This window comes from Poeciliopsis prolifica, unplaced genomic scaffold (genome assembly GCF_027474105.1).
Source record: "Poeciliopsis prolifica strain line A6 unplaced genomic scaffold, Auburn_PproV2 SCAFFOLD157, whole genome shotgun sequence".
Classification (NCBI taxonomy): Eukaryota; Metazoa; Chordata; class Actinopteri; order Cyprinodontiformes; family Poeciliidae; genus Poeciliopsis; species Poeciliopsis prolifica.
The window spans coordinates 142,169-206,356 of record NW_026562532.1 but is presented as its reverse complement, the minus strand read 5'-3'; the positions used below and the strand labels follow the sequence as shown (position 1 = coordinate 206,356).

The 64,188-nt window shown below is 36.9% G+C and overlaps 2 protein-coding genes and 2 long non-coding RNA genes across 7 annotated transcripts; 1 reads left to right on the top strand and 3 right to left on the bottom strand.

Moving 5' to 3' along the window:
- Positions 1-4,521: 4,521 nt before the first annotated feature.
- Positions 4,522-41,640, bottom strand: LOC129356137 (V-set and immunoglobulin domain-containing protein 1-like; the record flags this gene model as incomplete). Its single annotated transcript, XM_055025739.1, has 6 exons — positions 41,509-41,640; positions 40,216-40,578; positions 38,555-38,893; positions 6,259-6,297; positions 5,459-5,566; positions 4,522-4,529 (listed from the first exon to the last, which is right to left on the bottom strand). Coding segments are annotated over exons 1-6 (924 nt in total), but the record flags the coding sequence as incomplete, so codon positions are not given.
- Positions 6,312-10,867, bottom strand: LOC129356116 (CD276 antigen-like). Of its 2 annotated transcripts, none has more exons than XM_055025725.1 (4): positions 10,811-10,867; positions 9,631-9,686; positions 9,156-9,518; positions 6,312-6,720 (listed from the first exon to the last, which is right to left on the bottom strand). In XM_055025725.1, exons 1-4 carry the CDS (start codon positions 10,825-10,827, stop codon positions 6,353-6,355), a joined length of 804 nt encoding a protein of 267 aa, XP_054881700.1. In that variant the 5' UTR covers positions 10,828-10,867; the 3' UTR covers positions 6,312-6,352. The 2 variants fall into 2 exon arrangements, with proteins under 2 accessions (XP_054881700.1, XP_054881702.1); XM_055025727.1 differs by having other exon boundaries at positions 9,156-9,515.
- Positions 24,481-27,076, top strand: LOC129356132 (uncharacterized). Its single transcript, XR_008605375.1, has 3 exons — positions 24,481-24,555; positions 26,445-26,603; positions 26,716-27,076. It is a non-coding gene; the product is annotated as an uncharacterized LOC129356132 (long non-coding RNA).
- Positions 33,848-38,051, bottom strand: LOC129356125 (uncharacterized). Of its 3 annotated transcripts, none has more exons than XR_008605363.1 (4): positions 37,928-38,051; positions 37,477-37,530; positions 36,523-36,637; positions 33,848-35,264 (listed from the first exon to the last, which is right to left on the bottom strand). It is a non-coding gene; the product is annotated as an uncharacterized LOC129356125 (long non-coding RNA). The 3 variants fall into 3 exon arrangements; XR_008605364.1 differs by having other exon boundaries at positions 37,937-38,051; XR_008605362.1 differs by lacking the exon at positions 37,477-37,530 and having other exon boundaries at positions 37,928-38,050.
- Positions 41,641-64,188: the final 22,548 nt, after the last annotated feature.

Genomic DNA, 64,188 nt, shown 5'->3' with positions numbered 1-64,188 from the left:
AACACTGTATCTGTAAAATATTTTTTTTTTTAATCTTTTTTCATTTATGAAATATCAAAGACAGTTTGTAATAAACATTTGTAATGAAAATGCAGCTTTTCAGACCCAAAAATAAAGTGGAAAACATAAAAAAGACCAGAAAATAAAGATTAAACCATTTTTATCAGTAAAAACTCACCTCTGACTACAAGCTCCCAGTCTCTATGGTCTCTTCTTCCGTCAATGACGACGTAGCACCGGTACCGACCCGCATCGCTGAGCCTCACTTCAGCCAGGAGACACCGGATCCCTCCATTCCTGACCAGCTGGGGGTCACAGTGCAGTCGACCTTTGAACTCATCATCTGTGTACGTCTCATCTCTGCTGTCGAACCGATAAATCCTCCTCAGCGGCTCCATGCTCATCAGATCGACGTAGAGCCGGTCAGGCGGCGTGGCGTTCGGATCCGGACGGATCCATTTCAGCGTGACGTTGGAGTTCTCCTCGGCCTCGTAGACGTCCAGAGTTTCATTCACGGTGGGCAGAGATTTTCCTGCAGGAGTCAGAAAGAGACAGAAGCAAGAAATCACAACACAAATCCTCAGAAACACTTTGATGAAGTAGTTCTGATAATCTGATGCATCATCACACCTCCAAATATCCAGGATTTGATGTTTCAGACGCTGACAGACGATTTAAAACATTTTCTCACGAAGCTTCAGGTAAAAGTTTATTTAAAGGCTCAGATGAAAAGTTGTGATCAAAACACTGACAGGAAATAGATCCAGTGATATCAGATCTGCTAATTATTCCTAGAAACCTGAGACGTCCTTCATGCTCTGAGTTAAAGTTCAGTTTCAAACATTCAGTCATATTTTCTCACCCAGAGCAGCAGAACACAGAATCAGAACCAGGAGAGACGAGGAGGTCCGGTTCAGCATTGATGCTCTGTTAGAAATAATAAAACACATTAATTATAGACATTATTTCTACAAGTTATCACATGCAGAGACCAAAACATTTTACTCCAATAGCAGTAGCACTACTTCAACATATTTATACTCAAGTCAGAATAAAATAATGTTTGGTAAAAAGTTACTGATCAAATTATCAATCATTTAATATTTAAAATTACATAATCAGACAAACCAAAACATAAAGATTTGAGGAATTTTTTGATATTTAAAGAGAAAAATGACAATAATTTAAATAACAACAAAATAACAAAATTAAGAATTTATTATTTTTTTCCAAATCAGTTTCTTTCCATAAAAAACTTATAAAACTTTAACAAAAACTGCAGGTTTGTGTTTAATTCTTGGTTAAAACATGTTTGGTTTTTATTCAGTGGGTAGAAAATCCAGAAATTTGAATCAAGTTAGAAAAACTTCATAATAAAAAAACTCAAGTAAAAGTAAAAAGTAATGAAAACAACTAAAGGTACATTTGTTCTAAAAAGTTACTCAAGTGAATGTAACTGAGTAAATGTAACTAGTTTACTATTGATCTCTGATCACGTGATGATTACAGAGGATCATCATTTCAATATGGCGTCCAGATGAAACACAAAATGGAGGAAAATAAAATGTTTCACTTTGATCAGATCTGCAGACGCTTAATTAGTTTAAAGTTTAGTTTTAGTTTAAAAGTCATGCAGAAAACAGAGAGAAGTTTTAATTATGATAAAACTGTTAAAAACATGTTTGATCAAAGTGAAACTAAACATCTTAGTTCACTGAGTGTTTCTCTAATGATCGCTGTTACACAAACTGACGTTTTTCTGCAAACATGACGCAGAGAAAATATGCATTTATATCAAATATTTAAGAATTAAAAGCTGAAATGACCTTTGAACCGAAACCTTCATGCAAAAAGCAGCACAGTTATGAACAATAGGCCCATATTACAAAAATCAACAATTCTGCTTTATTTAATCTGTCTAGTCAAAACCTCTACAGTTTATTCCGTTTTATTAATAGAAAAATATTTTATGCAACAAGAAAAGAGCGAAACAAACTGGAACAGAAACATGAAGAGTCGTGATAATATTGCTGCTGAAACTTTGTTCCAACTTTAACTAAACCTTCATTTAATGCGTGAATTTTAAAAACTCTTTAAATCTGAAAACATGAATTAAAACTGACCGTTTCAGATGAACCGAGTTGAAGATCAGAGAAAATCTTCCTGATTCTGGGTTAAGGTATTGTCTTCAGCCCACCTTGTGACGTCATCGTCCTTCCTGTGTCTCTTAAAGGGGCAGACACACGTTCAGCCACCTGTTTATTCCACGGGATCAGTTTCTGTATTTTTGCTGGATTGTTTTTAATCATAACTAATTAATATACGTTGATTAAAGAAACTTTCAGACAAAATGGGCAAATAAACCAACGGAATGTTTCTAACCTACAGAACCATCTGTCGCCACTAGGGGGCAGGATTAGTTTGACCTGGTAAAAATATATGAATAAAGCTGATCTTAAATAAAATACAGAACTTTATTAGATACAAAGCCAACATAATATCATAATAACTACTGATTACCTGTTGTAATCAGTAGTAAACACAACATGTAAAATATGTAAATACAACAGTAACAACAAAGACAAACTATTTTCCCAGTTTCATAAATTTGACCTGCAGCCCAAATAAAGAGCAGATTGACTCATAATTAGACATTAAAGTTGAAACAAGTAAATAGTGAGAATTTCACTGAGGCTCATTAAATACACAAAAATGAAGAAAAACACATTGAATCAAAAATATAAACTTATGCAAAACAAGTTTTGACACTTTGAATAAATAACAGTTTTCTAATAAAACCTCAATATGTACATTTATAACTTTTCTACAATCAATGATCCAACACACACTGATTATGAGATCAATAATGAAAAAACAAAACCACACAGGCCTTCATGTTCAAAATTACAAGACTGTTTAAATAATAAATTAGAGCTCTAATTTACTATTTCCATAAAACATTAAATATGGCTTGTACTTTTAAATTCTTCACAACGATTCACACACTGATGGTGACAATAACAGCCTCAGCTGCCCTGGAGCAATTTAGCAGCGGTTGCTGCGGGTCGATGCCACTGGCAGGTGAAGTGCCTTGCTCAAGGACAATAAGAAAGAGGCAGATTTGAACCAGCAACATGCTAATTTCAGGACAAACTCTTAATACTGTTGTCACCACTGGTCTCTCCAAACACATGAAGTGAAACGGAATAAATTCATCTGAGTAACATAATAGCAGATCTTTGTTCTGGTTATAGACCAGAAATGATTTAAAACATGAATCTGAAGATATTCAATAAACGACTCAAAGTCATTATTAAAATATAATATGTGAAAGAGAAAAAGTTCTAACAAAAATGTTTTTTGTCAAAAATTTTGGTTTCTTTTTCTCCTTTTCTTCCTAAACCAAATAATGAATTTAGAATTAGAGACTTTAGAGCTGCTATGAGTCCCACAGTGATGATGATGATGACGATGATTATGATGATGATGAAGATGATGATGATGTTCCTTCCTCGTCTCTCTGGTTCTGCAGTCACAGTTGGTCTCCTTACCTATGTATAGCAGAAAGATTGACTTAGACTTGCACTTTATTGATCCCTTGGGAAGACTCCCTCAGGAAATTACCAGCAGCTTACAGGCAAAAAAAGAAAAAGAAGATAGCGCACAGTGAGCAAAGTGCAAAAGAATACAAAAATACAAGTTAAATACTAAGGTACACACTAAATGTGAGTAACCAAAACCTTAAATTATGCAAGAAACAAGGAATAAGAATATAAATACAACACAAAAGAATATATAATTTGACAGATAGATTGACCAGTAATTGTTTGATTTACTCAGTAAACAGAGTAAACAGTGTTTACTCTGTAAATGTTGAAAATCATCAACTATCAACTATATTTTTTTAACTGTTTAATCTGATTTGTTTTGAGCTCCTTATTGTTTAGCACTTTGAATAATGTTGTCATAATAACTTGTATAAAGTTTGACTTCTACATATTTAATGTGACAACAGCAGTTTAATAGAGTCTTGGACAAATGAACAACTTACCAGTTGTTCAGACTTGTGTAGTTTTTTTTTTTTTAAAACTACACAAAAAATAAGATTCACTGACAGAAATTAAATAAAAACCTTTTGAAGGCACAAGCTGGGGATCAAGTCTGTCAGCTTTTGCAGATATTAAAAAAACTTTTTAAGACAAATAATTTATCAAAATCTGAGTAAGAAACTAAACTACAGAAACATCTTTGGACTTAAACTTACATGATTCTTGCATCGTTATTTTAATCTAAAAAAAGATGATTAAATTTTAGACCTAATATGAACGGCTTCCTTCTGGGTTTAAGACATACAGTTTTTTATATTATTATTATTCACAGTTATAAACATGTAACAGTTTTCATACCATCAATGGTTTAAGACACTTTAGATCAGCTGGAAGATTCTAACTTTTTAGTTTGGTTGTTCTCGGTCCCGTAAATATATTCCTTCTTCTTCTTCATTTCCTCGGTTGACATTTCTCTATGATCTATGAAACACAAAACATTTATTAATAACATCATCTGATTGTTTGATTTCCCAAAGTTACATTATTATTATGATGGCTTGAATAAAAACAGCATTCAGTTTTTCTCAAACTCTCATTTTAGTTTTTATAAATAAAATTATCATCAATCAACAAAAAATAAATAAAGTAAAGCATTAAAGTTTTGACTTTTTCTAAAATTATTTGTCTCATTTGTTTCCAGATGTTTTTTGACAAAAATAAAACAAACCAGAAACCAAAGCATATTACAATAAAATGTAAACATGGTCATATTAAACTGAATATTTAATGTATATTCAGATGTCAGATTAAAAGAATATAACTTTAATGAAGGCAGAAGAAATGTCTCTCATTAAGCTCTAATTATAATCTTAAACATAATTTATTAGCTATCAGCTTCTCTGTTGAAGAAAACACAACAAAGAAGAGAAAATCTGAGTTTTGTGCAGTAAATAATAGTTTAATTTGTAGCATTTTATGAATGAATGTTGTTGTTTTCTGGCTGTTTCTCTTTAGTGCGTCTGGATCCACAGGTTGGACCCTCTGGTCTAAACCTTCATATCCTGTTCAGGTCAGTGGAATACTGGTGAGCCATGATGAACCCAGTCAGGTCACCAGTTCATTGCTGCTACATCAATGATCTAATATCTAGTCAGTCACATTCAGTCACTAACAAGGAAGTTCAGCTTCCTGGTTTGATGCTCAGCTGTGATGTTCAGTGACTGCAGCAACACAAACACATTCATTCATCTATATGAAGTAACTGCTTAGTTTATCACTGAGCAGGAAAATAAAACAGGAAATATTCAACATAAGTTATTAATTTGGAATTGATCCATTTCCACATGTATGGAGATGGTCATTAATTCACCAAAATCCTGCATGACTTAGAAAGACAATGACTGACTTACTTGGTTCACTTCTGCAGCAACGTACAACACAGAATATCATGATGATGATGAGTGCTGCTAGAACAGCCCCACCAACAAAAGTACCAACAATAACTCCAGCATCAGGTACTGTGACAAAAAAGAAAAACGTGTTTTTAACAATCCGCTTTTGAATATTTTGAATTAGATTTTGCATTTTGTTTTATTAATGAGATCAAAGTTGTGAATCAACAGTCACCTCATCATTCAGGTGTCACAGTTACTGCATCACACACACACACACCACACACACACACACACACACACACACACACACACACAGGTCTTCAGGTTTTATCTGCCCAGCTGAACATCAACATGTTATAACAGGAAAAGCCTGAAGATGAATATTCAACCCAATGAGCCTCAATGGCTGCAGGTAACAAAGAAAGTCTGAAACTGAGTCAGAGGGCCAGTAACCACTGACTTACGCTTGTACTTTATTGATCCCTTGGGAAGACTCCCTCAGGAAATTGAAGTTACTAGCAGCTCACAGAAAATAGTAACACAGTAAACAAAATACTAAAAAACAGATTAAATACAGATACACACTAAATGTACGTCGCCAAAACCTAAATTAAACAAGAAATAAACAAGGAAAAAATATAAATAAATACAGCACAAAAGGAAATATAAAAATTTGACAATCGACCAGTAATATGGTATTGCACTATATGGTTTGGTCAAATAAGTATGTAGACATTTACAGAAAAGTACAAGGGATCACTACTCCTTCTTCCCTCTGTCTTAACCTCACTGGTTACCTAGTTAAACATATTTACCTCTAGTATCAGTCGAGTCGCGTTGCGCTGCATTTTCATCTGTTGAATAATCACATTAAGAGTTATAGACATTAATATATTTATCTAGTTTGTCTTAAATGATCTTAATTTTACATAACTCACCAAGTTTTAGAGTAACGTTTCCCTTCTTGACTTGTCTTTCCAGTTTGGGAACAAAGCAAATATAACTCCCTTCATCCTCCTTGGTTACTTTGGTCAATTTGAGGGAAATGTTGCCTTTTTCAAACTCATCAGGGAACATGAAGGTTCGGTTATTGTACTTTGGATCTGAAGCTCTATCATCTTTAGTTTGGCTGCGATGCACATGGATTATTTCACCCTTGAATCTCCATTCGATTGTAAATGTGGTCAAATAATATGGAGGCTCCAGATGACATGGCAGAATGACGTCGTCTCCAACCTTTGCATGAATCAAATCATGACCAATAACCTTCACTGGAACTGGAAGAATAAACAAAGATTTTAATAAATCAACACTAATATTCCTGTTTGTTGTTCAGATAACATTTATACTTATTCTCCTGTAGGATCTTTACAATTGTGAAAAAAATTTAACTATCCCATTAATAGAGGTATTTCAAAATAAATGTGTTTTTTTGTTTATAAAAGTAAATCTACTAATTATTTATTTACCTCTGTAAAATTACCGATGTTTAACTCATGAAAAATAAAACCAGACATTTTACTGGAGAAAATAGTCAGGACTCCCTTTAACAGTCTTTTAGTTGATTTGGTTTTACTATATTGAAAACTCACCAAACTTGGCAGATGCATCAAACCTTCAGGAAATTTACATATTTTATGATTGTCACAAAAATCCCAACAGAAACGGTGCAAGAGCGCCACCTAATGTTGCTGCTTTCAATATGTTCAGAAACCCATGACTTGGTCAAGAGTCGAGGTGATTTCCAGTAACATTGTGATCTTAATTTATTTTATTCTTTGCTGAAGAAATCCAGCTACTTCTAATTGTTATGTCTGTAGAGAAACTGTCTGTCCATGGGGGGAAACTTTGCATCAGTTCAGGACATGAATGAATATCATCAGATTCAGATTATAATAACTGCAGCAGGTCACTAAACCAAACCAGCCTGGACTGGAGGCTCTGATGCACAGCAGGTTTTGATGCCACTACATTTTATTTGTTGGGAAACATTGAATGAAATGTATCATCTGCTGTTTATTGTCTTCCAGCTGAGCATTTGGTTGTGGAGCGATGGGAACCGTTTCGTCTCCTCAGACTGGTTTTCTGGAGAGCCTGATAATCATGGAGGCAACCAGCACTGATTACAGATGAACTATTCAGGTACAGGAAAATATCACAGCAGTTTGTCTTTCAGCTGGTCAGATGATGACTCATGGGGAAAACTAATTTACTGTGCATGTGAACTTTATCTGAACTTGAATTGTTTTGGTAGCAGTTTCCAAAAACATAATTTTAGTTTTGTCCCATATAGTGATAATTTGTTATTGTCAAACCTTTTCTTTAATTTACTGATTTCTATGGAAAGAAGTTATAAGTTTTCACCAGACTAGAATATTTGTGTCGTCAGCAAATAACACAAATTTAACACATTAGATACTTTACTTCTGTTGTTTATATACGAATTAAATAAAACTGGTCTCAGTACTGACCCTTGAGGTTCTCCACACAACAAAGTATTTCTGGACTGGACTTCAATTGTTGGTTACTCTCACTAGACCTGGTCCAATAGTAACGGGTCCAAACTCTCATAATGCTTCAGTTTTAGCACAAACCATAGATTTAGATGTTAGCATCTGTTTAGGAATATTAAAATTTGATTGTTTTGGGAGTTTGAATAGCAACACTATTAAATTTGATTGAAATATTTCACAATGGAAAAAAAAATAAAAATTTACACTGTTTAACATTTCAATTTACTTTGTAAAAATGCATAAATATCTTTATTTTATTGCGGCTAAATCTGATTCTATGAGTTTTATGCTACAATCTTTGTGTGTCTCACAAAATAGTCAGAAATTATCACTGATTTATTTTAAGCCTGGCCAACTAACCTCTTCCTCCTCTCCCAGATAGTGGAGGAAAAACAGCCACATAAAGTAAAGTGGGCCATTGCTGCGAGTTCCCCTCCCTGTGAGAGACTCGGACCGTGGTGATCATGGCCCTGAGAAGCTCTGGTCGTCGTCCTTTATTTACATTTCTAACATTTATGCACTCAAAGCTCAATCACAGCAGCTTCACTGTAGAGGAGGAGCTGAAGCCAAGAGCAAGGAAAAGGTATGAGCAGCACATACAAGATGGTGATTGTCAGCACTAACAGCCTTCTCCTGACTCTGGTTGGTTGAGTTTTATTTGCTTACAGATGAACATAAAAGTGCTGCATGTTTTGCTCTCAGCAGAAAATCCACTGAACCCTTTACTTTCATCATCCTGTGGGAATGTGTTGTTACATCAGTCCAGTCCTTTACATGGCCGTACTCAGGATGAATCTAAAGGGGCCAGTGGCCCCATAGACTGGAACTGGCCCAAGTATTGAAGATACTAAATATGTTTCTACTGATGATATAAGCTGGCACAGAAACTGTAGATAATTTATCCCTTATACCAATTTAACTTTTACCTTCACAGTTTCACTTTGATAATGAAATAAAATTAAGATGTTGCCCTTTTGGCTTCAGAAGAATTATGATAGAATCAGTTTTCATCTATTAGATCAGTTGAATTCACAACTCTATGCTGAGGTCGACCTTCTGACCTCTAGAGCTTAGAGACATGATCAAACATGAGCTTTAATAAAGAGAAGCTAAAACATTTCACTAATAAATAGTTTAATTTATGCTCAATAAAGACATAAAAAGTTAAAAGAAAGTAAAATAAACCCCAAATAACTCACCAGAAACGCTGAGTCGACATCCTGCCTTGTTGGATCCATCTTCAGTTTTCACGTCACACAGATACAGACCAGAGTCTTCAGTCCTCAGTCTGGACACATGGAGTCTGATTCGTCCTTCTCTGAGGACGTCTTTGTTGCTCTGGACTCGTCCTGAAAACTGATCATCCTGAGACTCTGGAATCTCAACTCCTTCATGAACCTGATAGAGAACTAAGACTCCATGATCCGTGTTCACTTCACAGGAGATGAACAGATTCTTCCAGGTTCCCTGAGTCTTGGTGGTGAAGGTCCACTCCAGAGTGATGTTCTGCTTCTCCTCTGCCTGATAGCTGCTCTGTGTCACATTCACTACAAATGTTGCTGCTGAGGAGACAGAGAGGGAAAGAGAGGAGCAGACACACTGAGAACTGGAACATGGGAGTCTTTCAGCTCCATCTAGAGAGCTTTCTGTCACAAAGACAAGATGGAGACTGACCACAGAGACATGAGCTGAGGATGAGGAGCAGCAGGATGCTGGACATCATCTTCATCCTGAAGAGGAAGAGGAGGAGAGACAGCACAACATCAGGAACATCTGGAACAATACAAGGAACAATTGGACTCATAGCAACTCAGTCTGACCTTTGACCTCAGCTTCTTCACATTGAAACTCTTGAAATTTCTGGTTCTAATCTGTTTTGAATACGTTATGGTAAAGTCAGTATAAAAATAGACAGTGATACTGCCACCTGGTGGCCATAAATAAACACAGCAGTGTTTCTGAAGATATTGATGGAAAACCCGCACTATGTGCGTCTGATTAGCCGCAGTTGTGAAAAAAGTGGGATAACTTTGCTGAAACACTTTGTTTGAGCCTTCACGGTGTCCGTAGTTCTCTAGAAGCCAGTAGTGATGGACCAGACAACAGAAACCTCGGCACATGCGCAGAGCGAACAAGATGAAACCCCGAGTCGGTGTGTTAGGAAAACCACGTGACCAATACATTTCCTGTGTTGTTTGGTGTCATGTTCATGTTCACCACAAGAGGGAGACACGTGTCGACATGTTTGTGAGTTTTGCTGAAGGAGAAACTTTGTGTTAGTTTTTGGCTCTTATTTGTTCTCAATAAAAACATGAGAACGTTCAGTTTGTCTCCAGTCTTTATTGAATTCACTAGTTAATCTGAACAAAAGGCAACATTTCCCACCTTCTAAACAAAACCAATCAATCACTTTGTAGCTTTTCCCATCCGCAGATCAACGTTTAATCCTTATTGATTATTGGCTTCATTTATCTGCAGAACATTTAAATTAAACTCAGTTCCACCTGCAGCAAAGCTCTACCAGTGAATGACAAAAATGTTATTTTTCAGTTAATTGTCTCTCTGAACAAAAACCTTCAGACTAAAAAGAAAGAAGTTTGATCATCTTCATCAGAAGTCTTCATCACCCGAGTCCGCTGATCAGTTTGAGGAAGAAAACAAGAAGTAGATCTATGATCATGTTCTAGTATTTAAGCTCTATGCTGCATTTAGAAACAGGCTGCAGGTTTGATCAGAGCCAGGATGATTGTCTGTTGTAGAAACTTTTCTGTTTTCCTGCTGAGTTATTGATGCTCCTCAATGAAACACGTCACACTGAAAAACTGAGACAACAAATGAAATAAATCAGACATACCAGAATCTCCGAGACATGAACTCCACCCATCTGCTGCAGTCCAGAGATCTGACTGCAAGTAACAGGATAAACTGGAATAAGAACGATGATGCATTTAAGGACGCCTCGGACAGACTGATTTAATGAGAAACACACAGACTGAACTTCTTACTGCAGTTTTTAAGAATATGCTTGATGAGATGCATCTGATATTCACAATGAAACTTTTTATTTTCGCTTGCATATTTTTGTTGTTGTTGTTATAATCAGTTTAATTTGTCCCCTAATAAATTCAACGTCCGAGGTTACCTGAACGCATGATTCATTTCTCCCGCTCTCTGGACTTCCTGGTCTGTTTCCTGCTGTCAGAAACATTTTGGCCCTTTTCGCTCAAACGGGTCTTAAACCGGAAACAACTTTCAGGTACAGCAGATATTTTTACACTGAAACAACAACAATCCTGCAGGATCGTACTGCAGATTCTGCACAGTTTGCTGCCTCCTCTGATTGTTACCTTCAGATATTCACATCTTCCTCACTTTGCAGGAAGTCAAACTGTAAAGAAAATAATAATAATAGCAGCTCAGTTCTGTTCTGGTTCAGCAGCTCTCATTTCATCTGACAGGTTATATTAGGTTTCCAACAGATTTTATTTAATTCTCTCTTTCTTTATTTTTAATTGATTCCACATTAATTCTACATTATTCCTTCCAAACATTATAAACTTTATTATTCAGGTTTAGTGAGAATTTATTTCTGTTAAATTTCAGTTCTAGTTTGGATTGTTGAATTTCTGATCACATCAACATTTAAACTGTTTTCAACAATAATTTCCGTATATTGATATTTTGTTACTGAGCTAATAAAATATTAAACTTTTCTTGTTTCTTTGTTTTCAGTGTTTTTCAAACTTTTCCCTCATTTGGATCTTTATCTTTAAAGTTAAATAAATAAACAGGAAGTAGAAACATAGAATTTGATAAAACATGTTCAATTAATTCATTAAAATCCATTAAAACCAGAAATGTTACTAAACTATTTCATGTTGTTTCCTGTAAACTGAAGTGAAGATCAGTGAGTGAAGCATCAGGATGAAGCTGCTGATCAGCTGATCAGATCAATATTCAATAATCACGTCTTAAAGCTGTCAGAAATAAACACATTTCATTAAAGGAAACATTTCTAAAACATTTCTGAACCAGATGTTGGTTTAATCAACTGACTGAAGCAGCTTGAAGTAAAGAAACACATTGTCTGGTTCATCTGTGGAAATCTTGTATGAAAAGTGCATTAATGAGTGAATGTTTACGGTGATCAGGCTGATCAGATGGCAGATATTATGGCTGTATGAATAATTAATATTTATATGATGCTATTAGTGATTTTCAACATCTGAAAATCCTCATCAGAATAAATACATCAGATGAAGATCTTTTATCTTGGTAACAATCTCCATGAGCTGATTCAGCATTTTAATAACAGAACAGATCAATGATTATCTAAGATCTTGAAAAGTACAATGAATGACATCCATCTATTTTCTGACATGCTTGTCCCTAGTGGAGTTCTGGTGCCTCTCCACTAGGGGTCAGGTGGTGTCACCCCAGACAGATTGCCCATCCGTCGCAGGGCAACTCAGAGACAAACAGGACAAACAACCATGATGCAGAACCCACACAGTCACAGGGAGAACATGCAAACTCCATGCAGAAGATCTGGAATTGAACCCAGGACCTTCTTACTGCATGGCAACAGTGCAAATAAATATCCATTCTGCATATTGGCACAAGAATCAGGAGGTAAAGATTACTCTTTGTCAATTTTAGGGGATTTTGTCTGTGATCCAACATAGAACTGGATCAGTAATTTAGCAACAATGCAATGATTAGAGTGACGGATCAACCATCAGAGGAGTTGGATCAGAGGAGCTTCCTCTTCTTCTCATGTCTTCTCTGTGATCCTGAACTTGAGATCTTCCTGTTGGGGACACAGAACAGTCAGTCAGACAAACAGTCAGACAAACAGTCAGACAAACAAGAGAGCCAGAAAGTAAAGCAACCTTTCACTTTGAGACCGACTGTTTTCACTCTCCAGATAGTCCTGCTGTCGAATATGCATTTATAGTCTCCACTGTCTGCCTCTGTGGGTTGCTTCAGAGTCAGGCTGAGGTCTCCAGAATCCAGCAGGTCTTCATTCATCATGGTTCTGCTTCTGAAGAACTGGGCCTGTTCTTCAGGCTTGTCAGAACCGTTTATGTTTATGGACCATCTTGTCCAAAAAACTCCATTCCACATGGGAATCTCCCGGCAGCTGGCGTGTCGTCCTGAATGGCAGCAGGACAGACTCCGCCCCCTCTACCACCTCCACCTGGCAGACTGAAAGAACAACAAGGATCAACATGAGCTGTGCAAAACGTTGCAACTCATCTTTAAAATGTTGTTGAATGATTTCAAACTCCAGGAAGAGGAACCAGATCAGATCAGAGGTAACAGAAAAGTTCTGCAGAGTTCTGATGGTATTGTGATATTTGGCCCATGTGCTGCTGCTGCTGCCAGCTGCTTTTCTCACTTTTATATTTCTGGGTCTAAAGGGAAAAACTGCCAAAACCTCAGTGATTGTAGTTAATGGGTCTGTAGAGCATTTCACATAAATCTTTAACATCAACACAAAAGAAGAACTTCATGGCATCACAGTCGCACCGTTTTCTTAACAGATTATATCCACAGAATCCACACAGTTCATTTCTGTTACATCAACACAGCTGATCTGTTCTGTTCTGTTAAAGGAACCGACTGCATTTAATAGCATAAAGAATAAACCACTAACCTTTGACAATGAGCTCTACTTGTTTCTCCACCAGGACGTTTCCATTGCTGCTGTAGACTCTGCAGGTGTAGGTGCTGCTGTCTCCATCTGTTGGTATTTCAAAGTGAGGCTGAGCTCTCCAGTCTGCAGCAGGTCCTCATTCACACTTGTTCTGGCTCTGTAGAACCGATCCTGTTCTTCTGGCTGATCAGAGCCGTCTTTAAACAGATGCACCTTCCTGTATCTGTCCATCAGCTCCACTGTAGCGTCTCTAGGTAGGCGCACTATGGTTTTGCAGGGTAGTAGAGCAGTTTCCACCCCTGAATCTGCCTCCACCAGGCGAACTGAAGAACATAAGCAAATGTGACGTACAAGTCAAGTCTATTTGTTCTGCAATTTTCAGAACATTACATTTAGTCAAATACCATCATCAAAACCATCAATAAACATCAAGTATGATGCTCAATCTTCCAGTTGTTATGAAACAAAAGTAACTAAACAGGTGGGTTTTTAGCCCTGACTTAAAGGATCTCAGTATTTCAGCTGTTTTGCAGTTTCCTGGAAGTTTGTTCCAGCTTTGTGCTGCATAGAAGCTGAATGTTGCTTTTTCATGTTTGGATGCAGAACAGACCAGAACCAGAGGACCTGAGTCCATCACTATTACAGGTTTCTGGCCTGATTGCTGGTTTTTAGTTGTTTTTAGTTGCACTAACTGAAGCTGTGCATTTACTCTATATGGTTCCTCTCTAGGTCCAAAGATAATAAATTCAGTTTGGTTTCTGTTCAGCTGGAGAAAGTTGTGGCACATCCACACATCTATTTGTTCAGGGATTGGATGGAGAGCAGCTGCAGCTCCAATGTCAGACAGACAGAAGGTTTGGTTGGGGACAAGCTATCAGCCAGCAGGGGGCGCTGTGAGTATAAAACGAGGCTCCTTCTCCTGCCTCTTCCTGCTCTGACTTGGTGACACTTCAGATGAGTTTTGTTTGTTTGGTCAACAATATTTATTATCTATTTTATTTAACCAGGTGAACCTGCTGAGATCTAGATCTCATTTTCTAGAGGAACCTGAGCAGAAATCTGCAACTCACAGCAACCTGGAGACAAAGTCAAACTAATTCATACATTTGTACTAATTAATACATTTCCACTAATTAAAACAAATATTAACCCATTTAAAAGACTACAAGTCCCATCAGGTCCTTGTTCTCTGGCTGAATATCATCTGGACTGAGTTCATCCAACCTCTGGAAGGAAATCATGGAAACTTTCTCTGATTAGTTGAGATGTGAAGATTGAATCCTCTGACATTTAAAGCTGCTGGTTTCAATGTTTTGGTGACAGCAGATCAACAATAACATGAAACCAAATCCTGACAGAGGAGAGACTGAAGGAAGAAACCACAGAACCAGACGGACGGATCTCCTGTCATCTAAAGTCCAACAGTCTGACAGAACCAGGTTCTGGTTCCTCCTGACGCCCCAGAGACTCTGATCTCTACCAGAACCAGAACGATAAAAACAAAGAAACTGTTTTGACAGGAGACGCTCTGACATAAACTGTCTTTGAGCTTCATTTTGATCTGTGGAATATTTTCACACAATGTTCTTTATGCTAAAAGGATCAGCAAAGGTCGGCCATGTTTGCTGCTTCATAGTCATTTGATTGGATCATTTTTTATTTCTGCTTTAGCTGCTCAGCGCTCAAAACACAATCAGCTCATCAGATTTTATGGACACATTTAGTAAGAGAGTTTTTCTACCAATTGTCTAGAAATGTATTTATATCTACAGGTTTCAGCATATAGAAGATAACTTCTTCTTTCTGAATGCCAAACCTCTGGTACAGATTAAATCACCATCTCTTGTTTATGCTGAAAAAATAAAATGTAGAATTTAAAACCAAACATTTCTGGTGTTTTATGTTCTACTGAGTTTCTTCAACCTTAAAATCCTTTAAGTCGTTATTTGATGACAATTGGTGCTGAATAAATAAACTGAATTTAATTAAACAGATCACGTTTTACAGCAGTATTTTGATTTTTAAAAAGTTTCTACTGAATTTGTTTCATAATTGGAATAAAAATATAAGAAACAAGATTAATATTCCAGGACTTCTTGATAATCCAGAAAGATATTCTCCTTTCTCAGGACTCAAATCTCTGAGTGACCAGAAAAAGTCAAAGAGGAAAACTGTCACACTTGACCCACATGCAGAAACACAAAGAGGAGATGGAAAATGAATCAGCTAAATAAAGTATATTTTTTCTAACATAAATATTTGGTGTAATGTGTCTTGGAGCCTCTGGATAAAGATCGTCTTTGTGCTCAAAGGAGGGAAGAGGAGATGGAAGTGGAATGTAGAACTGAAACAAACTAATTCAGGAACGAGTTTACTGGACGAGGTGAGAGGCATCCGCCGGAGGAAACTGAGGTTCGGGTGCTGGAGCCTGTGAAGCCCACAGGAGGAGAGTCCGGTCCGGGGTTCGATGGCTGGAGGATTCGATGGCTGTAGGATTCGATGGCTGGAGGATTCGATGGCTGGAGGATTCGATGGCTGTAGGATTCGATGGCTGGAGGATTCGATGGCTGGAGGATTCGATGGCTGTAGGGTTCGATGGCTGGAGGGTTCGATGGCTGGAGGGTTCGATGGCTGGAGGGTTCGATGGCTGGAGGATTCGATGGCTGGAGGGTTCGATAGCTGGAGGGTTCGATGGCTGGAGGGTTCGATGGCTGGAGGGTTCGATAGCTGGAGGGTTCGATGGCTGGAGGATTCTCTGCGATCACAGGTGGGAGAATAGTCGGAGGGCAGGCAGGTAGTCAGATGACCGGTCAGGTGAGGAGCTGTTCTCTGCCAGCTGCAGGTGGTTTTCCATCTTCAGCGGAGGTTCTTGGGTTCGGATCAGAATGCAGGTTACACAAGCGGTGCTTCTCCATGGCACCACGAGAGGAATACCTGAATAAAGATAGATTCAGGTCACTGGGAATACAGATGTAAACACACTGGAGAACCGGCTGCACGCTTCTCTTATGCTGGCGATGATGATGATGCCATCATGGACCCTCCAACAGAACGCAACCTCATGGCTCCTCCTGGTGGAAAAGGTTGGACCTCGTTGAACCTGGTGGAATACAGGTGGACTAGTAATACAGGTGGACTAGTAATACAGGTGGACTAGTAATACAGGTAGAATATTAACAACATTTTACCAGAGCGCACTAGTCCCACGTGTTGACTGATGGGACTAGTGCGCTCTGATCAGGGTTCTGGTTCCAGGAATGTTGTTTTGACAACATTGCATTGCATCACATTATCAAGACGCATTAAAACAAACATTTATCTTGGCTTTTTTCTATTCTTCCTCTTTCTATTTTCTATTCCTGAAGGATAAGTCCTTTTTCTGAGACATTGTGTTGCTAACTTAACTTCTGACTAGAGCTTTGGACCTTTGGATGCACATTGCACAGCAGCTCGTTACTGCAAAGCGTGCGGTACCTAATCCGGCCACAAGGGGACGCAAGAACATTTTTTTTTTCATTTTATCAATAAAATACACATTGTCAAATGTGAATTATTGTAAAAAAATCAGTTCATAATGAAATGGTGTGTTTTTTATATTAAAATGACAAAATTACTCCTAAATAAAACATTTATCTGATCCACAATTTTTTTAAAAATAGATAAATATTCTGTAACTGTTACTGATGATGTGACTCAGTTTAATTCATGAAGCTGAAACAAAAAAACAAAAAACAGTTTGTGCCCCAGGGTGAGACATAACTGTTCATGTTGGCTGTGGAGGAGGGAGCGACAAATTTGGTAAAAACTGTTGATACGAACATCCTGAATGTTGTACGAACACGTCATGGGGAGCTTATCTCCACTGGAATGGAGAGAATGTATCTTTACAGGGGGGAGAGATCGGAGCATAGAAAAACTTTGGCAATCTCTGTTGTAACCTGAGTAGCTTAACCTGGGGGAAATAATAAGAGGACCCATTCAACCGGTTCTGTTGGGTTTTTCCTTTGAATAAGAAGAACGTTTTAGGTTTGAGTGCGACTCCGTTCACAGCCAACATGAACATTCATGTCTGACCCTGAGGCACAAACTTAACTATCAACTTGACTGCAGATGTTTTTGTTTGAGCTTGAAAAATATAACTGAGTTTTATGATGAGTGTGAAAGAGGAACAGAACATTTCTCTATTTCACAAAAATAGAGGATCAGATAAATGTCTTATTGATTGATGCAGCAGCCATGCTGGATTTTTACATTGACTTCTGTAATTCTTTTTTCATTTTGTTTTTCATTCAGTTTAATTTTATCTTGTTAAATATTCTCCTTAATTGGCTACAGCATTCTTTTGTTTTCTATTATTATTAAAATTTTATGTGTTTTATTTCTATTTTTTGTATCAGTTAAATTTTACATGACTAATTGAAGATTTTTCATTTTTATTTCAGTCTTTTTTGTTTCACTGCATGAAGTTTTTTGCATTAATAATCCATCAGCTCTTATTCTCCCTTATTTGGATGATTTCTGCAATAGTTTTGCTACAAATGTTCTTGCAGTGAAAAATGAAGATCCATCTGAAAATAAGATCAAGTCCTCAAACGGTTACAGCTGTTTGTATTGTCTCCTAAGTAATCAGACAGTTGACAAATGCTTTAAGTTTAAAGATAAGCCACATCAAGATAAATTGAACTTCATTAAGGAAAAGGGAATGTGTTTTGGCTGATTAAAGGTGGGTCACATAAGCAGAGAATGCAGAGGTCGCTTGGTCTGTTCTGTTTGTCACCAGCAGCATCCCAGTGTCCTGCACATCGACAAGGAGAGTTCAGAGGATTTCTCCAGACGTCCACAGAATCCTCTGAGTACCACAATACCTGTGGTCATGAAAGAGTCTTTCATGAAGATAATTCAAACCTTTCTATTGTTGCAGTTCAAGTCAGGAGTCTAACAACCAACATCACTGTGCAGACGTATGTGTTTCTGGACCCGGGCAGCACAGGAACAATCTGCACTGAAAGTTTGGCCTGGAAGCTGAAACTGAAAGGTAAAAGAACAAGCATCCAGCTGCAAACAATGGGACATAAAGACACTGTGAGTACAAACATCATCTCTGGACTTCAAGTAGCAACACTTAATAAAGATGATTTCATTGACCTTCCAGATGTCATGACACAGAAACTAATGCCTGTTTCAAAGCCTCAAGCTCCACAACAGGAGGACATCGAGAAGTGGCCGTACCTGCAACTGATGTTTATCAGTGATGTGTTGCTAATCCTACTGCAGCATCTATTCAGTCATATTATTCATGGTTTATGTCATCAGCATCTTATTTATGATATTTGGTCACTAGGAGAGTAAGAAACAAAAGTCACTGCTGAAGAAGTTGGTTGTTCACAGAACTTTGTATTAAATTATATTGTAAATGAGTTTCCATTAAACTTAGTGCCACAGGCTGATCACCTCCATGTCACGATGCATTGATGCAGTAATTCAAGAAAGACAAAGTTCAGCCAAATACTGAAGGCATAGAAATTTACAAACTTTACTGAAGCTGACATTTGAGCTCAACATATCTGTTTTTGGCCCAGTTAAATATTCATATTTCCTCAGATCCTGGATTTTAGAGTTTCTTTGCATGAATGTCAGAGTTATAAAAATTTCCAAAAATAAAAACTGCTGTAATTATTTCACTCTGTGTAGCAAATGTCTATAAAATGAGAGTTTACTTTCTGAGATTACTGGCAAGAAATATTGAACTTTTATTCCATATTCTAGTTTTTGTGCAAGCTGAATAAATATAGAATAAATTATGGATGAATTGATTCATAATTTGTTGGTTTAGTAATAATCAGATTGAATTGATCTTTATGTTTCTAGATTTTCACACAGTAAATCATTAATCAATCAATAAGTAAAAAATTATGATAAATTATTTTCTACCAAAATCTTCTGCAAATAAAATGTTGAATTTATATGACTGTTTAGTTTTTCAGGATTAAATTATTTATCAGTAAAATATGAATCAGAATAGAGCTGAGCTGTTATTATTATATTATTCACAGGTTGTTCGATTTCCTGTAATCTGAATAACTCAAAGTAACAAGAAGTTTCTGAACAAAAACCTGCAGAACAAAAAGCATCAACCAAGATCAAACTGTTCAGTCTGAAGAGAGACTGAATCAAAGTTTTCCTGCTGTAACAAAAGAGAAACTGATGAGCTGTTTGACTTTCTCACACCATGAATGAGGAAAATCTGATGAACATTAAAATGAAAATAATTTTAGAGATAAATTGTTCATGAAGACAGAACTGCAGAACTGAATCTTGCATGCAAACTTTATGTCACATATCTAATATCAGGCATTAAGTTTGTGACATTTAGTTTACAGACTAAAAATAACAACCGGTTACTAAAAGTAACAACTGGTTCAGTGAAGTTGCATAAAGTGTTACTGAATAGTTTCCCAGCATCTGAACAACGATGTGTCATGTTGTTATGGTGTTTCACAATATGCAGAAGTAAAATATGAACCTGCTCTGTAAAACAGCCAAAGTGGCTTTACAGCAATAAATTCCTCTTGTTCTCCACAAAGTCCTGATCTCAGTCCTATATTCATCCTACCAACATAATCTCATATTTACTCCAATAATTTCTTCCTCATTCTTTAGAAACACTTTGCAGCTTTTCAACTTTCTGTCTCCCTGAAAACACAGATCTGTCTCAACAAAGCTCAGAAACAGAAAATCTTCAATAAAATGTTTTTATCCTTTTAGTTTCTGACCTTAAATCAACATTTTAATCCTGCAGCTCAGCTCTGTTTCATCTTCAGTACTAATGCAACAATCTGTAGGAAGTTAACATTAAATAGAAGAATATTTATGATCTGCTCTTTTGTTTTTATATCGATCACTTGGATGATGTGATGATTTTGAGGAGAGAAAAACATCAGAATGTGAAGCAAAATAAACCTTAAAGTTCAGCTTCTATTTATAACTGGAGGAGGAATGAGTCACTGTACAACAGTGAAAACAAACAAGATAGAAATGTAAATCTTTGCAGACTGCAGGTAGCGGCATTTGCAGGGAGAACCAGTTTGTTTGTTTTTATTCCTACTGAAGAAAATAAAAAATCCTTGAGTTTGATTCAGTGAAGGTGTAGAAAACATTTGCCACGTTACAAGAAGCCTGCAGTTCATCCTGTCATAATGATAAATAATGATAAATCTCATAATGATAAATGAAAACAAGCTCAATCTTTTCTATTTGCATCATTTACTGTTTTCTTCTTTTCTCTCTAAAAACTGAATGACTAAACTCTTCAGTTGGTGTTTTGGTCTCAACCTTTTTTGAAGGACAAGTTTGTTTATAAAGACTTTATAATTTATTTATTTATTTATTGTTTCTGTAATTTTGTGTATTTATCTTGAATGTCTTATTCATTATCATGAAGGCCTGCCTGGAGGTCATGTGATCATCATATAAAGAGGAAAAAACTTTACAAAACTGTTGTTGCATTTCTTGTGGCTCCACCTGTGAATAAAGTTGCACTAATTACACTTTCATTCAGAAGTTAACAATCTAACTGGCTCCAAGTTTCAGGTTTAGAGTTTATTGTTGAAGTTCTTTGATATATTTTTTTATTTAGTTTCTCATTAACTTGTTAATTTAATCTGTAGATCTTGAGAAAAAGAAAATGTTTGCATTAGAATATTTAATTAAAGTTCTGGAAACATTAACAATATAAAAACATTTTGATGAAGGTCTGAGAACAAATTAGGATTAATTTACAACATTAAACATTATAAACATCATCTGATAAAGTGATTTATGCTGAGTAACAAAATGCATTAATGCATTAATAATGAATTTTAATATTTAGATTAAGAAAGACACAAAACATATGTTCTCTGCTACTGGTAAAAATAATAAATCTGTTGTTTTTGGTTGAATCAACAACAGAAAAATGTGTAAAAGAAACAATTTCAGTGCTGACATCATCTGATATTAATTTATCAGAAATAAAATATTAAATTGGGTTATGCAAGTGATGATCCAATATATAAATTTAAAAAATGAGAATTACATTTTTTATAACCAAACATGTCACAAAGTTTGAATTAAAAAAAGTCAGATTTCAGATCGTGTAAGAAAAATTGTTATAATCCCTATAATCCCAAATCCATTGAAGTTGGATTGTTGTGTAAAACATAAAAACAGAATCTAATGATTGGCAAATCCTCATCAACCTTTGCTAAGTTTAATAAACTATGAATATATTTAATGTCTCAATGGATAAAAGTTATTGTGTTTAGTTGGAGTTTTAACTAAATAATAAATTATTTGAATTTCTTTCTTAGACAGGAACCCAGTTCCTCCATTATTATTATTATTATCATCATCATCACATCATCATCATCATCATCATCATCATCATCATCATCATCATCATCATCATCATCATCATCATCATCATCATCATCGTCACAGTTCTGATTACAGACACTCTCAGTGAGTGCCGGTTGGAGACATCCTCAAAGGAAGGGATCCAAGTGGAAAACCATTTGGACCAACTCACATCCTTATTGTGGAGGGCTTTCTGCTTTACACCTATCAGCCTTTGATTGACGTGTTTAACCAGCGTTACTTTATGTCCATCCCCTACGAAGAATGCAAAAAGAGGAGGTCCTCGAGGAACTACAAGGTGCCTGACCCACCTGGCCTGTTCGACGGCCACGTCTGGCCCATGTATGAGAAACACACACAAATGATGTTTGGCCTTTGGTATAAAAGACATGAAGTCAGTCAGTGATTGGATGAAACCATAACACTGGTGAATAATTTCAGAGTCACTAACTGGTTGCTGCTGCAGAATGAGTGAAATATTCAGTATGATAATAAAATTAGGGTGAATTGTTCAAACACATCGATTCACATGAGCAGCAGTTTGTTTTTAATTACATTAAAATAGCAGAACAGTCAACAAAAATGAAGCATGAATCTGGTTTAATTATCTAACTGAGGATTTATGTTGACAGTAAAACTAATTTAGTTAAAAACTAAAAACAATAACAGGCCATTAACCAATTAGCTATAAAATACTAACTCCTGGCTTTTTCAAGTAGAGATCAGGCTGATATGTTGGTGATAAATAATCACTTTATGATCTTAATGATCTTAAGGATCAATAAACAGGATTATAATGAAACAAATATTCCTGTCAAACCTTCACCGGTCTGTCATCACACAGGGAATCATCATCACTGTGCTCTGATGTTCATCAAGCTCTGTGTGACCCAAACAGACACTGTTCAGAAATGTTGGTTCAGTTTGTCACACATTGTCTGTCTGAGGACAGGGATCATCCACTGATGTTTATAGTGATGTGTTGCTGCAGATTCCTGCAGAGTTACACCATCACACTGACTGTATGATGATAAAATCTGTTCTAGGAGAAATAAAGAGTAATAGAGTCAAAGTGTCTCAGTGTTTGAGAAAGAGACATTTGGATCCTCCATTTGTTTCTGAAAGTTGGTTTTCAGGTTAAACTGTTTTCTACATGTGACCTGATGCGTCTCTGAGACGTTTCTGCTGTTAGAGACTGAGAAACATGATGGAGATGAAACTGAAACATTTTTCATCTTATTTGCTCCAACATTCTTAGCAAAGCATCAACTTTAACAATGTTAACATGATTTTTCACCTGCCATCATTTCATAGCAGCTTCTGAAGGAGAAACTTCAGCTCATTTATCATTGAATAAAATACTCAGTGAAATTAAAACATGTTTTACTTTGAATGATCAGATCAGAGGCTCTGACTGGAAAAGTCAGAATGAGGATCTTTAGAGTTTTGAAAGTTGAACTGAACAGAGAAAGAATCAAATAATGTTTATAAATGAATGTTGTCTTTGTAACAAACTGCTGCAGGTGAATCAGCATGTTTGATATTTATTTCCTGTTAACTCAGGAAGTTTCCTTTGCAAAAAACACATCATGCTTTTGTCAAAGGGACATGCATGACCTTGGAGCAGGTTCAAATACTTTTGAGCAGATTCTTGTGTCAAGTTTCCTGTTTCATACCTTGTAGACCAAGAAAAACATTCCAGGGTGTTGAATGAGTCATAACAATGAAGGAATTTTACCTAAACTTCAGTTATTATCTTTTATCTGTGTTCATTCTAATTTATGTACTTATATTTTATCTTAGTAAATATTATTCTCTCCAATGCACAACAGCATTATTTAGTTTTGCATTATTAATACAATTTTATATGTTTCATCTCTATTTATTTACATCAGTTAAAGTTTAAAGATTTTTCATTTTTATGTCGGTCTTTTGTGTTTCACTGCATGAAGTTTTCATGTATTAATAATCAGTTTACTATTATTCTCCCTATTTACATGATTTCTGTTTATTGATTTGAATCTTCTAAACCTGTTTGCATCATTAACTGGTTATTGGTCATAATATTAGAGCAAAAGTTTATTAATTCTGATTAATTTTCATTTCTGACATCTGAGCTTTAATCATGTTTATCTTCAGTGGTTCATACTAAAGTTCAGAGACAAAGTGAAAATCTGCTTTAGTGGCTGAAAATGTGCTTAGAATTGTATAAAAATTATTAATTCTGAAATTAATCAACTAATGTAAAAATAATCTGAGGCTTTGACAAAAGTGACGAATTAGATTAAATATGAAACATGTGAGATGTGAGTTTGATGTGCGAATCTTGTGGTCAACCAGAGAGAAGGAAAGAAACTGCATGAAAGTTGAGTTTGTTGTGATGACATTAAAAAAGGAAGTAAACTGAAATCCTATTTTAGTCTGATGTGACTCCACCCACTGGGAACATTGTATTTAAACCCTCTTGAAGCTGAAACTGTTCAGTCAACAAGGAATAGATCTGGAAAAACTTCAAGACTCCACAGGTTCTATCCACCAGGTTGCAGGTGAGTCAGTTTGTTCTAGTTTATTGTTGATCAGTTTTTATTCTGACTCTTTTTACTGTTTAAGATGAAAATGAAAATATTTAACAGCTTGATAATAATTAGTGTTGTTGATATGTTACAACCTGTAAAAATGGTAAAAATCTGGTTTCTTTTGTTTCACCAAAGATTTAAAATAATAAATTGACTTTCTGGTTTCTGACAGACATTTAGAGAATCTGTTTCTGAACCACAAACAATAATAGAAACAAAGATTTTATATCATTTTCTGCTGAATGGTGGAGATTTTAATTCGACTCAAGCTGAATAATGAACCTGAACTGCAAACATGAGTTCAATCTGGAGAGAGAAAAGCAGCAGTTAGAAAGTTTAGTTGACCTGAAGTTCTTTGGCTCTCAGACCAGCAGAAGACGTGCATGTTGAGAATCACCGTGATCTTGGATGATCGGCTCCAAGTAGTTCACTTCTTTGGGGCGAAGCTCAAGTAACATTTACCTGTTTCTTGGCGCCGCTCACTTGCAGAGGCGTGGCCTCATTTACCATCCTTCCTCTGACTGAGGAGGGATGGTAAATGATGATGCTGATTGGCTGAAGAGAGTCTCCCAGCTTGAATTTACGCCTTGGCTTACATTAGTTAAAGAAGAAATCAGGTTAAATGTATTTGTGACATTAATTGCTTAGTGCAGTGAGAATTCGTTCATTTTAGATGAAAAAGGTTTTGACAACCAGAAAGTTTTGTTTTCTTAATTCAGCTCGAAATTAATATGAATCAGTTTCTGTAATCAGAATCTTTCTGCACTTTGAACGTTTAAGTAATAAAAAATAACAGCTGAGAATCAGCAAAGATTTAAAATAAACATTGATTAAGTTTCTACACTTTTACTAGTTTTTAGATGTGCTGTCTAAAAAGCCCATCTAAGGAAAAGTTCTGTGATTTAGTTTGTGCTATAATCTCTGTTGGAGTTCAATCATCTTGTCTCTGAGCTCCAGCAGGTCCATTAACCAGTTTCAGAACCCGATCAGAACCACTGAGTGTAAATGACCTTGAGAATAATGAGATTTAGTTAAAATAAAAACAGGTTTTAATGCAGAAAATGATCAAATGTTATAATGTGATACAGATGGAACAGATACAGAGTTTGATTCTCCGTCCAGCGCTGCACCACACTGAGCTCAGCTTATGAATGACACCAAGAGAGACGAAGAATGAAGGACGAGTTTAACTTTCATTTCTCTCTGCAAACTGTTTCCTCCTTAAAGGAGTCCAACCAGATTCAGTCTGTTTATGTCTGACTGATGGGAGTCACACATAAACATGGTTATGCAGCTGCAGCTTGTGATTGTCAGCAGATAAGAGAATAAAAGAGGAAAACAAAGAGGCTGCAGCAGCACTAGGATGCAAACATGGGACTGCAGTTCTGTTCAGTTGTCTTTATTGAAGTGTTTCTGAAAACATCAAATAAACTCAAATTAAATATTTGACTCTGCAAAATGATGAAAATAACCAAAATAATTTCCTAAATAACAGTTTTACCTGAACTCAGTGATCAGATATGAAGTCTCTCCATATGAATGATGACAAAATGAGAGAAAAAACTAAAGTTTTCTCAATAATTTTGTGCAGATTTTCTGTTCACTAGTTCAATGTAGATATAAAACATGTTTATATTTCTATTTAACAGTAAAATGAGAAAACTAAATTATTTTATTAAGTTTTCAGATTTCACTGACCCATGATGTTGTTGTTGTTGTTTTTGTCTTCAGACTGATTTTACTAAGAAGCTTCAAAAACCTGAAACATCCTGGTGTTTTTCTGCTGCTGCATTGATTGTCACCACAAGGTGGCAGTAGAGATCTGTTTAAAACAATATTTTCTCTGTTTTGTTTTTCAGTATTAAAAACAACTTTTCTACCATCTTGATGAAAAACGACAGAAAGTTTATGAACCAGCTGATCAACATCTGATGATCTTCATCATTTCACTGATGTTATTCCAAGCCAGATGATGTCCAGCATCCTGCTGCTCCTCATCCTCAGCTCATGTCTCTGTGGTCAGTCTCCATCTTGTCTTTGTGACAGAAAGCTCTCTAGATGGAGCTGAAAGACTCCCATGTTCCAGTTCTCAGTGTGTCTGCTCCTCTCTTTCCCTCTCTGTCTCCTCAGCAGCAACATTTGTAGTGAAATGTGACACAGAGCAGCTATCAGGCAGAGGAGAAGCAGAACATCACTCTGGAGTGGACCTTCACCACCAAGACTCAGGAAACCTGGAGGAAATCGTTCATCTACTGCAGCTTGTTGAGCCATGAAAAAGAACGAGTTCTCTATCTGGTCCATGAAGGAGTTGAGATTCCAGATTCTCAGCATGAACAGTTTTCAGGACGAGTCCAGATTGACAAAGACGTGCTCAGAGAAGGACGAATCAGACTCCATGTGTCCAGACTGAGGACTGAAGACTCTGGTCGGTATCTGTGTGAAGTGAAAACTAAAGATGGATTCAACTCTGGAAGATGTCGACTCAACGTTACTGGTGAGAAGAAACCATTAATATGTAAACAAATATTTTTAGAAACTTTAATAAATTCTGATTCCTGTATTGATGAACCAACATCTTCATCTTCTCCATGAATCCTCCTGGATCTCAGTTTCCATCAAATATTAATAAATATTTCTGATTTCTCTCCCAGCAGCTGCTGATCAGATCCAAACTCAGAGACCAAGATTGACTCCAGAACCAGAGAGACGAGGAAGGATTGGCCTCTTCATCATCATTATTATCATCATCAGTGTGGGACTGATAGCAGCAGCTCTGATTGGACTTTTCTATTGGGTTTTAGTGAAATATTTTCTGCCAGGAGAAAGAAACTTTTATGTTGATGATGAAGAGTTAGAGAGTTTCGATGACTTCTCAATAGATTTCATCTCACTTTAATCAAAAGTTACAGATTGTTGATCTGTAGCATTAAACTCTTTTCTCTGATGTTTATTTAAATGAAGGATTTTAAAACTGAAACAATTTCATTAGATAGAAAATAATATAATATTATTTATTGTTAAGTTCAGTTTTTCAGGTTTTATCTGATTTTCTTCCTTCTGTTCATGAACCAGCAGCAGAGTGATGTTCTGGTTCTGGTTCTGACCCGCTGGCTGCTGGAGACAGACATTCTGGACTCAACCAGAACCAGAACCAGAACCTGGAACCAGAACCAGAACCTGAAACCAGAACCAGAACCAGAGCCCTGATCTTAGATGCTTTAAGCTGCAGCAGCTGATGAACCAGTGAAGTTCTGGATCTGCTCCACTGGTTCTGGTTCTGAAGGTTCTGCTGTAAATAAATCCAGATTTCTTCCCTCATGTTGTCAGAACCTGATTCTCTGCAGAACCTTTTAACATCCAACATGAGCTGCAGCCGTTTGGACCTCAGCAGAACCAGTCCAGCTGCTGGATCTGACATCAGACCAGTTCTACCATCAAGGGTTCTACTGGAGCGCCACCTGGTGGTGGAGTTAGGAACTGTGAGCTTATAGAGCTGAAGGTCTGAGTGATGGACCGACTGGATCCGTTCAGTTTGATTTGTTCTGTTTTTATACTTTTTCACTATCAGTGTTAATCCTAATTGTAATTTTAATTTGTGTATTAAAATGATAAAATTATTAATTCTCCTGTTTTTCTCTTCTATATAAACATTAACACACAGAAGCTTTTATAAATATAATATTAGTATGTAGATGTTATAATTACAAGTCAAACATGTATTATACAGACTGTCAGCCCATATCATGCCAGCACCACCTCTGTGTTTCAAGAGTAAAAACTGTTGAAATAATCATTTCTATCTGTTTTCATGGATTTATCATAAATGAGTAAAAATATTATAATCACAACTTTTTCAAAACTTAGAAACTAAAATTTTCCAGCTGCTCTGAGATTTCTACAGACTGCATGTAGAAATTAACCTTTAAAACTCCACATGTTCACACAGACAGACGTTTGCAATCAGTTTATTGATTTACTGACATTAAAGTTACAGAAAAACATGAAGGAAATATTTTCAGTTTGGGAATATTTTGAATTTGTCATATAGATCAGATGTGATTATATAGATAATGATGACTTGTCCTATTTTTTAACCCTGAACGTTTTCTTCTAGCAAATGAACTGGAACATGAGAATAAATGACAGAAAGAGAAAATGTTTCATTCAATATGAGAGCAAAGCTGCTGGTTTGATGCTGTTTTCACATCAGTGATCAATAAAGTTTAATGAGAGAATCTGGAGATTTAAAGTCGTTGGATTGAACCACCAAAAATTATATAGAATAATTAAACCATTCAGGTCAACATTTGATTCTAATGAATATTTTATATGTTTTAACAGCCAGAAATGACAATTTGTTTGTTTCTGTTCATTTTTATGAAGCCAGTTGTGCATCAGGCCAGCAGATCGTCATCATGTTGAAAACTCAGTTTAAAGATTTAAAGATGAGATTCTTGATTTAGAAACTTTCATCGTCTCAAATTCATTCAGCATTTTTATTTGTTCTGCTGCTTTGAACTGAAACTGAACATCAATGCAGCTGTCGTCATTTCAGTGACTTGAAACAACATCATCAATAATTATTGTCTCAATATTACAGAAAAAGACAAAGAACTGTAACATCTGCAGTTCAGATCTTCAAACTGAGGCTGAACTAAAAATCTTATTTACGGCTGTGTTTCCAGTTTGGGTCATTTTCCAGTTTCTGACCACAAGGGGCAGCAGTATTCTTTACCAAAATGATCATCATGCATCTTTGCATTTCTGGCATTTTGAGTTTTCTTCCACAAAACACCATTTCCCACAATGCACTTCTCCTCTATGACCACTTTAACAGCTTAAAGCCATTCAGACGTGATCTAGTTTTCTGTTTGAGGCCAAAGAGACTCAGAGTTTCTTTGGCCTCAAACCTCTGAACTGAAGGATGAGCCATACATGGTCCGCCATGTTTCCTGCTTTACAGCCATGGAAACCGGTTAATACCTTTTCCTCCATGGAGGAAGCTTATTCAAGGATTCAGTTTGTTGCTTATTGACACTTTGTTGATTGATGTCTCTCAAAATTAGACGAATCACATCACAGTTAAACATCAGTAACATCTGACCTTGTTCCATGCATAGCATTTAAGTAAACAAGCTTATTTAAAATAAGACCTCAGTCTACATTCCTACATCCGAGCCGTCGAGGTAGCTAGTTCAGGGATTTGGTGTCTGGCTCAACGACACCACAACCTGTGACATGGCCGTAAATCGTCCCACCAACCTTTTGGCCAAAGGAAGATCGACGGTCGGCCATGTTTATGCGCTACTTCTATGAGGTAGAAACTGTTTTCTCAGTGTAATATTTCCCTCCCGTGATTCCACTGATAGCAGCACCGTTTCTGTAGCGCTTTCGGCAAAGTGCATTTGTAACAAACCAAAATATTTCCAGAACAAGTTCTGCTCATTCTCCAGAACTCAGTTTCTGGAAACCATAAAACACACAGCAGCTGGAGCTCCAAGTCCAATAGGGACTGAAGACGGGGCAATCTTTGGGGAGGTCATAAGGTCATAAGGTCATAAGGCCTCCTCTAACACAAAATCGGGTCATGATAAAAAAAAAATAAAAAAAATATTGGGAGTGATTCTGATTGTGGATTTTTGGTGAATCTATGTCCTGGAGTTTGATGAGCTGAACCTGAAACCTGAACCAGCAGCAGAGTGGAGGGCGAGTCGTCCTGCTGCCAGCAGGAACAAACCCAAACCAACATAAGTCCAAACCTCCCGCGATCACCAGCTCTTGGGTTTCCTCCTGAGTCTGAGGAATGGAAGCTGCAAAGAAAGAATCAAGAATAAATCAGTAGCTGCGTCTCCATTGATGTTAAAACTCTGTAAAATGAAATTATGAAAGAAAATTTGCTTCATGGAAACAACCCGATTTTGGAAAAACGCATTTAAGAAGAAGAAGAAGAATTTTCTGTGTCTTAACATTTGACTCATTCATGTTTTTAATGACTTATTGCATGAATAAAATTATTCACATGTGATTTTAATTGTATTTCTTATTTAATGGAAACACTGTATCTGTAAAATATTTTCTTTTTTTTAATCTTTTTCATTTATGAAATATCAAAGACAGTTTGTAATAAACATTTGTAATGAAAATGCAGCTTTTCAGACCCAAAAATAAAGTGGAAAACATAAAAAAGACCAGAAAATAAAGATTAAACCATTTTTATCAGTAAAAACTCACCTCTGACTACAAGCTCCCAGTCTCTATGGTCTCTTCTTCCGTCAATGACGACGTAGCACCGGTACCGACCCGCATCGCTGAGCCTCACTTCAGCCAGGAGACACCGGATCCCTCCATTCCTGACCAGCTGGGGGTCACAGTGCAGTCGACCTTTGAACTCATCATCTGTGAACGTCTTATCTCTGCTGTCGAACCGATAAATCCTCCTCAGCGGCTCCATGCTCATCAGATCGACGTAGAGCCAGTCAGGCGGCGTGGCGTTCGGATCCGGACGGATCCATTTCAGCGTGACGTTGGAGTTCTCCTCGGCCTCGTAGACGTCCAGAGTTTCATTCACGGTGGGCAGAGATTTTCCTGCAGGAGTCAGAAAGAGACAGAAGCAAGAAATCACAACACGAATCCTCAGAAACACTTTGATGAAGTAGTTCTGATAATCTGATGCATCATCACACCTCCAAATATCCAGGATTTGATGTTTCAGACGCTGACAGACAATTTAAAACATTTTCTCACGAAGCTTCAGGTAAAAGTTTATTTAACGGCTCAGATGAAAAGTTGTGATCAAAACACTGACAGGAAATAGATCCAGTGATATCAGATCTGCTAATTATTCCTAGAAACCTGAGACGTCCTTCATGCTCTGAGTTAAAGTTCAGTTTCAAACATTCAGTCATATTTCTCACCCAGAGCAGCAGAACTCAGAATCAGAACCAGGAGAGACGAGGAGGTCCGGTTCAGCATTGATGCTCTGTTAGAAATAATAAAACACATTAATTATAGACATTATTTCTACAAGTTATCACATGCAGAGACCAAAACATTTTACTCCAATAGCAGTAGCACTACTTCAACATATTTATACTCCAGTCAGAATAAAATAATGTTGGTAAAAAGTTACTGATCAAATTATCAATCATTTAATATTTAAAATTACATAATCAGAAAACCAAAATATTAGGTTTTGAGGAATTTTTGATATTTTAAGGAAAAAATGACAATAATTTATTTAAGCAACAACAAAATAACTAAATTAGGATTTTTTTTTCCAAATCAGTTTCTTTCCATAAAAAACTTATAAAACTTGAACAAAAACTGCAGGTTTGTGTTTAATTCTTGGTTAAAACATGTTTGGTTTTTATTCAGTGGGTCGAAAATCCAGAAATTTGACTCAAGTTAGAAAAACATCATAATAAAAAAAACTCAAGTAAAAGTAAAAAGTAATAAAAACAACTAAAGGTACATTTGTTCTAAAAAGTTACTCAAGTTAATGTAACTGAGTAAATGTAACTAGTTACTATTGATCTCTGATCACGTGATGATTACAGAGGATCATCATTTCAATATGGCGTCCAGATGAAACACAAAATGGAGGAAATAAAATGTTTCACTTTGATCAGATCTGCAGACGCTTAATTAGCTTAAAGTTTAGTTTTAGTTTAAAAGTCATGCAGAAAACAGAGAGAAGTTTTAATTATGATAAAACTGTTAAAAACATGTTTGATCAAAGTGAAACTAAACATCTTAGTTCACTGAGTGTTTCTCTAATGATCGCTGTTACAGAAACTGACGTTTTTCTGCAAACATGACGCAGAGAAAATATGCATTTATATCAAATATTTAATAACTAAAAGTTGAAATGACCTTTGAACCAAAACCTTCATGCAAAAAGCAGCGCAGTCATGAACAATAGGCCCTTGGTTCAGTTTGATTTCAAGCCAGAAGTGGTAAAGAACTTGGCTTTACATCACTGATAAAACACGCCTCTACCAAAGATATGACTCATCAGCCACGACTTGAGGCTGTTATTTCAACACCATGCGGTCATATAACGGTAGGGGCGCTGTAATGTCTGAATGAACAGAGGAGGTCCAGCCTTTACTCGTATCTCTTTATTGTTGTGCTGTTTTTGGTTACCACAGAGAAGGGCTTACCAAAAACCATTCTCTCGTCGTGGTGAATACTAGTGAAGGGCAGATGAGGCCTCATTGGGTGTGTGGCACATTTCCCAAACTGTGTTGAAACTGTGTTGCTCAATGGCGACATCTGCTGGATTTAAATAGTAATTGCAGGCAACATCAATAAAGACTGGAAACAGACTGAACAAGGTTCATTCACACATTTTTATTTAGAAACATCAGCTGCGTTAACATCTTTGGGCCAATTGCCAAGAAAACAAAACAACAAAAAAAAAAACTGAGTTGTATTTTTTATTATTTTTTAACTGTTTGCAAATCAGCCGAGATGAATGCTGCAGTTTCTTCCTTCTGACGTATTTCTATCTTTAAAAATTGAAAGTGCAATTAGATCATAAATTCATCAAATCAGACAATATTCCTTCATCGGAGAAGCGACACATTAATAGTTTCTGGTCCTTTTTATGAAACTTGAATATAATGCCATTATTCACTTTAAAGCATTTTCATTTTGCCCAAAAGCTTTAGGGAATTTTCTCTTGCTTTTGCTGGTCCATATTGGCTGTATGGATTTTCCTTCTTGACCTCAAACCGGTTAAAAAAGTAAATATAGTTGCGTAAAGCGTAATATAGTAAGAGGTTCAAGAATGGACAATTTGAACCTTTTGGTATTAAAAATGATTTTTTTAGGACAACATTTAGTGCAATTTTATACAACAACGTGATGTTGTATAATCACGTTGTTGTATACATTTAATCTACAATAGAAATAAAAGTTAATCCATGTAAAACTAATTAAAGTATTCTTCAGAAAGAAATTGGAATAACCCGACAGAAGAATGATCAATAGTGGAAACGAGAACGGAATAATAATTGACCTTATTCTCCGTGATAAGATCAAAATGATCAAACGGGAGAAAACTTCCTCTTCCTCGATTGATCATTTTCATTGACAAGCCAAACAACACAAACTATCTCCATCCAACAAAACCCACCAACATGTCGATACATTTTCTGTTTATAAATACAATTTGGCGCCTTCACAACCAAACGACACAGCAATTGTATCGGTCACGTGGTTTTCCTTAAAGAGATACGCGCGCCGACACGGGGCCTTGTTTGCTCGGCGCATGCGCGCGGGTTTCAGTGTCGTCAGACTCATCACTATGAACCTGCTTCTTAGTACAAGAAGGACAGAAAATACAAGGTTTGTAAGCCTTAAGTTTTTCTTTCAGTAAGATCAGTGCTGAAAATGAGAAAAATAAATAGCACAGAAAATGCGGCCAACATGAAGAAAAAAAAAGCCGTTACGATTTCTCTACTTCACACACTATAGGTGCATCAACTGGTCATTATACAAAAGAAAAAAGAATTGGGAGGGAAATGCAGCTTATTTGGCATCTGAAGAGGGAGAGCTTTAGTAAACTTGGTGATTAATGGGAGAAGTGAAACATGTGCATCTATTGGTGGAGATGAACAAACTCAGGCAAATCGGCTACCGACTTTGTTGCAGTCGATCAGTAGGTTGGGTCTAAACATTTGTTTCTCTCTCTCACTTTTTTGTAACGAGTAACTAAACCACACATTGAAAATGAAGCGGAGCAATTAAGTTCTGAAATGTAGTGAAGTAAAGTGAAAGTTATCAAAAATTTTCATATGAAAGTTACTTTGTTTCTATACAACACTGATAACGAGAATGTTTAAATAATAAATTAGAGCTCTAATTTACTATTTCCATAAAACATTAAATATGGCTTGTACTTTAAGGCTCTGTTTCAAGTCCAGTTGAATCCAAAATGCTTCACTCTGCATTCAGTCATTCATCCATTCATACTCATCCATTCATACTGATGGTGACCAATACTGGATAACAGCCTCTGCTGCCCTGCAGCAATTTGGCAGCAGCTGCTGTGGGTCGATGCCACTGGCAGGTAAGGCAGGTGAAGTGCCTTGCTCAAGGACACTAAGAAAGAGGCAGATTTGAACCAACAACATGTTAATTTCAGGACAAACTCCTAACACTGTTGTCACCACTGGTTTCTCTAAACACATGAAGTGAAACAGAATAAATCCATCTGAGTAACAGAATAACAGATCATTGTTTCTGTATCAAATATTTCAGTATTTGATACATTTCAAATACTGAAATGTATCAGTATTTCAAACCCCTAAAGATTGCCTAGATCGTCAACTTAATGCTTTAAGATTGATAGCAAAGTAGTTTCCAACACTGGAAGAAACAGCTGCATATAAAAACTTCAAGTAAGTCTTATTATAAGACATAAAACCCCATTATGATGTGTCTGTAGAAAGGTATTGAGAACATGAATCTGAAGCAAAGCAATAAACGACTCAAAGTCATTATTAAAATATGTCAAACAGAAAAAGTTCAGACAAAAATGTTCTTGGTCAAAATGTTTGGTTTCTTCTTCTCATTTTCTTCCTAAACTAAATAACTATCAGTCCCACAGTGATGATGATGATGATGATGATGATGATGGTCCTTCCTCGTCTCTCTGGTTCTGGTCTCCTTTTCTATGTATAGCAGAAAGATTATGTTTGAATGATGAATGTTAAAAAGCATCAACATCTCAGATGTTTTTCATTCAAACTAAATAAATTCATCAATTTCACTTTGAAAATTGATGACTGTCATAAAATGGAGGAATGAGGTAAATAATGTGGGTGAGAGGTTCAGTCTTTCTCATTTCAGAGATAACAAGGACTGGCTTTGATCATCTCTAAACTTAAATGTTTTTAGGAGAATTTAAAGTTTGATCAAAATGCAGAGGTTCTTATCCACCCATTAGTGTCTTCATGCATCGTTACTGCAATGCTCTGCTTTCTGGTTACTGAGGAAAAGTTTTATGGATCTGCAGACGGTTCAAAACGTGGCTGCTTGCATTTTACCAAAACCAGGAAATATGCTCACATTTCTACTTCTGTAATCTTTTCACCGGTTGCTTCAGGTTCAAACAGACTTTAACGTTTTGCTGCTCATTTATAAGACTGAAAGTTTTCTGATCTGCAGCTTTATGTCCTACTGCATGTCCTCCCATCTTAAGACACTGACCTTTTAAAAAGTCCTAAAACCAGAGGAAAACATCTGGAGAGAATGTTTTTTCCTTTTGTGCCTCATCATCATGTCTGCTTTCAAGACATCAGACAATCATGTTTTTGAATGATTCTAAGTTAAAGTCACATTTGTTCCCTCTGATTTATGTGTATTAATTTTATACTGTATTTTTTAACTGTTTAATCTGATTTGTTTTGAGCTCCTTATTGTTTAGCATTTTGAATAATGTTGTCATAATAACTTGTTGTATAAAGTTTGACTTTTTACATATTTAATGTGACAACAGCAGTTTAACAGAGTCTCGGACAAACGAACAACTTACAACTAGAAGTTTTTAAAAAATTTAAAAAACTACCCAGCAAGTCATAATAAAATATATAAATATTGGGTTATTCATGTAATAAGAGCATTAAAAATAAGATTCACTGACAGAAATTAAATAAAAACCTTTTGAAGGCACAAGCTGGAAATCAAATCTGTCAACTTTTGAATGAATTAAAAAAAACTTTTCAAGACAAATAATTTATCAAAAGCTGAGTAAGAAACTAAACTACAGAAACATCTTTGGACTTGAGATGTTCTTTAACTTACATGATTCTTACATCGTTTATTTTAATCTAAAAAACGATTATTAAATCTTTTAGCTAATATGAACGGCTTCCTTCTAGGTTTATATTATTATTATTTACAGTTATATACATGTAACAGTTTTCATACCAAATTGTTGAAGAGACTTTAGATCAAGTGAAAGATTCACTTTGGTTTTGTTTTCCTTGATCCTGTAAAGGTTTTCCTTCAGCTTCATCGTCTAGATTGACATTTTCTCTATGATCTATAAAACACAAAACATTTCATTAATAACATCATCTGATTGTTTGATTTCCCAAAGTTACATTATTATTAAGATGACTTGAATAAAAACAGAATTTTGTCATTTTTAGTTTTTATAAAGTACAGTACAAAATAAATTTAAGCATTAAAGTTTTGACTTTTTCTAAAATTATTTTTCTCTTATTTGTTTCCAGATGTTTGTTGACAAAAATAAAACAATCCAGAAACCAAAGCATATTACAATAAAATGTAAACATGGTCATATTAAACTGAATATTTAATGTATATTCAGATGTCAGATTAAAAGAATATAACTTTAATGAAGGTAGAAGAAATGTCTCTCATTAAGCTCTAATTATAATCTTAAACATGATTTATTAGCTATCAGCTTCTCTGTTGAAGAAAACACAACAAAGAAGAGAAAATCTGAGTTATGTGCAGTAAATAATAGTTTAATTTGTAGCATTTTATGAATGAATGTTGTTGTTTTCTGGCTGTTTCTCTTTAGTGCGTCTGGATCCACAGGTTGGACCCTCTGGTCTAAACCTTCATATCCTGTTCAGGTCAGTGGGAATACTGGTGAGCCATGATGAACCCAGTCAGGTCACCAGTTCATTGCTGCTACATCAATGATCTAATATCTAGTCAGTCACATTCAGTCACTAACAAGGAAGTTCAGCTTCCTGGTTTGATGCTCAGCTGTGATGTTCAGTGACTGCAGCAACACAAACACATTCATACATCTATATGAAGTAACTGCTTAGTTTATCACTGAGCAGGAAAATAAAACAGGAAATAATTAACATAAGTTATTAATCTGGAATTGATCCATTTCCATACCTCCATCATTTCTCTCTGGTTCATGTTGAGAGTTTTTGCTCCAACATGGAAAAACTGTAAACAGTGAATATTTATCTTAACACACAATATAAATGAGGCGACAATATTTAATTCTCCTTATCAGTTTTTAACTGGTACAAATAATTAATCAACCTGATCAGACAGAAAGGCTACAATAAACAACAAAGACCAAAAGAGAAAAAAGGAAACTAATAATGGTTTAGTTTCTTGTTTTCTTTTCTTTTCTCATCAAAGATCAATAGATATTGATAAATATGTGAAACTTTTCTTATTCATGTTTATCAAGAGTTTTACTTCTATTTAGCTTCAGATCAGTTTTTGCAAATGATAGAAAATAAATTGGTATTTTCTATCAATTGGAAATTTGCATGTATGGAGATAATTATTAATTTAACAAAATCCTGCATGACTTAAAAAGACAAAGACTGACTTTGTTCACCTCTGTAGTGACGTAGAACACGCTGGATTTGAGATCGCTTGATTATGATGACGACGATGATGATGACGGTGAAGAAGAAGATGAGTGCAACAACAACAACACCAATAACTCCAGGACGTCCTGTTACAAGAAAGAAAAATGTTTTTAACAATCCGCTTTTGAATATTTTGAATTAGATTTTTTCTCTTTTTGTTTTATTAATGAGATCAAAGTTGTGAATAAACAGTCACCTCATCATTCATCATTTACTGCACCTCTCTCACACACACACACACACACACACGCACGCACGCACACACACGCACACACACACCCCCACACACACACACACACACACACACAGGTCTTCAGGTTTTATCTGCCCAGCTGAACATCAACATGTTATAACAGGAAAAGCCTGAAGATGAATATTCAACCCAATGAGCCTCAATGGCTGCAGGTAACAAAGAAAGTCTGAAACTGAGTCAGAGGGCCACTAACCACTGGTTACCTAGTTAAACATATTTACCTCCAGTATCAGTCGAGTCGCCTTCATCTGTTGAATAATTACATTAAGAGTTATAGACATTAATATATTTTTCTAGTTTGTCTTAATGATCTTAATTTTATATAACTCACCAAGTATTAGAGTAACGTTTCCCTTCCTGACTTGACTTTGCAGTTTGGGAACAAAGCAAATATAATTCCCTTCATCCTCCTTGGTTACTTTGGTCAATTTGAGGGAAATGTTGCCTTTTTTAAACTCATCAGGGAACATGAAGGTTCGGTTAATGTACTTTGGATCTGAAGCTCCATCATCTTTAGTTTGGCTGCGTTGCACATGGATTATTTCATCCTTGAATCTCCATTCGATTGTCAGTATGTTCACGTCTAATGGAGGCTCCAGATGACATGGCAGAATGACGTCGTCTCCAACCTTTGCATGAATCAAATCATGACCAATAACCTTCACTGGAACTGGAAGAATAAACAAAGATAATGATAAATAAACACTAATATTCCTGTTTGTTGTTCAGATAACATTCATACTTATTCTCCTGTAGGATCTTTACAATTGTGAAACAATGAATCTATCCCATTAATAGAGGTTTTTCAAAATAAATGTTTTTTTTAATTTGTTATAAATGTAAATCCAATCATTTTTTATTTACTTCTGTAAAATTACTGATGTTTAACTCAAGAAAAATAAAACCAGATATTTTACTGGAGAAAATAGTCAGGACTCCCTTTAACAGTCTTTTAGTTGATTTGGTTTTACTATATTGAAAACTCACCAAACTTGGCAGACGCATCAAACCTTCTGGAAATTTACATATTTTAAGATTGTCACAAAAATCCCAACAGAAACGGTGCAAGAGCGCCACCTAATGTTGCTGCTTTCAATATGTTCAGAAACCCATGACTTGGTCAAGAGTCGAGGTGATTTCCAGTAACATTGTGATCTTAATTTATTTTATTCCTTGCTGAAGAAATCCAGCTACTTCTAATTGTTATGTCTGTAGAGAAACTGTCTGTCCATGGGGGGAAACTTTGCATCAGTTCAGGACATGAATGAATATCATCAGATTCAGATTATAATAACTGCAGCAGGTCACTAAACCAAACCAGCCTGGACTGGAGGCTCTGATGCACAGCAGGTTTTGATGCCACTACATTTTATTTGTTGGGAAACATTGAATGAAATGTATCATCTGCTGTTTATTGTCTTCCAGCTGAGCATTTGGTTGTGGAGCGATATTTGCTTACAGATGAACATAGAAGTGCTGCATGTTTTGCTCTCAGTAGAAAATCCACTGAACCCTTTACTTTCATCAGCCTGTGGAAATGTGTTGTTACATCAGTCCAGTCCTTTACATGGCCGTACTCAGGATGAATCTAAAGGGGCCAGTGGCCCCATAGACTGGAACTGGCCCAAGTACTGAAGATACTAAATATGTTTCTACTGATGATATAAGCTGGCAGAGAAACTGTAGATAATTTATCCCTTGTACCAATTTAACTTTTATCTTCACAGTTTCACTTTAATAATGAAATAAAATTAAGATGTTGCACTTTTGGCTTCAGAAGAATTATGATAGAATCAGTTTTCATCTATTAGATCAGCTGAATTCACAACTCTGTGCTGAGGTCGACCTTCTGACCTCTAGAGCTTAGAGATGTGATCAAACATGAGCTTTAATAAAGAGAAGCTAAAACATTTCACTAATAAATAGTTTCATTTATGCTCAATAAAGACATAAAAAGTTAATAGAAAGTAAAATAAACCCCAAATAACTCACCAGTAACGTTGAGTCGACATCTTCCAGAGTTGAATCCATCTTCAGTTTTCACGTCACACAGATACAGACCAGAGTCTTCAGTCCTCAGTCTGGACACATGGAGTCTGATTCGTCCTTCTCTGAGGACGTCTTTGTCGCTCTGGACTCGTCCTGAAAACTGATCATCCTGAGACTCTGGAATCTCAACTCCTTCATTAACCTCATAGAGAACTAGTTCTTTATCAGAAGTCTCTAAGCTGCAGATAATGAACAGATTCTTCCAGGTTCCCTGAGTCTTGGTGGTGAAGGTCCACTCCAGAGTGATGTTCTGCTTCTCCTCTGCCTGATAGCTGCTCTGTGTCACATTCACTACAAATGTTGCTGCTGAGGAGACAGAGAGGGAAAGAGAGGAGCAGACACACTGAGAACTGGAACATGGGAGTCTTTCAGCTCCATCTAGAGAGCTTTCTGTCACAAAGACAAGATGGAGACTGACCACAGAGACATGAGCTGAGGATGAGGAGCAGCAGGATGCTGGACATCATCTTTAACAAAAACTGCAGGTTTGTGTTTAATTCTTGGTTAAAACATGTTTGGTTTTTATTCAGTGGGTAGAAAATCCAGAAATTTGATTCAAGTTAGAAAAACGTCATAATAAAAAAACTCAAGTAAAAGTAAAAAGTAATAAAAACAACTAAAGGTACATTTGTTCTAAAAAGTTACTCAAGTTAATGTAACTGAGTAAATGTAACTAGTTACTATTGATCTCTGATCACATGATATTTATAAATGAACATCATTTCTATATGGCGTCCAGATGAAACACAAAATGGAGGAAAATAAAAAGTGAAACATTTTATTTTTCTCCATTTCACTCCGTTTCACTTTGATCTGCAGACGCTTAATTAGCTTAAAGTTTAGTTTTAGTTTAAAAGTCATGCAGAAATCTGAGCGAAGTTTTAATTATTAAAAAATTAACACATTTTTATGTTAATTTTAACACGAGAAACAAATTAGATGTTTTGTTTCTTAAACTTAAACTGAAACTAAACATCTTTGTTAACGGAGTGTTTCTGAATCATCGCTGCTACACAGAAACAGATGTTTTTCTGCAAACATGACGCAGAGAAAATAATTAATATACAGCAAATATTTAATAATTAAAAGTTGAAATGACCTTTGCACCGAAACCTTCATGCAATAAGATTGTACGAACTCAGGGAGGTGAACACACCACAGGCGCCATCTTACATTAAACCGACAGCAAGAAAACAATAGGCCTTGGCAGCGCTTAGCTGTTCTTTGCTAACTAACCTGTTTCTGTTGATGCAGATCCACATGTAAGGAAAAGAACCGAGATAATCAAGGCAGCGATCATCATGACGTAGAACTTGACTTTAAGTCAGATTGATTTGTTCTTTCTTCTTTTCTATTATGGCGGATCGCAAGCAACTTTAAGGTGCATAGAGCTGTTGTCCGAAATTCGGTTCCGCTGTCGGGAGCACACATTACAGCCAGAGGCGGATGTGACCATTTTCACGTCACTTCCGATCGATTTCTTGGTAAAACTCATATAATCATGTCAAGGTTGTAACATTCAGTTTAATTGGCAGCTGTTGTTTAAAAAATTGTAAAATAAATAAATAAACGAGGTCTTGCTGTTTTGTGTCATTTTAAACACCAAGAGAATCGCTCTTTTCCAACTTCTCTCACGTAAGCATGACAGAAATAAAAGTCAGGCACCAAACACAGTTTTCCCAACACGTAGCGTGTATGTAAAGATTTTTGAGAATTTGGAAACAGTTGTTCTTTATTCCCCAAGGTTATGGGGTAAGGAGAGGAAAGAATGGATAATTCAGCAGCCTGAAATAATCTGTTCCCCCTCCATAATATGGGAACAACTCAAATTACCAGCAAGTTTTTTTCTCTGTTTATTCCTCTCATGATCAACAATAAATCCTGTGATTTTGGTGGCATTTGCTCCTTATTTGCCAGAGTTATGACGGGGAATCATATATTTTAGGTGACTTATCATACCTTTATAAAATCGTTTTAAGGATTGCTTATCCGCTCCCCAGTCACTGCCAGTCAAGCATCTCAAAATATTTAAGATTTTCTTACATTTATCTACAACTTTTTGAATATGTACATTCTGTGGTGGGATGGTGTTTGCATGGCATGTTTTGTTTATCAATTTATTTCTTTTGGAATGATTTAAATTGTTCTTATTTTCACAGAATCCCCTTCCAGGGACCAAGTAGTACGCCTGAAACGTGTTTTTAAAAAGAGAAGTGTTTTAAAGAAATTGTTCAATAAACTATTGTATATAGTTTATTAAACAGTGTTCTGGTGAGTCCTATAAATAAAAGAAACCCCGCCCCTTGGTCGGGCCACAATTCCATTTTAGTTTTTCATCAAACCATAATCCTAAAAATTTTATACACTTTACTTGCTCTCATTCTTGATTATATCATTTTAATTTTACTTCCTTGTTTATTTTTTTCTGAGTAAATATCATTACTCTTGCTTTTTCAACTGAAAACTTTCTCATTTTCTCCAATGATTCTTTTCTCCAACACATTTTTTTTACATATTCTCCACATTTAGAGCCTTATTGTTTTGTTCTTTATTTTTACAAACTACCAATAGGTTTCTATCTCTCAAAATCTTCACCATTTCAACATCTCCAATTTTCTTTTTTATTTCTCTTGACACCACAATGGGGCTGATATTATCTTGTCCTTCCTCTTTCTTAAGTTTTAATATTATTTTAAATTCCTCCCACACAACTTTCCTCCTAACTATCCTTTCTTCCTCTGAGCTACTTCCTTCCAGTTCTCGTTTACGTCCTTGAATATCACCAATTCCCTTTCCTTCATCTATTTTATTTCTTCCATGTCCTCTCCCTCTTCCTCTCCCCACTGACATCCACCCATCAAAGTCCATGTCTTCCTCATCTCCTATCTCCATTACCAACCGAACCATTCACATTCCAGTTTATGCTCAAACCGCCTTTTCCAATTACGATGTTATTTGTTTTTCTCCCCCATCGACTCCCTCCACTTTCGAAAAGAGCCTTTGAATCGTCTTCCCGCCACCTCACTGCCACCTCACTCCGTCACTTCCTCACATGCTTTCTTCTAAACTTGACTTGTCAGCCCCGACTTGAGGCCCTTTGATATTTCAACACCAGCCATGAACAGCAGGGGGCGCCATCACACAGGAGCAACAGATTCACCAAAGTCATTAAACCCACAGCATCATGACTTTCCTTTACTGACGAACAACAAACTGATCTGTCACCAAAAGGGTTTTTGCGCAGGTTAGGAAACTTTACTGAATTTTACATCAATGTGTGAATTATAGAAATGTTATAATAAGATATAATTTACCAACATAATTTTATTCCTTAATGTTCTGGATCAGATCAGGTTGATTAGAGACAGATTTATTTTCTTCTATCAAAAAATACATTAAATGTATTAAATTAAACCTGAAGGTAAAAATCAACACAGTAACTAATAGTTATTTATAAAACCTGATGTATTAATTAAATATTACAGAGGAGAAACAGAGAACTCACATGTCTTGTGGCTGAAGCTTCTGACACAGAAAGAGAAACTGCTTTTGGTTCTCATAGCTGAAAGCCACGCCTCATAACCATGGTTGGTAACCGCTCATGCAGATTCAGCAGGTTTACTGCTCAACGTGGTGAAGTTCATGCATAAAACCCCCTCATCCTGTCTGTCTTACTGCATGTATTTGTTAAACATTTCCAACCTACAAAAGCTGTAGGTTGTAGTTGTTTAAGTACAACTCAAACTCAACAGTTGAGTTTGACTTGATGAACCTTTAAAGTGGCCAAAGTGACACACATCATTTATTAAAGGCACCAATTGAACCAAAAACATTTAAAATATGAAACTAAAGCAAATATTTCCTCCAAAAAGAAAATAATATGTTATTAGATCAATCATAAACAGGTGTTTTAAGCACAAATGTGAGGTTTCCTAAAGGTTTGTACATTTCTCTGCACTCAGTTCTTGGCTGAGCCTCTTCTGGTATAAATTACTGCATCAATGCATCGTGACACGGAGGAGATCAGCCTGTGGGTGATGGAAACACTTTACTACATGTTGGAACTTCTTCTGCAATGACCTTTTGTTCCTTTCCTCCTCATGACAAAAACATCGTAAATAAGATGTGGATTATAACCTGTAGAATAATATAAATATTTGCTTTGCTGCTTTTTTCTTGGTTTTGCATCAGTCTGTAGAAATACTTGGCTGTAGAGGTTCATTACTTCCTCTTTTTTTTCTAAACTATTCAAATTATAGATCTGATGATGATTTTTATCCAGAGTTTGTTCTGAGTTTTTATCTTGTGTTGTTTATCCAGCCTCTGCAGCATCAGGTCTTTACATATTTTACAGTTTGTAGCTTCTTATGATAAAGATAAAATAAAGCTGCTGTAAACATCCTCCTGTTATGCATAACCTGGACCTGAAGTCAGAAACAAACAGACCTTTCTCCCACAACATGTCAACGTGTTTCTTTAAACAGGTTTTTACTTTTTATTACTGGAAATATTTTACTTAAGTCACTGTACAGCACTTTAAAAGCACTTTATTTAGCACTTTAAGCATAGATTTGTACATCGATAACTATTTGGACACAAGGAGTTTTAACTGTATTTATTGAGTATTTTTAGTGGTTAGTTAGCATGCAGCCTTTTGAGTAGTTTACTGAAGCATGAACCAGATCCATGCTTCAGTAGTTTACTGAGAAGTCAGTAAACTTCTGAGAAATCCCATGCCTTTTGCTCTGCACTTTGTTCAGGGCTCAGCTCTGAGAAATAAGGTCATTTTCTTTGAAGGGAGGATGATGGTAACTCAGAGCAGAGAGCTGCTCTACCCAACAGCATCTCTCTGCTGAGCAGAAATGTTGTGTTCATACAGAAACAGTTCATGTTTATGCATAAACTGTTTAGTGTGGAGGAGCTGAGACTCACCTGTCTTTTTCTCCAGGTTGTTTGGACAAAAGCTTCAATGGGGTCCAGACACCATTTATAGGTTCATGTGAGGCCATGGAAAAAAGGAGGAGGGGGATTGTTTGTGGGTTTTTATGGTGTTTTATTATCGTGGTTATGGTGTAAGGATAAAACATGAAATATTTATAAAAAGTAAATAGAGATGTTTGTGTTTGGTAAACGGTATTTTATTCCTCAGAGACTTAAAGGTGTTTGGTTCTTCACAGCTGGGACTATTTAAGGCAGCAGCTTCACCTGTGGATTTGTTCTTGATGCTGTTTGAAAAGCTACGGTCCGAGCTTTGCCACCTTACAGATATTTAAAACCAACCCTTTATCACTTCCACTTTGAACATGTTAGCTCTGTCAACTATATAAACTTCATCCAAGCTAGAGTGTTGAGCCAGCTAGCTAGTCAGATTCAGCTAGCCGTGACGTAGCATTTTATGCTCTTGCTTCGCTACTGGTACAGTCTACGGCGCCCTCTAGTGGACATGGGGATTTATTTCTTTTCGCTCTCTTTTGCGTTCCCTCTCAAGAATGTAGCCTTCCCTAGGAACCAGACAACAGCCACAATGAGTCCATAAATTATATAAAGAGTTGAACACATTCGACTCTCTGTGGATTAAAAAATGTTGTTTTTAAGCCAACATTTACGTTGGATTAAAAACTTTTATTTTGAGAGTAACCTTACGGAAAATGAACTGCTTCCTTGAGGTAACGAACAACTTCGCCATAGAATTAACAAAAAAAACATCCCCACATCCTCGTTGGCTAGTCGTTTGCAAAGTTAGCTTTTGATATACACATAGCACCAACATTTCAAATAATACATATATACAAGTTTTATCCATAAACTTATATATACTAGAACTTACCAAATATAACAGAATTGATAACTCGACAAAATCACCTCAATGAGATTCAGATTCAAATTTACCGTTAGCCCAGATTTGGCAAAACGACGGGACCTTGAATTTGGTGGATTTTCCATAAAAAAAATTAGTTAAATATTGTGCACTCAAACTAAAAAGCACATTTCCAACAAAAATATTCATGTATAAATATTTAACTGACATTTAGGAAAGAATTGTACAAAATGAATCCGTATCAATCGACTGACAACAGAATGTAGCGCTGGAATTTAATAACGCAAATAATATGGATATTGCAGTGTTGATTAAAAGCTGTGTGGTGTCAAAACAACACTCACTCTTTATTTAACACTACACCTGAGATTTTAACACTGGCATTTTTACTGTCTAATAATGACTCAATCTGCTCTTTTCTGGAACATTTTTGATCCACATTTGAGGAAGGAGATAAAAATCATAAACTGATTATCACCAACATATCAGCCTGAGCTCCTCTTGGAAAAGCCAAGTGTTTGTGTTTTATAGCAAACTGGTTCAAAGGCCTTTTGTTGTTTTATTTTTATTAAAGTTTTGAGCTCAATCAGCCTCACAGTCGACAAAATCACCTCAGATTCAAATTAAAAAAGATTCAAATATAAAGTCAAAATTACTTTATTGGTCCCAAAGGAAAATTAAACAGATAAAATAAATGAAGATACTATAAACTTTCTCATCAAAATGTCCACCATGATCTTCACCCATCAGAGAAACCAGCTCTATTCTGCTGGTGAACACAGTGATTATATTGCCTTTAGTTTTCTTTTTATAGACATGCTTATGGAAAATAATGTGTTTGATGAATACAGACTCCATTAGAGGTTCATCATGACATGAATTCATTTTACTCATTTCTTTCTGTGCCGCCTCTACTTCCGGTTATGAAGCTGCGACTCAGTGTTTCTGTTCTTCAATGCCGCCCACAGGCTGCAGGTGTTTTCCAGCAGTAACACATTTTGCTTCACCTAAAATCATCAGTGGTTTCAAGTTTGGCCTGTTATTGTTTTGAGTTTTACAAGTTTTTAACTAAATTAGCTTTACTGTCAACATAAAACCTCAGTTAGACAAATTAAACCAGATCCATGCTTCGTTTCTGTTGATAACTGATGTATTCATTACTGTATTGTTGCACTAATGAACAGCTTCATCACTGAGAAACTTTACTAAGACTGATACAAAACTTTGTGGTTGCCACAAAGTTGGCAGGAAAGCAACTTTGTGCTTTCAGACTGCTTTGTGGTGGCAACCACACATTCAGCTCTGCAACATTTCATTTCTGAAAAGAACATCTTCCTCATTCCTGAGACGATGAACTCAAACAGCTCATCAGTTGTTTTCTAACCTCATCCTGTTGACAAAGATTCTCTCAGCTCAAAACGTTTCTCAGTTCCTAAAACACTAAGCTTTTCTTGAATTAATCTAAACATTTTGACTTTGATAGATGCATTTTGTTCTACAAGTGTTTGTTTAGAAACTTCTTGATGTTGGAGGACTCTGGTTTCCTGTGCACAACCAGCCTGACCTTTGACCTGCCTGAGCCTGGAGTTGCTGCTGATCTGCAACTGGTCGTCTGAATATCTGGTTCTTGGTTCTGATCCAGAACCTGAAGATCATGTTACCTGATCTGAATTCATCCTGAAGTGAAGATCAGTGAGTGAAGCATCAGGATGAAGCTGCTGATCAGCTGATCAGATCAATATTCAATAATCACGTCTTAAAGCTTAAAACACATTTCATTAAAGGAAACATTTCTACATCTGTGTTTTCACATCAGAATTGAATAAAGACAGAAAGGAGAAATATTAACTTTCACTGCTGAGCAGCTTGTTGTCAGAGCTTAGCGCCACCATGTGGACAAAACACACATTGCAGCTGATCTCTGCTGAGGTAACATCATTTTACTTCCTGCTTGGATCTTCATGGATTTGTCTGATTCTGGTGAAACATTATTATCTGCAGCCTTGTCTTCTCAACTTTATTGATTTATTTCTGGTAAACAAATTTACTTACAATGAGATGAAAAAGCAGCAGGAAAAGAATCATTTGAACCAACTTGTTGAAACCAGATGTTGGTTTAATCAACTGACTGAAGCAGCTTGAAGTAAAGAAACACATTGTCTGGTTCATCTGTGGAAATCTTGTATGAAAAGTGCATTATGAGTGAATGTTTACGGTGATCAGGCTGATCAGATGGCAGATATTATGGCTGTAATGAATAATTATATTTATATGATGCTATTAGTGATTTTCAACATCTGAAAATCCTCATCAGAATAATACATCAGATGAAGATCTTTTATATTGGTAACAATCTCCATGAGCTGATTCAGCATTTTAATACAGAACAGATCAATGATTATCTAAGATCTGAAAAGTACAATGAATGACATCCATCTATTTTCTGACATGCTTGTCCCTAGTGGAGTTCTGGTGCCTCTCCACTAGGGTAGGTGGTGTCACCCCAGACAGATTGCCCATCCGTCGCAGGGCAACTCAGAGACAAACAGGACAACACCATGATGCAGAACCCACACAGTCACAGGGAGACATGCAAACTCCATGCAGTAAAGATCTGGAATTGAACCCAGACCTTCTTACTGCATGGCAACAGTGCAAAAAATATCCATTCTGCATATTGGCACAAGAATCAGGAGGTAAAGATTACTCTTTGTCAATTTTAGGGGATTTTGTCTGTGATCCAACATAGAACTGGTCAGTAATTTCGCAACAATGCAATGATTAGAGTGACGGATCAACCATCGAGGAGTTGGATCAGAGGAGCTTCCTCTCTTCTCATGTCTTCTCTGTGATCCTGAACTTGAGATCTTCCTGTTGGGGACACAGAACAGTCAGTCAGACAACAGTCAGACAAACAGTCAGACAACAAGAGAGCCAGAAAGTAAAGCAACCTTTCACTTTGAGACGGACTGTTTTCACTCTCCAGATAGTCCTGCTGTCGAATATGCATTTATAGTCTTCACTGTCTGCCTCTGTGGGTTGCTTCAGAGTCAGGCTGAGGTCTCCAGAATCCAGCAGGTCTTCATTCATCATGTTCTGCTTCTGAAGAACTGGGCCTGTTCTTCAGGCTTGTCAGAACCGTTTATGTTTTATGGACCATCTTGTCCAAAAAACTCCATTCCACATGGGAATCTCCCGGCAGCTGGCGTGTCGTCCTGAATGGCAGCAGGACAGACTCCGCCCCTCTACCACCTCCACCTGGCAGACTGAAGAGAACAAGGATCAACATGAGCTGTGCAAACGTTGCAACTCATCTTTAAAATGTTACTGAATGATTTCAAACTCCGGAAGAGGAACCAGATCAGATCAGAGGTAACAAAGTTCTGCAGAGTTCTGATGGTATTTGTGATATTTGGCCCATGTGCTGCTGCTGCTGTCAGCTGCTTTCTCACTTTTATATTTCTGGGTCTAAAGGGAAAAACTGCCAAAACTCAGTGATTGTAGTTAATGGGTCTGTAGAGCATTTCACATAATCTTTAACATCAACACAAAAGAAGAACTTCATGGCATCACAGTCGCACCGTTTTCTTAACAGATTATATCCACAGAATCCACACAGTTCATTTCTGTTACATCAACACAGCTGATCTGTTCTGTTCTGTTAAAGGAACCGACTGCATTTAATAGCATAAGAATAAACCACTAACCTTTGACAATGAGCTCTACTTGTTTCTTCACCAGGACGTTTCATTGCTGCTGTAGACTCTGCAGTGTAGGTGCTGCTGTCTCCATCTGTTGGTATTTCAAAGTGAGGCTGAGCTCTCCAGTCTGCAGCAGGTCCTCATTCACACTTGTTCTGGCTCTGTAGAACCGTCCTGTTCTTCTGGCTGATCGAGCCGTCTTTAAACAGATGCACCTTCCTGTATCTGTCCATCCGCTCCACTGTAGCGTCTCTAGGTAGGCGCACTATGGTTTTGCAGGGTAGTAGAGCAGTTTCCACCCCTGAATCTGCCTCCACCAGGCGAACTGAAGAACATAAGCAAATGTGATGTACAAGTCAAGTCTATCTGTTCTGCAATTTTCAGAACTTACATTTAGTCAAATACCATCATCAATACCATCAATAACATCAGTATGATGCTCATCTTCCAGTTGTTATGAAACAAAAGTACTAAACAGGTGGGTTTTTAGCCCTGACTTAAAGGATCTCAGTATTTCAGCTGTTTGCAGTTTCCTGGAAGTTTGTTCCACTTTGTGCTGCATAGAAGCTGAATGTTCTTTTTTCATGTTTGGATGCAGAACAGACCAGAACCGAGGACCTGAGTCATCACTATTACAGGTTCTGGCCTGATTGCTGGTTTTTAGTTGTTTTTAGTTGCACTAACTGAAGCTGTGCATTTACTCTATATGGTTCCTCTCTAGGTCCAAAGAAATAATTCAGTTTGGTTTCTGTTCAGCTGAGAAAGTTGTGGCACATCCACATCTATTTGTTCAGGGATTGGATGGAGAGCAGCTGCAGCTCCAATGTCAGACAGACAGAAGGTTTGGTTGGGACAAGCTAGCAGCCAGCAGGGGGCGCTGTGAGTATAAAACGAGGCTCCTTCTCCTGCCTCTTCCTGCTCTGACTTGGTGACACTTCAGATGAGTTTTGTTGTTTGGTCAACAATATTTTATTATCTATTTTATTTAACCAGGTGAACCTGCTGAGATCTAGATCTCATTTTCTAGAGGAACCTGAGCAGAAATCTGCAACTCACAGCAACCTGGACAAGTCAAACTAATTCATACATTTGCACTATTAATACATTTGCACTAATTAATACATTTGCACTAATTAAAACAAATACTAACCCATTTAAAATACTACAAGTCCCATCAGGTCCTTGTTGTCTGGCTGAATATCATCTGGACTGAGTTCATCCAACCTCTGGAAGGAAATCATGGAAACTTTCTCTGATTAGTTGAGATGTGAAGATTGAATCCTCTGCATTTAAAGCTGCTGGTTTTCAACGTTTTGGTGACAGCAGATCAACAATAACATGAAACCAAATTCTGACAGAGGAGAGACTGAAGGAAGAAACCACAGAACCAGACGGACGGATCTCCTGTCATCTAAAGTCCAACAGTCTGACAGAACCAGGTTCTGGTTCCTCCTGACGACCCAGAGACTCTGATCTGTACCAGAACCAGAACCAGAGTCAGAACCAGAACCAGAGTCAGAACCAGAACCAGAGTCAGAACCAGAACCAGAACCAGAGTCAACCAGAACCAGAACCAGAGTCAGTTTCATTTCTAGAGCATCTGGACCTCAGAGTCTCTGAGACACTTTGAAACAGAATCACTTCAGTTTAAATAAATCCTCCCAGTTCCACCAGTTCAGTCTCTCTGTGTTAAACTGGGACGTTCAGAATATGAAGAAAATAAAAGTTTGACTTTCTGAAAGGATCTGGACAGTTTTCATCCTAGAAATACTGCAGACAGAACTTCAGTTTCTAAGTTTCAGGATCTAAATTAAAGCCTTGATGTTGTTGTGAATTCAGACTGTTTATAATAAATGATGATGATTTTATGATTTTCTATCAACTGAATGTATTTTCTGAGATCTGCACTGAATATATTCAGAGAAAATCTCCAGATCTCAGTTTGTCATTGTTTAATTGTAGAAAATGAACCAGAGGCATGCTGGGAAATGTAGTGACAAAACTGAACTGGAGCGGCTGCATAGAAACTTGAACTGCAGTGATGATGGACATGAAGACAAAAGGTTATGGATTTATGTGGCGTTTCATTTTTTAAAACCGCAGAAACTGTAAAAGAAGAAGTTACGAACAAAGACAGTTCCACTTTTTCTTTTTCCTACTTCAGTCAGTTTGAGCTGAATCAGCTCTTCATGTGATACAAACTTTGTTTACTCCCTTAAACATCAACTGCAAAATGCCTGTGACTTTAGGGGAAGTTGTGGCTCATTATCTGTTTTTCATCTGCAGGTTGGAGATTGAAAACTTTAATGTAAAATTAGAAGTTAAATAAGATTATTTCTTTTCTTGTCAGATTAACTTCAGCATGCTCTTCAGGATAAAATTAAAATACAAATAATTAACCTTTCCTGGTTATAATGTCAGAAATCAAATTCATTACATATATGGATGATTTAACTCTGGATGCCTCTGATAATAGATCTATAGATCTATAGATCTATTAACTGTGTGAACAGTTTGCTTTTGATTCAGAGATGATAATAAATTAAAATAAAAGAATAATTTCTTGTTATTGGAGACATGAGAGAAAATTCTGGTTTTCTGTTACAAAGAGATGCAATAAATATCTTGTATTGTGCAACATGTGAAAACATGAAGGATCTGAAGAGGAAGTTAAACTTTATGATTTGATACCAAAGTTACTTTATTTACTTGTAAGTTTCCTCACAAATGTTATTGTAAGTATTCTTGCAAGTAAACCAATATTAATATAATTATTTTACTTTGAATCTTATCCAAATACTCAAAATGTTTAGATTTCATGATTTAAAACTTTGATGCTATGAAATGAGGAATAATCTGAACTATTTTTCTAAATCTGCAGGCTGGAAACTGACTTGATCTTTAATCCAGGAAACCTTCTCTTCCTGTCTCATCTCTCTCTCTGACTATGATTTATTATGATTAGATAGAAAAAAGAAGCAGAATTAAAGCAAAGTTTGCAAAAATAACACAAACAACCAGATTTAAGTTATTGAAGTTTAAATCTGCTGTTGGGTCTAAATGTCACTTGTGTGATTAATTTTAATGTAACTTTATTTATTGTTACTGTTAAACTAAAATCTGCAGCATAGAAAGTGATGATCTCAGGTTTCCTTGACAAACAGCTGAGATTCTGACTGAACTCATTCAGTTCATGAATCAGAAAAACTCTGATTCCTCTGAGGATCAATAGATCAACTGATCTCTGTTAGAAGAAGAAAACTGATCATGAAGCAACAACTGTAGCAAACATCTGGTTTATAGCAGCTGATCTACTGATTCTAGCTCTATAAACCTCTGGATAGATTTTTTGAACTGAAGTGAATCAAACTGATTCTAATCAGAATCCAGATTCAGTTTTCAATGATCAGAGAATTTATAAAAATGAGATCAAACTCAGGATTCACTTTAAAACCTGAGTTTTAATGTGAAACATGTTGAAACAAGACATTTTTTGAAACAGAAACAAACTGATGGTGATTTTAGGTCACATGTTGGTTTTTATGAATCTAATAGAGGAACTAAAACTAGAAACAGTCAGTAGTTTTTCTCTCACTTTGCTTCATGAATCAATCAACTAGAGATCGGCTCTACAAACTCTGAGGATCAATGAAAACAATCCAACCAGTAGTAAGTATATATTAGTTTAGTTTACATTGTTTAGACTTCAGTTCAGTCAATAGTTTTGCCCTTTAACTAAGACAATAACATTAATAATAAATGTTAATGTATCTGATAACAGATCAATAAATCAAAGGAATCAAAGTTATTTTAATCTACAACAAATTATTTTCTTTCTTGAATTGTAAAATGTTCAAGTGATGGAACAATTAATAAAAATAAATTAATATTTGATCAAATTTCATTGATTTAATTTAGAGAATTATGAAGATATTTGGACTTAAAGTCTCAACAGATAATAAGTTTTATTTGATCAAATGTGAATTTTATCTTTTTGAGGTTCTTCTGTTTAAAGAAAGTTTCAGAAAAACAAATTCATGTCTGGATGTTGAAAATTAAGATCTAAACAGATTTTCTTTCTAAATTAAATTAAAGTCAAACTTGGTAATAATGGTGTTTGTTCTTTATGCAGATGAAATACATTTTATTTCTTAATCCAGATTATTATTCTACTGTTGTGTTAGAAAACAAAACTAATCTTAATAAATCAACCATTTAATGTGAAGTCATTCTTTCAGAATAAAAGCTTTAAACCTGTTTCTCTCCCACAGGATTCAAATTTCAGTCACAATTTAAAGTAAATCAGCTGATTTTTGTTTCCTTTACTTTTAAAAGTATAAACACTAATATTCCACACAAATATGATCAATACTTTATCTCAGTAAGTTTGAATAATGAATTTAAGTTGCTGATCATAAAGTGGCAGAAATGCAGGTTAAATGTAAATACTGAGAGGAGCTGTAGTTCTCCTAGTTCTCCAGCAGGTGAGACATTTCTCTGCTTCTCTTTGTTTTTTCTATTTGCCACAAGCAGAAATGTTGATGACAAACATCTGATATCCTGACTGAACTAATTCAGTCAATTAGAGATTAAACAGACGAATTACCAGGAACAGATTGATGCAGATTATTTATCATGAGAAACTCAGTGAGAATTTATTTATTTAACATGTGGGATTATTTTAGATTACAAGAAGAAATCCATAATTCATTTGCTATGAGTCCAGTTGTTCCTTGTATTGATGTTCTGCTGCCTCTCCTCCTCTTCCTCTCTCAGGATGAAGACGATGTCCAGCATCCTGCTGCTCCTCATCCTCAACTCATGTCTCTGTGGTCAGTCTCCATCTTGTCTTTGTGACAGAAAGCTCTCTAGATGGAGCTGAAAGACTCCCATGTTCCAGTTCTCAGTGTGTCTGCTCCTCTCTTTCCCTCTCTGTCTCCTCAGCAGCAACATTTGTAGTGAATGTGACACAGAGCAGCTATCAGGCAGAGGAGAAGCAGAACATCACTCTGGAGTGGACCTTCACCACCAAGACTCAGGGAACCTGGAGGAATCTGTTCATCTACTGTGAAGTGATCACAGATCATGGAGTCTTAGTTCTCTATCAGGTTCATGAAGGAGTTGAGATTCCAGAGTCTCAGGATGATCAGTTTTCAGGACGAGTCCAGAGCGACAAAGACGTCCTCAGAGGAAGGACGAATCAGACTCCATGTGTCCAGACTGAGGACTGAAGACTCTGGTCTGTATCTGTGTGACGTGAAAACTGGAGATGGATTCACTCTGGAAGATGTCGACTCAACGTTTCTGGTGAGAAGAAATTATTAATATGTAACAAACATTTTTAGAAACTTTAATAAATTCTGATTCCTGTATTGATGAACCAACATCTTCATCTTCTCCATGAATCCTCCTGGATCGTTTCCATCAATATTAATAAATATTTCTGATTTCTCTCCCAGCAGCTGCTGATCAGATCCAAACTCAGAGACCAAGATTGACTCCAGAACCAGAGAGACGAGGAAGGACATCATCATCATCATCATCATCATCTTCTTCACTCTGGAACTGATCACAGCAGCATCAACAGCTCTCATGGTTCCAATTATAAAATTGATTTTTTGCATCAGGAAAGAGAAAAAAAATTGTTCAACAAGTGTAAAACAGATAAAACTTTTGTTCACTTGAGTTTGGTTTATGATAATTTTGTCACCACAGAAACACCAAGTTAGATTCAATGAATTAATCAATTGTAGTAAAAACGATCTGTTTATTGTTATTAAATCATTTCTAAAAGGTTTAAGACTCAGTCAGACGTTATGATCAGTGATTGTGTTTAAGTGATGAATCAGCTGATTTTTACTGATAAAATGATTCAATTTATTATAAAAAATTTATGAAAAACCGAATGTTGATTTTTATAAAAATAAATACACTTACAAGATGAACTTTAAACATTAAAGTTGTTTTTAACAGATTTTTCAACATCATTGTTTGTTTTAATAGAAGGTTTTATGAATATAAATGTTGAAGTTTCAGAAACTTTAATTCTTCAACATGTCAAAGTTTTCTCAACGTTTCAACTCAAAGATTCTTGAGTTTTTTTCTCATAACATGTTTTATTGTAGTTTTCTGTTGTTTTTATCAATGATCAGAAACTGAAGCTTTTATTAAAACCTGATTCTTTTTCTACCATGGTGTGTCTCCATTTTGTTCTCCTGAATGAATGAATGAATGAATGAATGAATGAATGAATGAATGAATGAATGAATCTCTGTTTGCTTGTTTCCTCTTTAATGTCTCATTATGACTCAATTTGCTCTTTATTTGGTTTTGGATCAGGAAGCAGGAGCTGCTGGTCCATCCTGAAGCTCAGCTGCTGATCTCTGACCGGACCTGATCTCTGACCGGACCTGAACTCTGATCGGACCTGAACTCTGACCGAACCTGATCTCTGATCGGACCTGATCTCTGATCGGACCTGAACTCTGACTGGACCTGATCTCTGACCTGATCTCTGACCGGACCTGAACCTCTGACCGGACCTGATCTCTGACCGGACCTGAACTCTGACCAGACCTGAACTCTGACCGGACCTGAACTCTGATTGGACCTGATCTCTGATCGGACCTGAACTCTGACTGGACCTGATCTCTGACCGGACCTGATCTCTGACTGGACCTGATCTCTGATCGGACCTGAACTCTGACCGGACCTGATCTCTGACTGGACCTGATCTCTGATCGGACCTGAACTCTGACCGGACCTGATCTCTGACTGGACCTGATCTCTGACCAGCTCAGCATCCCAAAATGATCAGATCAGGAGTTTCTCTGCCTGCTGAGGATCTGATGGTCCTGATGCTGCCGACGCTGTGAGAGCAGCAGAGGCTGAACATCACAGTCCTTCAGAGCCAGAAGTCGACCTGAAACCAGCCAATGAAACTCATCTTTCTCTCATAAACACAGAAACATCGCTTTACTTTCACAGTTAGTCAGAGAAGGAGCCAAAGTTTAATGAAGGAGACAAAATACTTGGTAGATCTGGATTTACTAAATGCTTAAATGTTTTTAACATTTCTCAGTTTAAATTTCAGAAACTTTGCTCTCATATTGAATGAAACATTTTGTTTCTGTAATTTACTCTCATGTTACAATTCATATAAATTAGCAAAAAACTTTGGATTGGATTAAAAAAAGCTTCAAATGTGTCCAATTTCTTTATTGGGCCTGCCCATAGCAAAGCATAAGGAGAGCAGTGACTGACTTGCGAAGCAAGTCAGTAACTGCCTCCATGCATTGCATGGAGGCATCTACACCCATAGAATGTCTCTTTATTATTGGGGCCTGCCCATAGCAATGCATAAGGAGAGCAGTGACTGACTTGCGAAGCAAGTCAGTCACTGCCTCCATGCATTGCATGGCAGGCACCTATTAATCTTCACCCAATAGAACGCCTCTTTATTATTATTATTATTGGGGCCCTGCCCATAGCAATGCATAAGGAGAGCAGTTACTGACTTGCGAAGCAAGTCAGTAACTGCCTCCATGCATTGCATGGCAGGCACCTATTGTTCTTCACCTAATAGAATGCCTCTTTATTCTTCTTTATTTTTCTTCCGTAGACCGGAATGCGGCTCGCACCGCTGCGAGCCCACCCACAAAAGTGGTATCAAAACGTGCGGCTTGTTCCCGGCATTGGAGCTATTACTTTTATGGGGAATCGGCGTTATGACGGCGACGTAAAAAGCGAAAAACGAGCAAAATTTCCAACTGCCGAACCGAAAAGCTCAACTGCCAAAACCTAGAGTGTAACTGACGTTTCGTTAGAGTGTGGGAAGCAGTGCGATTCTGACCCCAAATAAATTTTGAAATCGCCGCCACTCCCACAAATATCGTGCAATCGGTCTCAAACTCGGTCATGACATAGATACGAATGTCTGCTCCGGTAAAATGTTTTCAAAATTTTTCTAGGGCTTACGGTTTTCTGTCAATGTGCTTTAGAGCAAATCAAGTTCCAGCCTAACTGACGCTCTCCACCATGTATTTCATACTTTTCTGGAAAATTTCAGACCTCAGCGCACACCATTTTTCTCTCATCGCTGTAATTACTATGAATGAGATACAGATATGATTTGCAGGACTATCGGAGACAAAAATAGCTCTCTCAAATGCTTCAAACGGTTTTCCGATACGTATCACGGTTCCGAACGGCAAGGAGTTGTTCGGGCTGCTTTTTCCATTATAACTGACTGAGCTGTCTCACAAAGATAGAAATCTGTCTCTGCCTCACACATATGACAGTTGACCTCTTTAGAACTACAATGACTGCAGGTTAGAACTACAACATGGCGGAACACTCAGTGCCTACAAAATAGGTCAGAGCTGATTGTCAGAACTACAACATGGCGGAACTGTCAGTTACTACTGAGGAGAATGAGCTGGCCTTTAGATTACATTCTGTTTGGGCTTTTTATCACTGATTTTAAGCAACCATTGTTACACACAGTATTTGTGTGAAAATTTTAAATTAAGCTGAACGAAATTTCAAAATAAAACCTTGAATATTTCTCTCAGGCCTGTCAGAAAAACTAACTTCTTCAAGCATTTAGAATTAAGTCTCTTTTTGTGTGTCACACTGACATGACAGTTAACCTCCTCTTTAGAACTACAATTCCTGAACTTTAGAACTACAACATGGCGGAACACTCAGTGCCTACAAAGAGTCGGAGCTGATTGTCAGAACTACAACATGGCGGAACTGTCAGTTACTACTGAGGAGGACTGAGCTGCTCTTTAGAACTACAATTCCTGAAGGTTAGAACTACAACATGACAGAACACTCAGTGCCTACAGAAGAGTCATAGGTGAATATAAAAACTACAACATGGTGGAACTGTCAGTTACTACTGAGGAGGAATCAGCTGCTCTTTTTAGAACTACAATTCCTGAACGTTAGAACTACAACATGGCGGAACACTCAGTGCCTACAGAAGAGGTCATAGGAGAATATATAAACTACAACATGGCAGAACTGTCAGTTACTACTGAGGAGGAATGAGCTGGCCATGACAAGTTCTTGGTTTTTTGGGAATTTTAGAACTGATTTCAAAACTCCATAGTTAAACATGGGATTAGTGTTACCATTAAAATTAAGCTTAATGTAAATTTCAAAATAAAGCCTTGACAATTTTTCCATCAAGTAATTGCTCTTTTGACCACTATATAACTGACTTAACCCAATCAGTGTTAAACATGGGATGAGATTGGCCATTTAAATTAATCTCAATGAAAATTTCAAAATAAAAGCCTTAAGATTCCTTTCTGGCTCATGCATATTTTAGGGAACATGGCTGCCTCAAACTGATAGAATTAAGTCTCCCCCTGTCTGACTCACAGCTGGCAGAGGATCCATTACCATGGCAACGGAACACAGGGGCCAGCTGATTAGGACTACAAAAACGCATCACTGTAGTTCTAACTGTGGCAGAACTCAGAGAAAAATCTGGACTTTAGAACTGCTTGTGTTTTGGGCCTTTTATAACTATTTTTAACCAACCATTGTTGCAGATGGAATTAGTGTGGAAATTTTAAATTAAGCTTTAAAAAAATTTCAAAATAAAAGCCTTGAGAATTTTTATATTAAATAAGTGCTCTTTTGACCATTATATGTCTGATTTAACCAAATCACTGTTATACATGGGATTACATTGACCATTTAAAATTAAACATTCTGAACATTTTAAAATAAAAGCCTTAAGATTTGGCCGTAGGTAATGCAGCGCCGCAGGCGCTGCAATGATATTAGCTTACATTATCTTTTCCTCTCAAGTTAGGGCACTGTCTTGCGCAGCAAGACAGTGCATTAGCATTAGCACAAACATTAGCATTTCTCTGTTCCCCACCAGTGCACTGCCATAGGCAGTGCAATAAGATTATCCTGCATGGTCTTTTCCACTCAGGTTAGATTAGCATTAGCCTTTACCTTGCATGAGGTATTAGCTATTTCCCTTACTTATTACCCATATTTAGTATACTGAATGCAGTCAGTCATGCTTGTGACTCTCCACATTGTATTGGTGACATTGCAGCTTTTTTTAGCATGGATGCTAATGTTTAGCATCAGAACGCTGGGTCCAAACCGACGGGCACACTTTGGCAGGCCCCGGTTAAATTTCTTCAGGAATTTTCTAGTTATAACTTCTTCTTCCGCTACCGTTAATGCGGCTCGCACCGCTGCGAGCCCACCCACAAAAGTGGTATCAAAACGTGCGGCTCGTTCCCGGCATTGGAGCTATTACTTTTATGGGGAATCGGCGTTACGACGGCGACGTAAAAAGCGAAAAACGAGCGAAATTTCCAACTGCCGAATCGCAGAGCATAACTGCCACCAACTGCCGCTCCGCTAGAGTGAAAAATGAAGTGGATTTCTGACCCCAAATAAATTTTGAAATCGCCGCCACGCCACAAATATCGTGCTATCGGTATCAAACTCGGTCATGACATAGATATGAATGTCTGCTCCGGTAAAATGTTTTCAAATTTTTTCTAGGGCTTACAGTTTTCTGTCAAGGTACTTTAGAGCAAAATCAAGTTCCAGCCTAACTGACGCTCTCCACCATGTATTTTAATACTTTTATGGGAAATTTCAGACCTCAGCGCACACCATTTTTCTCTCATCGCTGTAATTACTATGAATGAGCTACAGATTTGATTTGCAGGACTATTGGAGACAAAAAATAGCTCTTTCATACGCTTCAAACGGTTTTCCGATACGTATCACGGTTCCCGAACGGCAAGGAGTTGTTCGGGCTGCTTTTTCCATTATAACTGACTGAGCTGTCTCACAAAGATAGAAATCTGTCTCTGCCTCACACACATGACTGTTGACCTCTTTAGAACTACAATTCCTGAAGGTTAGAACTACAACATGGCGGAACACTCAGTGCCTACAAAGAGTCAGAGCTGATTGTCAGAACTACACATGGTGGAACTGTCAGTTACTACTGAGGAGGAATGAGCTGGCCTTTAGAATTACATTGTGTTTGGGCTTTTTATAACTGATTTTAAGCAACCATTGTTACACACAGGATTAGTGTAGCAATTTTAAATTAAGCTTATAAAAATTTCGAAATAAAACCTTGAATATTTCTCTCAGGCCTGTCAGAAAAACTAACTTCTTCAAGCACTTACAATTAAGCTCTACTTGTGTGTCACACTGACATGACAGTTGACCTCTTCTTTAGAACTACAATTCCTGCAGCTTAGAACTACAACATGGCAGAACACTCAGTGCCTACAGAAGAGGTCATAGGTGAATATAAAATCTACAACATGGTGAAACTGTCAGTTACTACTGAGGAGGAATGAGCTGCTCTTTAGAACTACAATTCCTGAAGGTTAGAACTACAACATGGCGGAACACTCAGTGCCTACAGAAGAGGTCATAGGTGAATATAAAAACTACAACATGGTGGAACTGTCAGTTACTACTGAGGAGGAATGAGCTGCTCTTTAGAACTACAATTCCTGAAGGTTAGAACTACAACATGGCGGATCACTCAGTGCCTACAGAAGAGGTCATAGGTGAATATAAAAACTAAAACATGGTGGAACTGTCAGTTACTACTGAGGAGGATGAGCTGCTCTTTAGAACTACAATTCCTGAAGGTTAGAACTACAACATGGCGGATCACTCAGTGCCTACAGAAGAGGTCATAGGTGAATATAAAAACTACAACATGGTGGAACTGTCAGTTACTACTGAGGAGGAATGAGCTGCTCTTTAGAACTACAATTCCTGAAGGTTAGAACTACAACATGGCGGATCACTCAGTGCCTACAGAAGAGGTCATAGGTGAATATAAAACTACAACATGGTGGAACTGTCAGTTACTACTGAGGAGGAATGAGCTGCTCTTTAGAACTACAATGACTGCAGGTTAGAACTACAACATGGTGGATAACTCAGTGCCTACAAAAGAGGTCAGAGCTGATTGTCAGAACTACAACATGGCGGAACACTCAGTGCCTACAGAAGAGGTTATAGGTGAATATAAAAACTACAACATGGTGAACTGTCAGTTACTACTGATGAGGAATCAGCTGGCCATGACAAGTACTTGGTTTTTGGGAAATCTAGAACTGATTTCAAAACTCCATAGTTACACATGGGATTAGTGTTACCATTTAAATTAAACTTAATGTAAATTTCAAAATAAAAGCCTTGACAATTTTTCCATCAAGTAATTGCTCTTTTGACCACTATATAACTGATTTAACCCAATCAGTGTTAAACATGGGATGAGATTGGCCATTAAAATTAATCTCAATGAAATTTCAAAATAAAAGCCTTAAGATTCCTTTTCTGCTCTGCCTATTTTAGGCAAAATGGCTGCCTCAAACTGATAGAATTAAGTCTCCCCCTGTCTGACTCACAGCTGGCAGAGGATCCATTACCATGGCAACGGAACACAAGGGGCCAGCTGATTAGGACTACAAAAACGCATCACTGTAGTTCTAACTATGGCAGAACTCAGAGAAAAAGCTGGACTTTAGAACTGCTTGTGTTTTGGGCCTTTTATAACTATTTTAACCAACCATTGTTACACATGGAATTAGTGTGGAAATTTTAAAATAACTTTTAAAAAATTTCAAAATAAAAGCCTGGACATTTTTACAATAAATAAGTGCTCTTTTGACCATTATATGTCTGATTTAACCAATCACTGTTATACATGGGATTACATTGACTATTTAAAATTAAACATTCTGAACATTTTCAAATAAAAGCCTTAAGATTTGGCTGTGGCTATGCAGCGCCGCAGGCGCTGCAATGATATTAGCTTGCATTATCTTTTCCTCTCAAGTTAGGGCACTGTCTTGCGCAGCAAGACAGTGCATTAGCATTAGCAAACATTAGCATTTCTCTGTTCCCCACCGGTGCAACTGCCCATAGGCAGTGCAATAAGATTATCCTGCATGATCTTTTCCACTCAGGTTAGGGCTCTGCCTTGCGCAGCAAGGCAGAGCATTAGCATTAGCCTTTACCTGCATGAGGTATTAGCTATATCCTTTACTTATTACCCATATTTAATATACTGAATGCAGTAAGTCATGCTTGTGACTCTCCACATTGTATTGATGACATTGCAGCTTTCTTTAGCATGGATGCTAATGTTTAGCATCAGAACGCTGGGTCAAAATCGACGGGCACACTTTGGCAGGCCCCGGTTAAATTTCTTCAGGAATTTTCTAGTTGGGGCCTGCCCATAGCAATGCATAAGGAGAGCAGTGACTGACTTGCGAAGCAAGTCAGTCACTGCCTCCATGCATTGCATGGCAGGCACCTATTAATCTACACCTAATAGAATGCCTCTTTATTGGGGCCTGCCCATAGCAATGCTAAGGAGAGCAGTTACTGACTTGCGAAGCAAGTCAGTAACTGCCTCCATGCATTGCATGGCAGGCACCTATTATTCTACACCAATAGAATGTCTCTGTCTTTATTATTTATTATTCTTCCGTAGACCGGAATGCGGCTCGCACCGCTGCGAGCCCACCCACAAAAGTGGTATCAAAACGTGCGGCTCGTTCCCGGCATTGGAGCTATTACTTTTATGGGAATCGGCGTTACGACGGCGACGTAAAAAGCAAAAAACGAGCAAAATTTCCAACTGCCGAACCGAAAAGCTCAACTGCCAAAACCTAGAGTGTAACTGACGTTTCGTTAGAGTGTGGGAAGCAGTGCCATTCTACCCCAAATAAATTTTGAATCGTTGTCACGCCCACAAATATCGTCTATCGGTATGAAACTCAGACATGACATCGATACGAATGTTTGCTCCGGTAAAATGTTTCAAAATTTTTCTAGGCCTTACGGTTTTCTGTCAAGGTGCTTTAGAGCAAAATCAAGTTCCAGCCTAACTGACGCTCTCCACCATATATTTTCATACTTTTCTGGAAAATTTCAGACCTCAGCGCACAACATTTTTCTCCTCATCGCTGTAATTACTATGAATGAGCTACAGATATGATTTGCAGGACTATCGGAGACAAAAAATAGCTCTCTCATATGCTTCAACGGTTTTCCGATACGTATCACGGTTTCCCGAACGGCAAGGAGTTGTTTCGGGCTGCTTTTTCCATTATAACTGACTGAGCTGTCTCACAAAGATAGAAATCTGTCTCTGCCTCACACACATGACAGTTGACCTCTTTAGAACTACAATTCCTGAAGGTTAGAACTACAACATGGCGGAACACTCAGTGCCTACAAAAGAGGTCAGAGCTGATTCTAAGAACTACAACATGGCGGAACTGTCAGTTACTACTGAGGAGGAATGAGCTGGCCTTTAGAATTACATTGTTTGGGCTTTTTATAACTGATTTTAAGCAACCC

Bases quoted from the DNA above. Each gene is read 5' to 3' on its own strand.
- LOC129356116 (XM_055025725.1), bottom strand. The intron at 9,519-9,630 runs GTCAGTCTCCAT...CTGTCTCCTCAG, and splicing joins CCTCAGCTCATGTCTCTGTG to CAGCAACATTTGTAGTGAAT. The intron at 6,721-9,155 runs GTGAGTTATTTG...TTATTCTTCCAG, and splicing joins ATGTCGACTCAGCGTTTCTG to TTCCAGTGAAGGTTATTGGT.